This window comes from Ixodes scapularis, unplaced genomic scaffold (assembly GCF_016920785.2).
Source record: "Ixodes scapularis isolate PalLabHiFi unplaced genomic scaffold, ASM1692078v2 PGA_scaffold1__304_contigs__length_218370807, whole genome shotgun sequence".
Lineage (NCBI taxonomy): Eukaryota > Metazoa > Arthropoda > Arachnida > Ixodida > Ixodidae > Ixodes > Ixodes scapularis.
Window position 1 is genome coordinate 190,843,806 of NW_024609846.1, and position 72,089 is coordinate 190,915,894.

The window sequence follows — 72,089 nt, forward strand, 5'->3', positions numbered from 1 at the left end:
TTTTTTACGGTATCGGCTGTCAAATTTCGTTACTCGTTACTTTTGACCAAAACTGGTGAAATACATTAGGCATTTGGGAAAAGGTAACGACGCGTGATCTAACGTTTAGAATAGCAATCTTGTGGATAAAACTGGAGACGTTAGGGGAACTAAATTTAGGTCACTAAGCTCAATGGAGGATTTAGCTTCTCTGCTCGAGCACACAATGCCCAGGGAATGCCGTATCTTCCTGCAAAGATTTTTGAAACTTCGATTTCCTAAAACGGTCATTTCCACTTATCCATCAATCTCAAAATCCTGCACCAGCTTATCGCTGAACGGAACCAGCATCCGTCACAGTAGACTTAAAAAAAGGAACCTTTCTGACTAAAAGAGACATCCGTTAAAAGGCGACACTGTCTCGCTTCTTGAAGGGGAAAAAACTTTCGGCTACAAGCTAAGTCCGTTCGTCCTCCTTTTATTTTTTTTTTTTATATTTTTTTCACAGTGTCGTCACTTACAAGGCTTGAACGAACTAGGGAGCCTTCATGTGCGATAATCCGTGGGCTTATAACCCTCCCGGAAACAAGCACGTTATCTCACAAGTTTGGAGCAGCGTTGTGGAACCCACGGAGGGAGGATTAGCATTTCCCCCTTCGGATTGGAGGGCCGATGGACGCAAAGGCCACTTTCCGGCGCACGGGGAAAGAATGAGGAACAAAATGGCAGTGGACGAGGGTGTGGGAAAGGAAAGAGGCAGTTGGCATCACCCTATGCGAAGCGCACATGAAGGCACACTAGTCTTTACTTCCCTAAGGTCATAATAAAAAAATTAAAAAGTTTTAAACCTGAAAAAAAAACATAGAAACACGAAATCTTTTTTTTTTTTCTCGCAGAAAAACTAAGAGTTACTGCTGGTAAGAGGCAACAAGTGATTATAACCAGTGTGCTGGTAACCGGTGTCGTGTTCCACACATTGAAGTAAATCAGTCTCTGAGACGTTTCGTGTGTTGTCCCCTTCTTCGTCCGTCGTCTCCGGTTTTCAAAAATGAGTCTGGTAATAGTATGAACCAGACTGTTACTAAAACCGGCGTAAACATGATGGGTGTTGGTTGGCTGGTTGTGTTCCAGCAGTCCCCGTTCGCATGCTGTAGTTTATAAAAGCCGATTGACTACCATCTCCGACTCATTCTGCGTGTGAGATGGACATGAATAACGAGACCCCGTCGCCATGGCCAGGACTGAAGGAGATGTATCAGCTAATGGAGACGGAATCAGATAATTTACAGTTTCAATGCCTCCTGTGCATGCCGAAAATTAAGCTGCTTCGCGCATCAAAGACGCCTAGTTCCAACTTGAAAAAGCACATCAAGGTGAGTACGTTTTTTGATTATATTTAGTTTTCTCTTCAGTTCGTTTTTCACAATGTTCACAGATCGCGGGTATTTTTTAGAACTTACCGATGTTTCACTGGCCTCGTCGCTTTATGCCAGTGCTAGCGATCCCAGAACTTCTTAATAAGTTCATTAACGCATTCCGCAAACATGTCGACCATGGTTATAATCTAATATATTGAGCAGCTGGGCTAATATTGAATAGTTTTTTCTTTCACGAGACCAAAGGCATGTTTGTAAGCGAAGTGACGTCATAAATTATTCGAGCGGCTAGCACACCTTTCCGAAATGCAGAATAGCTGAGGTTATTGAAAGCAATTTCAGATAATATTTACTTTCTTTACGTATATCTTGCGGCGGTACACTGCTAATCGGGTATCGGCATAAATGCCTCACCGCCGTTCTTATGCCCCTTATTTATTTGTTTCGTCAGAGCCTCCATGCACACAAACTATCAGAGTTTGAAGTGCTTTCAAAAAAAAGAAAGAGCGAGGCCACGACCTCCTGCACAGACAAACCAGTGTTGAAGCAGATGAAGATTGACAACATGCACCAAGGTCCAGTTTCTCAAGAGCGCTTCGACAAGCTTGTGGAGACGTTCGTGGTAGGGACGCTACAGCCCTTTTCCGTCGTGGAGGAGCCATCGTTTGTGAGCCTTTTGAACGCTTCTGAAAAGAAGGTGCCCACACGAAAGATGATAATGGCGAGAATGGACGCAAGCTTCCACACGATGAAGGCAAGCCTTCGTGAGACGTTTCAAAATCTCAAGTATGTGGTGGTAACAGCTGACTGTTGGGCACGATTTCACAGGTATTTATTTATTTTTTTTTTTTTTTGCTTTTTTATTGAAACAATGGCCGTGTTCATTTTAGCTGCTACATTATGTTTTAATGGACCTTTGTTCGAAATACCTACGTGCATGTACGCAACCCTTGATGCATGTGAGTTCGACATTGTACGCGTTTCGTGACAGATTGGCAGCGTTACTATAGTCGCGGTCAACTTTCTGTAGCATAAGAGAAGAAGGGAAGAGAGCGCGTGCACTACAGCTTCGATCGGCGCTCAAAGTGGGCGAGGGCATCATCGCCTATAGCTTTTTCTGCATTGCCACAGAAAGTTGACCCCGGGTATACAGCTGTATTTTTCTATTCTTGCTGGGCAAGCGTAGTGGAAAGATGTCTTCTTTGTATCAACCTCGCGACGAGATAATCCAAAAGGGAAAAGGGCCATTTTTAGGGGCTAGGTCAAAGCAACCAAAAGTTTTCCATTTCTAGATTAGAAACAGGGCCGTAGGCCGTTTGCGCCAGCACTTAGCCGGAAAAAGGTCCAGTGTTTTTCAAAAGGTTAACCCTTCGCGAACACCCTTGTCACAACGTAATTTGTTTAATTTTCACTAACACCAGAGCAAACCCACTGGTGTTTGTAGTTGCCGATTAAAATATAATATATTTCATTACAAGTTGATAATTGATCTCGGTATACCTTCAGCCAGGCACGACGGGGGCCAGTCATTAGTAATTATGAACGTAACCAAATCGCATCATCGATACTAAAACTACAGAATGCGCATTGGCGTGCGCATTTCGTAGTCTGGTTTCTAGCCGACCCAGAACAAGACGCGCACGCCGAGGCGTCAAGTGGCTGTCGCCCAATGAGAGCCGGCCGAGCTATCACGTGACTGACAGGAGAAAACCGATCGTCGTCCTGGCGGTCTGACTGCGCTCCCTTTTTATTTCTCCTTTCGATTGCCAATTTCACGTGCGTTATGGTCAACACGCGTGCGTTCAATGAACAACTCATTGGCGAGGTTTAAGGCGCCCCATTTTTGGGACCTGGCAGAAAATAACGACAAGGAAAAGACAAGACACCTCTCCTGTGGCAATGCAGCCAAAGTTATAGGCAATAACATTATCGCCCACTTTGAGCGCTATCGAAGCTGTGCACGCGCCATCTTCCCTTCTTTTATGCCACAGAAAGTTGACCGCTACTATAGTTCAGTTTGCCGTTTCGTATTCAGCGCAGTTCAGAGGATTCAAATACATTTTTATTTTGCGCTTAAAAATTTGAGCTGCCTTTGATTTTCACATAAAAACGTTTTGTTTACTTATTCGGTATTTTAATTTTATTCTGTAGAATTTGCGTCGACAATTAAAGCGCGCGTTGAGAACCTTGTAATCTGGCAGCGCTGAAAACGCGCCATCGACGGCGTTTGGCTGTCTGCGTGCGGGTGTCTCCGCGTCGGCTTCCGCGCGAGCGATCGAAGGGCGTCGCGTTTTCGCGTGCAAAAAAAAAATGCTCTATGCGGTCTGCACTTGATAGTTGGCGCGAGTGAGTGTATCTCTTGGTCCCCGGTGGGTGTGTTCTCTTCCTCATGACATTTCTTCTTGATCATTCTATAGATCGTACCTTGGGGTCATGGCGCTCTGGCTTGATCCGCATACTCTGGAACGAAGGATCGCCTCCCTCACTTGCCGTCGAATGAAAGGAAGTGTGACATAAGAAAGCCTAGCAAGCTCTCTGGAAGAGATACTCAGCGACTACGGTCTCCACGGCAAAGTCTCCAAAGTTATCACAGACAGCGGATCTAATTTCATCAAAGCATTTCGGTAAGTGTTTTTACCTTACACAAAATATTCCACAGAACACCGCCAAAACGTTCACAGAAGAAACGTACGGAGAAAAAGAAGATAGGTAGACTATCGGTCACTGCCAATGTTCCTATAAGGAAGTGCACTGAACTGGTGCTGAATAAGGTATCAATAAATAATAAAGGCACAGTTTCAGTAAGAAACTTGCTGTTTGCATCATCACAAACTCCACAATAATTAATTTTTTTAGGAATGTGTTGAATAGCAGTGCTTTAACACTGCTCGGAAAAGTCCAAACCAGAATGCTCCACCGTGACTTAAATTTTCTAGGGAAGTTGCAGCAATAATATACACCTGAGGTTTATATTTTGTATTGGCTGTTGGCATTGGTCGAGCGTTCTTATATTATACCAAATGCTGAGCACCTCCCTAAATATGTCCTTCACAGCGCGTTGTCGGATTCTTGCAGAAATGTTTTCTAGTTCTCCATAAAACGTGTTGGAGGCCTGCCCAGAGCCTATAGTATAAATTACATTTATATGCACTAATCAATGTTTATTTTGTTATTTTTTAGAGTATTCACCGAGGTGCACGCGGAAGAAGACGTGCCTGACGAGGATCAGTCTGTGCCGCTCTGTCCCATCATTGACAAAGTTGACGAGTTGAAGTACCGCTTGCCGCCTCATCAACGTTGTGTAGCTCATACACTGAATCTGGTTGCGGCGGTCGACGGGGCGCGAGCCGAACAGACGAACCAGGACTACGCGAAGGTTGCAAAAGGCGTGTTTTCCAAGTGCCACAAACTGTGGAACAAGCAGGGGCAGTCCGCTGTGGCAGCGGACACGGTCAAAGCTCACTGTGGAAGCTACCTGCCGCGTCCTGCCATCACGAGATGGAACTCGTTTTTCAAGTCGATGGAAGCCATCGAGAGGCAGCTCAAGAAAGGAGATGACTTAGACGAACTGATCTCGAAACTGGCTGTGCCAAGGCTTCAACGACCGAGCGAGCCCAGATTCATCAAGGAGTTCTGCCGAGTGAGTACAAAAGCCCCTAAATTATTCCTAAAAGCATACACTGGCACTAATGTGCTAGTGCTACTAAACAAGCCTATAATGCCGGTATTGAATCGGATTTGATATAATCCCGTATGCTAACTGGTAATTCATTTCTAGGTAATGAAGCCGCTTGCTTGTGCACTCGACGTACTGCAGGGAGACAAACATACGCACTCGGGGTATATCCTGCCGACCCTCTCTGTCCTCGTGAGGAGAATTGAGTACGAGATTATGTCTGGGTTGAAGTACTGTGTACCACTTGCACAGGCCGTACTGGATGGCATTCACAAGAAGTGCGTGAGTCTTCTTATCCACTGTGAATATTTCTGGGTTGGTTGGTTTTTTTCTTTTTTTTTCGCATAAATTAGAAAGAAATGTCTTTTAATGCAGGTTTGGTTCCATGATGGATGACAAGAATCTACTCCTTGCCACAGTATCGATACCTAAGTTCAAACTAGCCTGGCTTCACGACGAAACAAAGCGGAACGAGGTCCTTGGGTGCATGAAGGACGAGCTCATGTGCTGCAGCGTTCCTGGAGGCGACGACACGGGAGAAGTCCTCGGTTCCCAAGAACAACGTAGAAGGGACGAAGAGGATTTCTTTTCTTTCGGGACCGGTGCCACAGCCCAAGCTCCGCTGCCCCACGAAGAAGAGCTAACAAGGTTCCTGTCCGTTGCGAGTGGCTTTCCCCTCGACAAGATGAAGGAGAGTTTCCCGCGAGTGCACCAGCTTTTCATTAAAATGAACACGGCGGTCCCTTCTAGCGCTTCTGTAGAACGACTCTTCAGCGTCGCCACAGACGCTTTCGCCAAAAAGCGAGGGAAGATGTCGGACGAGAACTTTGAAAAGCAGCTACTCCTCAAGCTCAATGGCACGTGAATATGCGAAACGCTTGTTAATGAGCGAACATTAAACACTATGAAACTACTCTATAAATGTCTATCTTTATCGAAGCTTTTTAATGAGGCTTATCATACATCTTTGCTAAACATATGTACTCGAAGACAAAAGTAACGTAAAAGTAACGTTCGTTATTTTTGAAAAGTAACGGTAACGGTATATCGTTACGTTTGTAAAAAAGTAACGTAGCTCAGTAACGCATTAATTTTTACCAAACTTACGAGTAACGCTATTTCGTTACTTTTTTTCAGTAACGGGCACAACACTGCTGAAATCACCGGATATATATTTTCCTATCATCTGGAAACGTTTAAACCGCTTGTGACAGCAAAGTATTATCACCTAAGCTTTCTGCCACACTATGTAAGACTTGGGACTTCACACTTTTCGAACCATAACTACAGACAATTGCGTCTGCTCTGCGATAGGCTACGAGGTGGTGGCACCCATGAGACAATTGGACCATGGACTATCGATTCTCTAAATGTAGCTTATTTAGTGGCACTACCTTTACGAAAATACGTGTGGACGTCCTATGTCCATACTTTTGCCGTTCTATTACCCCCTTGTTCAACCTATGAATTCCTGTAGACAGTTCTTGAACCATTTATGTACCGCTGGTTTACCATAGAACGGCCACAACAACGCTATAGGGATCTCCGCCAAACAAAACGTTTTTCATTCCTTCCCGTTTCCGTGCTATGGTCCTGGTGAGTCTATGGACATCCTATTGCCCATCTATGGTGTGAGCTATATATTGGTACGCTAATAAAGTAATGCCGAGTAGACGTTTCCAAACGTATAGCGAGGTGTCAGTGTTAAAGAGTTGTTAATTAAGCGCCAAGGATCAATTTTTTAGATTGATGTCTGGAGGCCTGTCCAACCTCAGGGCAGCATATTCATTGTGGAGATGGAAGTGTTCAGTATGTACCGGAATAATTCCTTTAATTTCTCAGTGGGAGGTAGGCTAATGTGGATCTCTGCGGCCCCCGTAGATATTTCCAACTTTCACGACCCATAGGGGGCACACTGGTGCCTACCAAAATGGCGGTCATCTGGATGCTCGTCGTAGAACAGCGGTACTAGGCTGGGTCTGCGACGCGTAAGAAATTCTGGTTTCTCTATATACGAGCAGTATCAGAGGAAGGTGTAAGCAAGCCCTTTTATTATGAGGCCAATCATTCAGGAGCTAAGGAGCATGATTCTCTCACCGCGGTACCACCATTGCTAAAAGTTGCGAATACACCCTGCGGAGGACGACTTCACGAAGGCAACAGCAGTCGTGGTCTGCCTATAGATGCCTTATATTTTGCCTATGGATGCTGCTCTATAGAACGTCCTAGGAGTGTCCACACATATTTTTGTAATGGTAATGGCAGTCATTGGTCCAACCATTTTTGCCAAACATCTGCCAATGCCAACGCCAGATCAGCAGCCAAGCAGTGCCACCGTCAGCCACTGCATGGCACTCTGCCAATGGCACTATACCAGCCCAACGACCGACATTGTGCCACACTCGACCACTGCTGCTCTGCCGATGGCACTAAACCAACTCAACGATCGGCCTTGTGCCGCCCTCGGCCACATGGTGTTCTGCCGGTGCCACTATATCATCTCGGTGGCCGACCCAAAGCTGCCCCGGCCGCTGGTGTTCTGCCGGTGCCACGATCTCAGGTAGGTGGCCGACCCAAAGCTGCCCTCGGCCACTGGTGTTCTGCAGGTGCCACGATCGCAGGTTCGTGGTTGTTCTAAAGCTGCCCTCGGCCACTGGTGTTCTGCAGGTGCCACTATTGCAGGTCGGTAGTTGTTCCAAAGCTGCCCTAGGCCACTGGTGTTCTGCCGGTGCCACTATATCATCTCGGTGGCCGACCCAAAGCTGTCCCCGGCCACTGGTGTTCTGCTGGTGCCCCTATATCTTGGTGGCCAACCCAAAGCCGCCCCGGCCGCTGGTGTTCTGCCGGTGCCACGATCTCAGGTAGGTGGCCGACCCAAAGCCGCCCTCGGCCACTGGTGTTCTGCAGGTGCCACGATCTCGGGTAGGTGGCCGACACAAAGCCGCCTCGGCCACTGGTGTTCTGCAGGTGCCACGATCGCAGGTGGGTGGTTGTCTCAAAGCTGCCCTAGGCCACTGGTTTTCTGCCGGTGCCACTCTATCATCTCGGTGGCCGACCCAAAGCTGCCCCGGCCGCTGGTGTTCTGCTGGTGCCACTATATCATCTTGGTGGCCGACCCAAAGCTGCCCCGGCCGCTGGTGTTCTGCCGGTGCCACGATCTCAGGTAGGTGGCCGACCCAAAGCCGCCCTCGGCCACTGGTGTTCTGCAGGTGCCACGATCGCAGGTCGGTGGTTGTCCCAAAGCTGCCCTAGGCACTGGTGTTCTGCAGGTGCCACTATATCATCTCAGTTGCCGACCCAAAGCTGCCCCGGCCACTGGTGTTTTGCCGGTGCTACTATATCATCTTGGTGGCCGACCCGAAGCCGCCCTCGGCCACTGGTGTTCTGCCGGTGCCACTATGTCATCTTGGTGGCCGACCCAAAGCCGCCCTCGGCCACTGGTGTTCTGCCTGTGACACTATATCATCTCGGTAACCGACCCGAAGCCGCCCTCGGCCACTAATGTTCTGCCGGTGCCAGGATCCCAGGTCGGTGGCCCACCCCAAGCCGCCCTCGGCCACTGGAGCTCTGCCGGTGCCAGGATCCCAGGTCGGTGGCCGACCCAAAGCCGCCCTCGGCCACTGGTGTTCTGCCGGTGCCAGGATGCCAGGTCGGTGGCCGACCCAAAGCCGCCCTCGGCCACTGGTGTTCTGCCGGTGCCAGGATCCCAGGTCGGTGGCCGACCCAAAGCCACCCCGGCCACTGGCGTCCTGCCGGTGCCACGATATCATTTCGGTGGCCGACCCAAAGTCGCCATCGGCCATTGGGGTCCTGCCGGTGCCAGGATCTCAGGTAGGTGACCGACCCAAATCCGCCCTCGGCCATTGGTGTTTTGCCAGTGCCACGATATCATCTCGGTGGCCGACCCAAATCCGCCCTCGGCCACTAGAGTTTTGCCAGCGCCACGATATGATCTCGGTGGCCGACCCAAATCCGCCCTCGGCCACTGGTGGTCTGCTGGTGCCACGATATATTCTCGGTGGCCGACCCAAATCCGCCCTCGGCCACTGGTGTTTTGGCGGTGCCACGATATCATCTCGGAGGCCGACCCAAATCCGCCCTTGGCAGCTGGTGTTTTGCCGGTGCCACAATATCATCTTGGTGGCCGACCCAAATCCACCCTCGGCCACTGATGTTCTGCTGATGCCACGATCTCAGGTTGGTGGCCGACCTAAACCCTCGGCCACTGCTGTTCTACCGGTGCCGCCATGCCAGCTCGGTAGCCCACCCAAAACCATCCTAGGCCCTTAGTTTTCTGCCGGTGCCCGGCCATTGGTGCTCAGCCGATGCCTGAGCCCCGGTGCTCGGCCATAGGGCCCGGCCCTCCCAAAGCCCGGGCAGGTGGGCCTTTCTTATGCCGAGAGACCATAACGAGGTCGGCACCGACCTTTTTGGCTGGGCAACGGCCGATGAAAAATGGCTTAGCCATGGGGATATGGCCATCCTTCGGCCGGGCTCCCCGTGCTACTTGGGATGGTTCATGTATGGTTGAGGTTGATGGAGGTATCTGGGTCTGCGGGCGAAAGAGGAAACATTTCGAAGATTGGTCTTTTTCTCACGCCTACCTGCAAGATGTGTATTCTCTAGAGAATGTCAGGGGTGGCCAGAGTGACATAGTGTTCTCTAGAGAATGTCAGGCGTGGCCAGAGTGACATAGTGTTCTCTAGAGAATGTCAGGGGTGGCCAGAGTGACATAGTGTTAGAGCCACAGACAAAACAACAAAAGTTTAAAAAGCTGCAGAAAACAAAAAGAGGGGAAGAGGCTACTTTTAATAAGAAGCAATCTGGAGGGAACAGTGTTTTCCAAAGGAGACAAGTATATATGTTGACTATAACAAGTAATTTGAAGCAGGAGCACTTTAACTGCTAAGCAAAAATGAACGCTTCGGCTGGTTCGCTAGCCAGCCACTGCCCCTGATACCCGTGATGCGTATACGGTTCAAAATTCTTTCTAGAACTATAAAGCAAACAGTGTCACTGGACTCATCAATGTATCAAAAAGCAGTCCAGCTGTATGCACGTAGCGTAGTACAAACCTGCCAAAACTGGGAGCATTCTTTTTAAATTCTAGGACTTTTTTTGTCTTTGGAACATAGGAGCAGATGGGAGGCATGGGGTTAACTCGAAAGCCGCGAACTGCACTTGGACCCGCGATGAGCCGCTGTTTGGCCACTCCTGATATATGCATTTGTGACTTGTGGAAAAGGTTCATCTGACCATGCTTGAATTATTTTGAGTGTCTGATATCATGCATTCTTGTTGGGCGTGCAGGAGACAGTGGCTATGACTTTGCCCCATGGCTGATTACGCCAGTCGTCGGCACGCTCCAGCCGAACTCTCCGGAAGCGAGATTCAACGTGGCCCGCTCCTCCGTGCGGTCTGCGCTAGCGCGCTACATCAGCGTGTTAAAGAACAGATTTTGTTGCCTCCAGAAGCACCGGACCCTGTAGCACCCACCGCAGACCGCTGCCACCGTCATCGCATCCTGTGCAGTTCTGCACAACGTTTGCATCGCTGCGGGTGAGCCGGAACCTGAAGCTGAAGAAAAAACGACGTAGAGGGCGAATCAGACAACGGTTTTCTTGAGCCACAAGAACCGCCTCTTTGGTCCCCATGGGTAAAACCACATAATCTCAGAACACGGCAGCCTGTAGCAAAGTTAATTCACTATTCCGCCAGCAACAACATGTCATTCTGGTGGTAGCCCTGTGGGCAATAGGAGCTGAAATACCCGACCTGGTTTGTTTTTTTGTAGATGCTCTCCCAACAAGCTCTATTATCTCCAGTTTTGTCAAATAGCTTGATGCATAGTACCTCCACATTGCATTTCATTCCTGGTTTTCACCATAACTGTCAAAAACAGACAGGCATGCCAAAGAAGTGTGAAGGACTTTGCCAGCTCATATTGTCTGTCGCAGAACATACATAACACAGACAAAGAGACACATTTAACATTCTAACACTACACACATAAACATATTTAACAAATCTAGCTTCCACACATTTTAATGCAGCTTCAATACCACTAAGCTTCTTTACTTTATTCAAGGTCATAAACATGTCCGTCAGAAACAATGAAACAGTATAAAATTAGTCTCATTCAGGTGATCGGCAAGAGCTTGAAGCACTTACCAACAAACGACATTTTCATTAAGAATGGGCACAAAAAAAATCACGGCGAGTTCTTGCCTCGGGCATGACACTTTGCCATTTAAAAGAATGCGCAAGAATAACGAACCATAAAGGTATGTTTCTTCTAAAAGTGTGTCCGCACCCAGTCCACCTAGTAGTAAGTTATGGTTATGCTAATATTTGTTTCCGAGGTATCGGTCATAAATAAAACTAATGCAACTTCTCTGAACATTTTAAACTTGATTATGTTTCGAAGAATGAACTGAAATCTAGACAGTAGATGCAAACTCTAGACTTCAGTGGCCATAGCATGCAATACGAGGGCAGATGAAAGTATTTTAAACTCTCAGGTAATTCTAAAAACCATGCTAAGCATCCTCGGTGATGAACCCGGCATAGCATTATTGTGCGCGTTCATTCGAAGTACGGAGTCCAATAACATGCCAGTATCATAAATGAGTGGCATTTTGATTACTTCAAATATGCTGAGCGTGGAAGGACATGTATGCGCTTTGCTTTAGGCTAAATTTTATGATGTTAGTCTTCCTCTAATCCCGTATGGGGTGTTATTCGAGCACCTTTTATGCCTGGAAGAACCATGCCTTCCCCCACAGAGACTTGAAATAAAGGAGTGTTCTGAGCGAGTCAACTGGAAACTTTTGGAGCATAGCATAGTGCAGTGTGTCTGGCTACGGTGCAGTCATCTTTTTACGTTAAGAGCTGGTTCTAGCTGGCTCATTGTAAAGGACCCATTATATGGCTGTAAGTTAGACCCCCCCCCCCCCCCCATAGTTCGACCCATCGTGACCCCCCATAGTTCAAACCATCGTCTGCTTCAACCTCATAGCTGTGTCAACATGTCGCGCTCGATATCTTTCAACCTGCATCAAGAGCGGTCAAGCAACAGCAGAAGTAACAAGCACCTTCGGCTGCCTACAACCATCAAGCGGACATACCCAGCGTATCTGCTGGATTTTAAAGTCCGAGTGCTGGAGGCAACTTCGGTTTTCTAATAACTATATCAAGGCTCTGTGTTCGTGTGATAATGTTGCCACTATAGGATATCGAAAGCACCAAGAACACCTACGGCTTGTTACATGGGAAACATAATTCCTGTGGCAACACGTCAGACTAGAAAATCCCAAAAAGCCTTTATCGCCAACGTCTGGTGAACGGGGCTGATAATTTTGTGAGATTCTCAGGTGCGCAAAGACGTTGCACATACACTTGAAAAAAAACCTAAGTATAGTGTTGAACCACGTAAAAGGTAACACAGACTTCTGGCTGTGGTTCGATTGTTGTTGTTGTTTGCGGTTTTAATGGCGCAAGAGCATCAATGGCCATACTGCGCCAAACAAGGTGAGTCAGTAAAAAAGGGTGAGTAGAATTTAACTATGGGGAGCAGAATAGTTCTAAAGTTTGTTTAAAAATCCGGTATTTTCAAGGAAATCGAAAAGACGTTTGAATGAGATTAGTGGCCGCTCACCAAGCAGCAAGGCAGGGTGGAATAGAATGTGATACTTGAAAAGGTCAGGAAAAAAAAATGTATGCTGCTGCCGAAGACCAGGACAAAGAAATAAAATATGAAGAACAGTCAGAGGTTCACCGCAGCGCTCACAGGCTGGAGGTTCTTCACTAGTAAGCAGGTAGCTATGGGTGAGGTAGGTGTGGCCGATTCTCAGGCGGCATATGAGGACCTCGTGGAATCTATTTTTATTGTAAGATGTTTCCCAGGTACCAAGGTCTGGCTTGATGGTGTGAAGCTTATTGTTAACCTCTATATCCCACTCAGACTGCCACGATTGCAAGACGGCAAGTCTTATAGGCATTTTTAAGTCTTGGTGGGGGATGCGGACATGTGACACGGGAAGATTTTGCGAAGAGACGGCCAGTTTATCTGCAGCCTCGTTGCCTGCAATGCCCACATGGCTAGGAATCCAGCAAAACCTAATGTCGTGACCATCCTGTAGGCCCTGCTGTACCTTAACACGCACAGTCCGGGTCAGCCGATTCTTTGTTAATAAAACAGAACATACAGCCCGAACAACACTCTGAGAATCTACAAAGATGATGGCTTTCTTTATTTTACTCTGAACTATATGGTCAAGCGCCATCATGACCCTATACAGCTCGGCCGTAAAAATACTGGCAAGAGTATTTAGACGAGCGACTTTGGAAAAACGAGAAGAGTATACAGCCGCACCAACATACATTGACGACTTTGCACCATCAGTGTAATAATGATTATAATCTTTGTATTTTTCCTCCAATGCAAAGAATTCCTGTTGTAAAATTAAAGGTGAGACTCTTTGCTTCCTGAATTTTGTGAAGCACCAGTCACAAAAAATGGGTTTGACATTCCATGGGGCAGTATGGTATGAACTATTCAAGAGGTTAAAATCAACAGTCAGATTGATGGAGGAGCGAAGACTCTCGACACGAAAGCTCAAGGGCCGCACAACAGTTGGCTTATGGTTAAAGAGGCGAGAAAACCTAGAGTTTTGAATACAACTATAAGTGGGGGAGCTGGGGTCCGACAAAATTTTGTAAACATAGTTGAGGCTAAGTAGCTGTCGCCTTTTTTCAAGTGACATTTCATGACAGTCAACATACAAGCTAAGCTCAGGGGAGGTGCGAAAAGATCCAGATGCCAAACGCAGCCCAAGGTGATGCACTGGATCGAGCATTTTTAAAGCAGACGGTCTCGCAGAGGCATAGACAATTGAGCCATAGTCAAGGCGGGATCGAATGAGCGAGGAATATAGACGAAGGAGACATTTCCTATCCGAGCCCCACGACTTGTGCGAAAGAACTTTGAGTGTGTTCGATGCCTGCAGAGTTTTTTGCTTGAGTTGTTTGAGGTGCGAAACAAAGGTAAGTTTACGGTCGAAAGTAACTCCTAGAAACTTGTGCTCCGTTTTGACAGCAATGTTGTTTCTATTTAACAGAAGTGTAGGATCTAAACAGAGGCCACGCCTTAAAGAAAAAGGAACACAAACAGTTTTATCCGGAGAGAACCTAAAACCATTCTCATCAGCCCATGTAGTCATTTTATTTATGGCCAGTTGTAGCTGCCGCTCACAGCTAGACATATTACATGACGCTACAGATATCTGAATGTCATCGACATATAGCGAGTAAGATACTGAAGGAGGAATGACTTTGCTAAGAGAGTTAATTTTTATTGCAAAGAGTGTGGCACTAAGGACTCCACCCTGAGGAACACCATTCTCTTGAACAAACCAGTCTGATAAAGTTGTTCCCAACCGAACTCGAAAAGTGCGTTTACACAAAAAGCTCTTTATACACTGAAGCATTCTACCGCGTATTCCGTACATAAAAAGGTCGTGCAAGATGCCATACTTCCAAGTGGTGTCATAGGCCTTGTCTAAATCAAAGAAAACAGATACACAATGCTGCCTGTTGACAAATGCCTCGCGCATATAGGTCTCCAGCCGCACCAAGTGGTCTGTTGTAGAGCGCTCAGGACGACAGCCACACTGATTAATATCCAAGATTTTATGTTGCTCAAGAAAATAAATAAGACGTCTGTTAATTAATCTTTCAAAGGTTTTCCGCAGACAACTTGACAATGCTATTGGTCTGTAACTTGCAGGAAGGGAGGGGTCCTTGCCAGGTTTCAACAGCGGTATAACTTCAGCCCGCTTTCATTCAACAGGGAAGTAGGCATCACACCACAGGCCATTGAAGTATGTGAGAAGGGCACTAAGTGACTCTCTAGATAAGTGCCGGATCATGTCATAGTGAATTCTATCGGGACCGGGGGCAGAATTATTGCGGGAGTTGAGAGCCACTTCGAGCTCAACCATTGTAAATGGCTGATTGTAACGTGCAGACGCTCCCCCTGTGAAGCAGAGCCTCGTCTTTTCCATGTTTGCCTTACGCTTCAGGAATGCTGGAGAGTAATGTGCGGAGCTTGAAACAGCAGCGAAGTGAGTGCCCAACACGTTAGCCTGGTCTAGCAATGAGGCTCCAGAAGACGGAAAAAGGGGGACTGTAAAACAGCGGTATTTCCCCTCGACCTTGTGAAGTCGGTCCCACACTTCCTTTGCTGGAACATAGCTGCTGATGGAGGACAAGTAACCTCGCCAAGATTTTCCTTTAGCCTGCTTCCGAGTCCAGCGGGCACAAGCTCTGCGTCTCTTGAATTCCATTAAGTTCACAGATGTCGGGTATCTACGAAAGACACCCCAAGCCTTATCTTGGTTATTCTTCGTGGTGGAACATTCCTCATTCCATCATGGCTTACATTTCTTGGGGATGTTCGAAGAAGTTTGAGGGATGGAGCAAAGAGCAGCACCAGTTATATGCTCTGTGATGTAGGCTGTGGCATCGTCATGAGTTAATGAAGAGAACATTGAGGGAACAAGCTTGGATTTTTGGCTAAAAAGAGCCCAGTCTGCTTTTTCTAGCTTCCAACGTGGAGTCCGTTTCATAAGACTGGGAATCGATTTCACGCTTTCCAGAGCAACCGGAAAGTGGTCGCTTCCAAAAGGATTATTTAAAACGCTCCATGTGAAACAAGACACCAAGGATGGAGATGAAATGGAAAGATCAATGGATGTAAATGAGTTGTGAGCTGCGCTAAAAAAGGTAGGCTCTTTGCTGTTCAAAAGACAGAGACTAGATGACAGTAAAAACCGTTCAATGACCCCACCACGCGAGTCCTGGCGTGTGCCACCCCACAAGGGATGGTGGGCATTAAAATCTCCTAAAAGTAAAAAGGGGTGAGGGAGCTGAGTAATTAAACCATGAAGATCATGAATATGCAGTGGAACATTTGGTGGAATATAGATGGAAACAATGGTGATGAAGCGGTCCAAGAGGAGACGCACAGCTACAGCCTCTAAAGGTGTAGAAAGAGGAATTTGAGAACAAGCAACTCCACTTTGGACGATTACTGCTACTCCACCAGATGAGTTTGATGTGGAACGGTCTTTTCTAAAACTTGGTGACGACGTAAAATAGACACATGATGATCATTAAGGTGCGTCTCTTGTAAAGAGAGAGCTATAGGACGGAGGTTGTCCATAAAAAAGTTAACATCGTCAATATTCCTTAAAAGGCCGCGGCAATTCCACTGCATAAAAGTAAATTTAGCCATTATTCTAAAACTAAGTTAAAAATTAGTAAATCAGTAAAAGCAGTAAGGTACAAGTAAAAGTAAAAATGTCAACTCTGCCGCGCAGGGCCATAAAGAATGTACAACATCACGTTGGTAGGATCACCGGTTTTTTGCTCTTGTGCTTACTCTTAGTAGTCTGCCACTCCATGTCGTCTTGGTCAGACGCAGGAGTGGAGACTTCACACTCATCCATGGCCTCAGTTTCCTGAGGCAAGCCTTTTTCTGCAGGTTTCTTCGGGTTCGGGGAACGGGGCGCCATGCGCCGCCCGCGACCAGACCCAGCCAAAGGGGCAGAGGAGGTGCTGGGCGAAGCGTCGCCCAAGTCCACCCGTTCCTGTCCCTTAGGCGCTGTAGGTGCGGCACGAGAGCCATGCCGCTCCCTCGATGATGCTCTCTCCAGGGAGTGTGGGCGAGAATGTCGACCCTTCTCCCTGGAAGGAGACCGCAGAGGAGGGACGGTTGCGGCAGCCACCGACCCATCCTGGGTTTGGGAAACAGCCCGAGAAGACACAGGCTGTTGCCCTGTTGGAGTGCGAGGGTTCGCACTCTGGCTGGGAGGGTCCGAAGACCGTCCAGCCGAGATTGCATGCCCCGGAAGCTGAATCTTCAGCTGGGGCGTGGGGGACTGCCGTGGCTTCCCATAGTCCAGAAAGGACGTCTGGGTTGCCACTGCAACCTTCAGTGGTGCAGGTCCCCGCTGCACCACCTCCGCATAGTCACCTTTGCGCAAGAACGCAAAGCGACGGCGCGCTTCCGGGTAAGAGAGGTTTTCTTTGACCTTCAAGTTAAGCACTTCTTTCTCTTCTTTCCATGTCTTGCATGAGCGAGAATACGCTGGGTGGGGATCACTACAGTTGACACAATGGGCTTCGTTGGAGCAGGAGTCAGCAGAATGGTCATTTTTCCCACACTTGGCACAAGTGGCCTTACCACGGCAGCTTTGAGAGCCGTGGCCAAACCTCTGGCATTTAAAACATCTTCGAGGATTAGGCACATAGGGCCTAACCCTGCAGTGGAGGTAGCCAGCCCTAACAGCCTCGGGAAGTGTGGTAGATTCAAAGGTTAACACTATGTGTTTAGTTTTTCGCTCTTGACCGTCCCGACGCATGGAGATGCGCCTCGCAGCTACAACTCCTTGTTCAGAGAGCCCTTCAAGTATCTCAGTGTCAGAGGCCTCAATCAGGTCATCTTCGGAGATAACGCCCTGAATAGTATTAAGTGTAAGATGGGGTGAAACAGTCACTTTATGATCAGACACAGAATCCAAAGCAAGGAGTGCTGTACTCTGCTGTCTGGATTCAATTTCTACGAGAAGGTCACCTGAGGGCATCTTTTTGGCTTTGAAGTTCTTTCCGACCACACTTTCTAGCACTTTCGCAACAAGAAAGGGGGACATCTTGGAGAGTGGTGTATCGTCTTCAGAGTGAATAACCAAAAATTTGGGGAATGTAGGGGGAGATGAGGTCGTGTCTTTCAGAGGGACTTCGGTGCGGACCCTTTTCAGGGCCCGATCAGAGGGAGGTTTAGCTTTGGAACCCATGAGAGATGGGAGAAGATTCAGTGCCCGGGTGCACCGCCCACCACGGAGCCCAACAAGGGGGTAGGTAATGTGCCATAGCAAGAAAGGCTTGGCTGACACAATTACTCTACCAGTGCTGCCCGGGCACTATAACCGAGTGTGGATGCAGGGACAGGACCTGTTTCCACTCAAGGTTAGCCCTTGCCGCCTAAGAAGGTGAAAAAGGAAGGAAGGGAGTGTAGAAGAAAAGAGAAAGGGGTGGAAGGAAAAGTGAAAGACGGAAGAAGAGGGTAGAAGAGGCGACTGACTGAATCATCCTGGTCGGGCCGAGCCAGGACACCCGTCTACGAGAAGCAGGGGTCGAAGCGGTGTATTGCCTCGCCCGGGGGGCCCTGAAGGGTCCAAACATACCCCGGGCTCAGCTCAACCACCAGGGTCCCCTTTTCCCCGGACACGGGTACGCCACGCACAGCCAGACGTGGGTGGGCGAACCCACATGGCTCGGGGTTCGTAGTGTCGCCACTCACCAAGCACCTACCAAAGTAGGTGCCCCCTGCGTGCGGGTATGGTGGCCCACGTAGCTGGGGTCCGTGGTGACGCAACTCACCAAGCACCTAGCACCTAAGGTGCAGGCGCCCCCTGCGGGGCTCGGGGTCCGTGGAGACGCCACTCTCCAAACACCTGCTTTCACAGGTGCCCCCTGCGGGGGGCTGTGGTTCGAGGTGTGCCTAAAAAGGCACCGGCGGAGGAGAGGGACAGGTGTGTTTTGGAAGAGGTGGAATGTTTACCATGTTGAATATACCTGAGACTAGGACAGAAATGGACATAAAAGTCGAAGGAACAGAAACGGACAGGACGACATCTCAAACTCAGCTACCAGGTTTATTTAGTCCTCCTTCTTATATAGCCCACAATCAGCCACCCCAACACAAAGGGGCAACCCTAACCTAGTTCAAACGCCAAACCCTCCAATCAGTCACCAACAACACAAAGGGACAACCTACAAACCGTCCCAACGCCAAGCCCTAATATACAAAAAGTAGCGCTATGGAAGGCCTTAATGCCAATTCACAAAAATAACTCTACACTCTTCCCCAAAATTTAACAAAAGGATCAGTACCTATTCCAATCTAACAAAGATTTAAAAAAATAACAAAAAACAATGCTTTTTCACTTAAAATGTTTCTCTTTCTTTCTCGTTTCCTTTTCCCTTTTTTTTTCTTTAAGCGATGAACGGATGACACGCACTTGACCTAAAACGGTGCAAAGGCACACATCCCCCAAAAAATATTTTATAATTTTAAAAAGCTTTTGGAATTTTTTCCAAAATGTAACGACGCCTGACTTATGCAATTACCCAGAGATTTTATCCGCACCGTCTCCCTTACTAATCTTTTGGCATCATTCCTCTCCTTGTGAATGATTTCTGTCTCCGACCAAAGAGCAGTGCAGCTGTTACATTCGTGGACATGTTTTGCGATGTGTGCCAAAAAGGCATCCCTCTCTAATTGCGATGTGTGCTAAAAAAGGCATCCCTCTCTAGTGAAAGCATGCTAAATAATGTAGTAGCGTGTTTTAACCGAAAAAATCTTGGCTTACTGCAGGCCGATAGAGAGGGAAGTTTTGTCGTGCACCTGAAAGACATGCTAGAGGCCAAGTCTCGGGACGCTATTCAAAAGAACTTTAGACTGACCCCCTCAACCCCCAAAAGATTAAGAGTACCGGTCTTTAGTTGATCAGTGGTCTCCAATTTTGTACGATGGAAAAAAGCGCCAGGCAATGCAAGACAGGATACCTTGATGTGTTCTTTGCAAAAACGCATAAGCCGGGCGCGACTCTTCGCGCTATGGTCACGGGGGAGGGGGGGGGGGGGTTCTTGGCAGAAACAAGTCAGCCGATTTTTGCAGAAACACCTGAGCACCCTGGAGCTGAACGATCCTTTTTTTTTGGTAAAAAAAAACTCGCAGACCATAGTGGAGTTTTTTTAGAGGGACACTACGGGGGATGTTGTAGCGTTCCCTGCTGACATAGATATTTTCTACTCGACACCTCATGAGGAGCTGTTTATTGCTGTACGTGACAGCATCGACGAAAATGGTGTTGTCGGCTTCCAAAACGCTTGTGGTGTAGGGTTGGATGGTTTTGTGGAACTTCTGAAGTTTTAACTGCAGTCCACCTTCATTCTTTTTGAGGGCGGTTATTATGTGTAAAAAGAAGGTATTTGTATAGGATCTTGCGTCACCCCTGATCTTTGTGACATTTGCTTAGCAAAGTTCGACCGAAATGTTCAGATCGGCTTGGAAGGGAAACAAGTGTGTAAGGTTGTCCGGTATATGGACGACTATCTGGTGCTATGGCAACGTTCTGACAATCTTTTGACCCGCTAAGTTGGCGAGAGTGTGTTAGAAGTGTTTCATGACAACTCAAATGGCTTAAAGTTCACTCACCAACTCCCGGATGGCCAGGTTCTCCAGTTTCCAGACCTGAGACTGCAGTTCACGTGAAATCAAGTGTGTTGGTGTTACCACCCACGCTCCAGAAAGGGATTTCTCGCCTACGATTTTGCACAATCAAAATTAATAAAAAGGGGTATTGCTTCGTCTGGTCTCCATGAGGCACTTCAGAAGTCATGCCACCATGTTCTGCGTGACAGCTTCAGCCCGCAGGTTAATTGACTTAGAGATGCCGGTTATCCAACTTTACTTTCGCTTGGAGTTGCCGAGACGCTGCTGAAAATGATCGACGGCAAGTGTCAGGCTAAAAAAAAAACAAAAAACGAGACCTCAGGGCATCCCCTTCTTGCAAAAAATTTCACATAACCTAAAAAAGGTGGCAAAACGATTTGATGTGCCGCTTGTGTTTTCGGCGCCATGTAACTTGGCCGAATTATGCTCGCGGACTCAGAAAAAAAAAGAACGACGCGCCCTTATGCATCGTCAAAAATGCCATAAGATTTGTATATTGTAACATGGGCGTGGTGTACAGAATACCGCTGACATGTGGTAGGGTGTACATTGGCCAGAAAAGATGGTGCGTAAATGAGAGGATGCGAGAGCATGACATGTATTTGCACTCAACAACTGGCGGGCATTCACCTCTTCATTGCAGAGACTGTCTCTGCCAGCCGAACTTCCAAAATCTCACGATCGTGGGGAGGACCCGTGAAAAAGCTGCGAGGGAAGTACTTGAAGTGCATGCTATAAAGGAAGGGGGCACTGAAGCCTGTCAGTCAGCCGTCAATATTTCTGCATCAAAAATACAGTGATTTTATTGACGCGTGGTGATGGGGGACGTTACTGAGTGATTCAGTGTATTTTTGTCGTAGGTAGTTTGCTTTAGCTGTTTTTAAATAAATGTTCTGTTGAGAGTAAGCGCTCGTCCTGTTTGCCTCCCTTTTGTGTCCTCGTCTTTGTTAGCGCTTTCAAATTTTATAAGAAAATGCTGAGCAAGAACATTAGCAACCTCTTTGACGGACCCCAGAGGCATATTAAATACTGGGATGGTAAAAGCCCGGTGGTCACGTTTGATTATGGGTACACTATTTCAAACCTTTTTAGTTGTAATGAAACTACTTATAGATAGGGTTTGGAGTTTTCGGTTTAAACCAATAAAAGTACGCCGAATCCATTGTCGGAAATTCGGTTTTAACCGAAAAAAGTCAGTTTGAAGGTTCGTCGTTTTCAGTTCAAACCGGTAAAGGTACGTCTAATTCGTTTTCTAAAATTCTGGTGTAACCGAAAAAGGTCAGTTTTTTAGAGCCTCGTCGAGGTGGGTGGGGAAGGGGGGGGGGGGAGAGAGAGAGAGGGCTTCGCAAGGTTTGACAAAGTGTGACGTCTTCGTGATTGCCGTCTTCCAAGGCTCAACATGCAACAAAAAGAGGTGTTGGACTGGCCTTTGCGGGACATCTGTGTCTTTTCTGTGGTCGGGCTTATTGTGTCAAGTTCCCGGTCTTAAAAAAATGTTTGGATGTGGGCTAGTGTAAGGTTTTTCGCGTCATCCACTTCAGAGGACATCGAGGAAAGCCGTAAATGCCTTTCTTAACACCCACCCTCAAACTTCCCTGAAGTTGAAAACATAAATAAATTTTTTTCTTCTTTTTCATTCCCCTGGTTTTTGTACGGTGATCGCCTCAGGTGGTCACGTCGTCAGAAGAGGAAGGAAAGGAAAGCGCGCGAATCCCGGAATTTTGAGGTGTGTCCTGACGGAAGTTGTAGCGAAGACTAAGTATGTATATGTGCCGTTATTCTTTGAGTGATCACAAATGTCACAGCCACAAGGGTAACCTGATCCGGTGCCCGATGGTGTTTTTTTATGTTCACAAAAAAACGGTAAGCTTCTTTGAAAATTAATATACACAAAAAAATTTAATTTGAAAATAAACACCGAAAAAGTATGTCGAATTTTGAAAAAAAAAAAAACGAAAACGCGGAACGCTAATTATAGAGGAAAGATATTTCATCCAAGATGTCTTTTTTTCTTTCTTAACCAGCGGGCTTGCGCTTTTCGTCTCTTAAATTCAATTTCTTCTCCACAGTGGGGTATCTGGGGAAGACATCCCAGGCACTATTTTGTCTTGTAAGTGTGGTAGAACAATGTTTGTTCCACTATGGTTTGCAGTTTTTTGGTAAATTACTGAAACTACGTGGGGCTAGAGTGTTCAGCAGCATTGACTATCTGTTGAGTAACGAATGTCTTAGCCTTATCAGGGGACAGAGTGGCCAATAGTGAAGCATCAAGTGTAGCAGTTAGGCTGAAACATTCCCAGTCCGCCTTGTCAAGTTTCCATCTAGGCATAAACTTTTGAAGTGTGTGGAGATTGACCACACTCGCTAAAACAACTGAAAAATGGCTGCTGCCAAATGGATTTTCAAAAACCTTCCAAGAAAACAAGGAAGCAATGATGGCGATAAAATGGATAAATCAATGCACGTGAAAGAGTTGTGCGCAGCACTAAAAAGGGTTAGGGATTTGTAATTTAAAAGACAAATTTGAAGACAATAAAAACTGTTCAATGACTCCTCCACGGGAATCAATTTGTGTACTGCCGCACATGGTGTGATAAACATTAAAATCGCCTAAGACTGAAAAAGGTAGTGGAAGTTGAGTTACGAGCTTCTGAATGTCATATATGCGTACGGGGGAGTGTGGTGGAAGGTACACGGAAACAATAGTAATGCGACGGTTTGTAAGAACTCGTGCTGCAACCACGAGGGGCGTGTCACGGTGGACCTGGGCACATGCCACTCCGCTTTGCACAACAATGTCAACGCCATCGGATGAACGGGAACATGAGCGGTCTTTGCGGAAGAGGTAATAGTTCCGTAAAACTTGTGTGTGGACGTCACATAGGTCTCCTGTAATCCTAAACCTATTGGACGTAGCTCGTTAAGTAAGAAGTGAACATCACCTATATCGCGAAGGATACCACGACAGTTCCAGTGCATGAAACTAAAATGACTCATCACAGCTTAATCAAATTGTTGTTAAAAAGGTGGGGTTTACAGCTGTAAGTGGACACAAGCTATGTTACACTTGTTGGGGCAGGGACACGAGGTTTTTTCTTCTGGTCTAGCTCCCTTTTCGGGGGATGGTTTTGTACATCCCTTGAAGAGTGGAGGTGGTTCTGTTGGATCGGCAGATACCTCCAAGACCTTCTCCTCCCGCTGTGAAGCGGATGGAGGGGACCGCTCGCTGGGCTCTGAGGGGGACTGGCATCAAGCACCACTCGAGGCATAGGGCCAGGACGATGGGGAATCGCCCCGGCGTGTGATACTTTGGGCGGGGCCGCTGGGGTCTGAGAACCCACCGAAGCCTCGCTGGTGGTTGGGGGGCTGGGTGAGCACTCCAAGTCGCAAAGACTGTACCTAGTGCCCACGGATGCCTTTAGTGGCGGCGCTGCCCCCATGGCAGCCACCTAGGTATAGGTGCCACTTTGGGGGAGGGAACCCGTTTCCTTGCCTCAGGGTGTGTGAGGTGTTTCTGTTTTTATCTTTAGCGTTAGGATTTCATTTTCCTTCTGAAACTTTGGACAGGCTCGAGAGTAGGTAAAGGGGGCACAAAAGCAGTTGACATACTTGAGAAGTGTAATCTCGCACGTCTCAGCTGGATGGTCTGTAGCCCCGCACTTTCCACGCGTCGTTTTTCCACGACAGGTGACAGACCTGTGACCAAATCCTTGGCATTTGAAGCATCGTCTCGGGTTTGGTATGCAGGTGCGCACCTTTCAGGGAAGATAGCCTGCCTTCTGTTCTCGGGCAGCACAGTGGAAGTAAAAGTGAGAACTATGTGCTTCGATGGTCTCTCTTGTCCACCTCTGCGTATGAAGAAGCGTCGCACGGCGACCACCTCTTGCCCAGAAAGTACCTCCAAGATCCCCTCTTCGCTAGACTCTAACAGGTCGTCCACTGAGATGACACCCTGGCAGCTGTTTAGGAGCATTTGGGGTGAGGGATACTTTACAGTCCGAAATCTTGTTTCAGCCTAAAAAAACAGCACTTCGAACTCCTTTTTCCACCTCGATGAGCAAGTCGCCATATGGTAGTTTCTTTGCTTTAAAGTTTTTGCCAATTAGATTTTCTAAAGTTTTTAATATAAGAAAGGGTGAAAGCTCAGCAAGTGGTTTTCCATTTTGTTTTGAGCGTATTACCAGAAAGTGGCTGAATCTATTCTGGGCAGCAGCTGATGTCTCTTTTTAGTAAATACTTCGCCTTTTGAAGGTCCGATCGGGGGAGATCTTTTTGCTTAGAACCCGTATGAAGGGCAGAAACTTCGGCATCCGTAGCGCACCACCCACCGCGGAGTCCAACAAGGGGATGGTAACATCTCATAACAGGGTAGCGCACCACCCACCGCGGAGTCCAACAAGGGGGTGGTAACATCTCATAACAGGTCTGGCTTGTCCGAGTATGGTACTCTACCAGTGCTACTAGGAAGCTATAAGCAAGCGTGGTTCAAGAGAGAGTTCTCTCGAAACCCAAGGTTAGCCCTTGCCACCAAAGCAGGTAAAAATAAGTGAGAGAAGAGTGCAGAAAAGGCAAACATAAGAGCTAAGGGCTTCGATGGTAGAAGGTATGGCCACTGACTGAATCATCCTGGTCGGGCCAAGCCAGGACACACGTATACGAGAAGCGGGCGCCGAAGTGGTGTATTGCCTCACCCGGGGAGCCCTGAACGGTCCAAACCTACCCCGGGCTCGACTCAACCACCAGGATGCCCTTTTCCCCGGACACGATAAAGCCAAGCACAGCCGGACGATGGCGGGCGAACCCGCATGGGTCGGGGTCTGTGGTGACGCAACTCACAAAACACCTGCTTTCACAGGTGCTCTCTACGGAGTGGAATGAGAAAGTGTGCCGCCTGCTAGCCGTGAATGTCACGATGTGCAAGCACGCCGGTGAGTGCGTTGGGGCAGAGCGCCGCCATCCGACGGCTGACAGAGGCCTGGAGGTTGCCACAGAGATACTTCATTTGGTGTGAAAATGGTCATATTTTTTCTTTAGGTTTGTCTGCTCGCTTCTGAGAAAGAATAACAGCCTCGACTCGACACTCCACCTCGAGTCAATGGAGTGGAGGAAAGAAGCGCGCCGCCACTCGAGGAGCCATATCGGGCTTCAGAGACGCGCCTCGGCGCTTCCTCGAATGAGGAGCTGCTCGAGAAACCCTTCTCCACTCGAGGCAACGTAACTAGAACAACTCAGTTGGGAAACTACAATAAAGCCTGCTCTGAAAAACTGGCACCGATCCGTGCTCGAGAACCAAAAGTAATGGCGATCGCAACGCCGGCATTTCTCCCGGATTGGACACTCGGGGAACTCCACGGCTGCGTGTATTGGTTTGGGAGTATCGTATTCGATAGCGTCCACTGTGACTGTTATATTTTGGTTTTAATCGGCCATTTTGGCGCCGAAAAGTCTACGGTGGAAGGGGTTTTAGGGATGCCGACCCCCGTCTCCCAATCGGACGTGCGGCAACTAATCATCGAAGTTAGGACGTACCCAGGTCGGGACGCACTACCTGAGGTCACCGGTGAGACATGGTTCCATAATCAAGGTAGCCTTCATGAATTATTCCTCGAGGTCCAAAGAGAGCTAGTGAGATTTAAGAACAAAATACCACATGACTGCCCAGTATTGAACTGCAATGGTATTGTCCTTAGTCACTTGAAATTTCTAAGAATTTTAAGCGCATTCTTTAAACCTTAAACGCACGGAGGCTATCTTAAAGGGAATTACCAAATGGGTGTTTCTCAACACATTCTACATTTTTTTTTACTTAGGAGGTTTGGTGCACATATTAATATTTAAAATGTCAGCTGATTATTTGTGTTAATTAGCGAATTCGGCAGATCGCAACAAAAAAATAAAAGGACTGAACAATACTGCGTTGGTTTGAGACGCGTAGAATGCATCAGTCTTTCCTTAGTTGTTGTTGATTGCGGGCTTTATGGCGCAAAGCTACTATGGCCATACTGCGCCAAGCTTGTTTAGTTGGGACATACTCAGGACTGTCTTATATGAATTATCGAAAAGAGGTTCATATGACAACGTTAAAAGTCAGAGTTAAAATTACAACTCCAGTAGGAAGCCGGTTTTTCTTAAGTAATTTATGACACGATCAAATGGTACTATAGGAGTCTCCCCAATTAGCAGCGCTGGGTGAAAAGGAATCTGGTGTGAAAAAAACTCGGGGAAATGTGTACGTCGTTCTTGCTCAAGCCCTGGGCACAGCCACAAAATGTGTAAAATTGTTAAACGCTCCCCACATTCATCACACAGGGGTGGGGCTTCCCCCCTGAGCAGATGTTTGTGGGTGAGGAAGGAATATGTAATTCTAAGACGACACAAAAGAACTTCAAGGCGGCGGGTTTTGTGGGATGCACTCTCCCACATACCAAGAGCTGGTTTAATCCTGTGAAGTTTGTTTTCGCATTCCAGACTCCACTCAGATTGCCATAGCTGGAAAACTGATGATTTTACCAAGGGCTTCATGTCTTGAAATGGAATCTGTGAGGTGGTTGGCAGTAGGTACTTAGAGCTCGCGGCCAATTCGTCTGCTCTTTCATTACCTAGGATCCCCACATGGCTAGGTACCCAGCAGAAGTTTATGTCTAGGCCAAGCCGCAGACCACATTGTACCTTAGATCGGACAAGTTGTGCCAGTCTATTTTTACTTCCCTTTATTGAGCAAAGTGTGGTGAGCACTTTTTGAGAGTCCACGAATAAAATAGATTTCATTGTCTTGCTGATGAGGATATATTCCAAGGCCATCAACACTGCATAGAGCTCTGCCGTGTAAATACTTGCACATTCCTTGAGACGCTGAACCTTACTGAATCCTTCAGAGTATACTGCTGACCCTACAAAATGCAATGATTTGGCACCATCGGTATAAAATTGGGAGTAGTTACCATACTTCTTCTGCACCTCAAGAAATTCTTGCTGAATCACCACTGGGGGGACGTTATGTTTATTAAATCTAGTAAAATACCAATCGCAAAAGACGGGCAACGTACTCCACGGAGCTTCATTTTCACCCTTCTGCAAAAGGTCGGTCTCGTCAAGGGTGAGGTCAAGAGATGTACAAATGTCCTCAAGGCGAAGACTTAAAGGTGGTACAACCCTGGGCTTATGTTCGAAAAGACGAGCAAACCGAGAATGTTGCAAGGCACCATAAGTTGGGTGATTTGGATAGGACAAAATTCTGGAAGCATAAGTCACAGCAAGATAACGTCGTCTGTGCCTAAGTGACATCTGATTAGATTCAGCGTACAAGCTAGGAATGGGCGATGTGCGGAAGGCACCTGTAGCGAGCCTTAAACCGAGGTGATGCACAGGATCCAACATTTTCAGTGCAGAAGGCCTCGCTGAGTCGTAAACTATAGCACCATAGTCCAGACGTGACCGGATAAGGGAGTTGTACAAGCGTAGCAGACATATTCTGTCGGATCCCCATGACTTGTGCGCTAAGACTTTAAGAATATTAGCTGATTTAAGGCACTTCTTCCTCAGGTCCTTCAGGTGGGAAACAAAGTTTAACTTTTTATCAAACGTTATGCCCAAAAATTTATGCTCTGTTTTTACATTAATAGGAACCCTGTTTAGCATCAGTTCTGGATCTAGAAACAGCCCCCGACGCAGAGAAAATGGCACGCAGATAGTCTTATCAGCTGAAAACTTAAACCCATTTTCGTCAGCCCACTTACTAATTCTGTTGATGGTAAGCTGCAGTTGCCGCTCACAGCTAGACAAATTACAAGAAGAGGCCGAGATGTGAATATCATCCACGTAGAGGGAGTATGAAACGGAAGGTGGAATTACCTTTGACAACGAGTTTATCTTTACGGCAAACAAGGAGACACTCAGTACACCTCCTTGCGGAACACCATTTTCCTGGATATACTGGTCGGATAGTGTGGTGCCAAGTCGAACTTGAAAGGAGCGACCTGTGAGAAAACTGCTTATGCACCGCAACATGCGACCACGCACACCAGAGGCATACAAATCATGAAGGATACCATACCGCCATGTCGTATCATATGCTTTCTACAGGTCGAAGAAAACAGATACACAATGTTGCCTATTTACGAAAGCTTCACGTATGGTTGTTTCCAGACGGACTATGTGGTCCAAAGTAGACCGCTCTTCTCGAAAGCCACATTGGTTATTAGCAAAGAAGTGGTTATGCTCCAAAATATATATTAACCGCCTATTAATAAGGCGTTCGAATGTTTTGCCAAGGCAACTCGTTAACGCGATTGGACGGTAACTACGTGGGTCCGAAGGGTCCTTCCCCGCTTTCAGCAAAGGAATTACATGCGCCTGTTTCCAGATTTGAGGAAAGTAAGCTGCTTCCCACAGATAGTTGAAAAAACCTAGTAGTGTGTTCAGCGATTCACGAGACAACTGACGGAGCATTTCAGTGGATTCCATCAGGGCCTGGAGCCGATCTCTTTTTGGAGCCCAGAGCTACCTCTAGTTCTTGCATTGTGAAAGGAGTGTTGTATGGCTCAGAGCTACAACCGGACATCGGTATACGGTGACACTCAGCACTTGCTTTAAAACGTTTAAACTCCATACGATAATTTCGGGAGCTGGAAACATTCTCAAAGTGCTCTCCAAGCACATTAGCAACATCTTTCAGCGAAGTAGCAGGGGAGCTAAATAGAGGAATAACAAAGCAACGGTAGTCCCCTTTGATTTTTTTGTACCTATCCCAAACTTCCTTTTCCGAGACAAAACTATTTAGGGAGGAAATGTACTTGGTCCAGGACTTCCACTTAGCTTTCCTCCTAGTCCATCGGGCCTTAGCTTTTAGTCGTTTAAATGCTATCCTATTTGAAGAAGTAGGGTACCTCCGAAAGGTATCCCATGCCCTATGCTGCTTTTTCCTTGTGGTAGCACAGTCTTCATTCCACCAAGGCCTACACCTCTTGGGTGAATTTTCAGAGGTGCGAGGAATGGCGTCTTGGGCGGCACTTATGATTTGCTCCGTAACATACACTGTCGCTTCTTCAAGTGACAAATTTGCTAGAACTGACGGATCAAGCACTGCATCAAGTTTAAAGAGTGCCCAGTCGGCTTTGTCTAGTTTCCACCTAAGGGGTTCGTTTTAAAATAGTCGGCAGAGGAACGAGGCTTTCGATTACAACTGGGAAATGATCACTCCCAAAAGGGTTGTCTAAAACCTTCCAAGAAAAACAGGGAAGTATTGATGGTGATGAAATGGAGAGGTCAATGGATGCGAAGCAATTATGAGTGGAACTATAAAATGTTGGTTCTTTCTTATTTAAAAGACATATGTCTGACGAGAGTAAAAATCTTTCAACAACAGCGCCACGAGAGTCAAGGCGCTTACTGCCCCACATGGGACTGTGAGCATTAAAATCACCACAAATTAAAAAAGGCGTTGGGAGTTGTTGAACCAATCCTTGAACTTCATGAAGATGCAGTTGACGATGAGGTGGTAAATACAAGGACACAATCGTAATGAGACGATCGGTAAGAACACGTACCGCAACTGTTTCTAGTGATGTACGCAGAGGAACTTCCACACATGCTATGCCACTCCGTACAACAATGGCAACACCACCAGAAGAGTGGTCTGAATACCGATCCTTTCTAAAAACGCGGTGATGATTAAAAACATTTGTATGGGTGTTGTTAAGATATGTCTCCTGCAAGCACACAGCAATGGGCTGTAGCTCATCGAGAAAGAAATGAATGTCATCAATATTTTGCAGGAGACTTCTACAGTTCCACTGTATAAAACTATATGTGTTCATGTTAAAAACGATTTAAAGTAAAACAAAACAAAAAAGGAAACCTGCTCTAGGTGCCCTGGGGCGGTTTGGGTGCAGTTACTCCCGGATTGAGCTTTTTCTGGGAAGACTTTTTAAGCCTGGTGTCATCAGGTGGGACTGAACGAGGGGGAGGAGGTTCACCAAGTTCCATCCGCTCCTCCTCAGGTTGAACGGCTGAGGGAGCAGCTGGTACAGGCACCTCCTTAGATGTCGAGGCCTCTCCTAGTGCCTTAAAACAAAACACACCCTCCTTCTTCCTGGGAGGGGTCCGAGTAACCAAGGCAGGCACATCGTTCGACGGCCCGTCCTTTGGAATGGAGGAGGCACTAATGCCTTCTCCCCGAGGCTGCTGTTGCCGCCTCTCCTCTTGTCTCCCCTCCATTAGCACAGAGGCATCCCTCGCCTCTGCATCATCTGGAGGCCCCTGTGATGTCTTCGGTTCCAACGACAAACGGAGTCGTGGACCGAATCTTTGTGAGGCAGGGGGAGGTGGTGGAATCCCCAGGTCATAAGGACCGACCTGGGTTCCTACCGAAGACTTTGATGGCACACCCCCTGCACGTGCCACCAAAGAGTAAGGCCCCTTCTGCAGGAAGGAGAATCGCTTCCTGGCTTCGGGGAACGAAATGTTCTCTTTAACTTTGAGTGTTATAATTTCTTTTTCTTCTTTCCATTTTTTGCAAGATCGGGAATAAGCAGGGTGAGGTTCTTTGCAGTTGATGCAGGAAGGTGGATTTGAGCGATTCTCTGTAGGGTGATCATTTTTGCCACACATGGCGCACGTTGTCTTTCCACGGCAGCTCAGGGCGCTATGGTCATACCTCTGGCAGTGGAAGCAACGCTGAGGGTTTGGCACATACGGCCGTACTTTACAGCTTAGATACCCCGCTTTGATCGATTCTGGGAGCGCTCTCAGCACAAAAGTCAGAATGACATGCTTTGTCCTAATCTCCTGACCGTCCCGGCGAAAAGAAATTCGCTTTGCTGCTATGACTCCTTGGTCACGAAGGCCATCGACAATTTCCTCCTCGGGGGATTCTAGAAGGTCATCTTCTGATATTACGCCTTTAATAGTGTTCAAAGTGCGGTGGGGTGATACAGTAACCCTGTAGTCGGAAACCAAGTTGAGTGCCAACAGGTCTGAGCATTGTTGAGAGGTCACAACTTCAACGAGGAGATCTCCAGATGGCTTTTTTTTTTGCTTTAAAATTCTTTCCGATCACAGATTCAAGTGTCTTTGAAACCAGGAAAGGGGATAACTTGGATAAGGGTTTTTCCATTTCAGAATGTATAACAAGAAATCGAGGAAACTTCTCCACAGGTGTAAATGCTTTCATAACGTGTACTTCGGTCCGGAACCTTCTCAGGGCCCGATCAGGTTTTTGGTTTTGCTTGGAACCCATGAGAAATGGGGAGGCGTTCGGTGTCTGTAGCGCACCACCCACCACGGAGCCCAACATGGGGATAGGTAATGTGCCATAGCAATAAAGGTTTTGCTGACGACATTACGCTATCAGTGCTACCAAGACACTATAACCTAGTGCGGGTCCAGACAAGGGGTCTATCGCCACCCAAGGTTAGCCCTTGCCGCCAAAGATGGTGAATATGAAAGAAAGAAGAGCAGAGAAAAGAAAAAGATAAGAGGGGATAGTAGAAGATGTGGCGACTGACTGAATCATCCTGGTCGGGCCAAGCCAGGACACCCGTCTACAGGAAGCAGGGGCCAAAGTGGTGTGTTGCCTCGCCCGGGGGGCCCCGAAGGGTCCAAACCTACCCCGGGCTCAGCTCAAGCACCAGAATGCCCTTTTCCCTGGACACGGGCTCGCCACGCACAGCCAGACATGGGTGGGTCTTAGCCACTTTTTTCTCAGGGTCTGTGGTGTCGCCAAAGTGGCTGGGGTCCGTGGTGACGCTACTCACCAAGCACCTAGCACCTAAGGTGCAGGCGCCCCCTGCGGAGCTCGGGGTCCGTGGAGACGCCACTCTCCAAACACCTGTTTTCAGAGGTGCCCCCTGCGGGGCAGTCTTTCCTTAGTCTTACCAGAAGTTAGCAAAATATCCAGTATATGTTCCCGATTCTTACTCATGCGAGAAATCACAGAGTTTCTTGGGCTGGTGAATGTCACCGAGCTAAACCACGGGACCAGGCGGACATGCATGTTTGCATAGAAAGAAACCATTGAGTACCTACGTGTAATGCTGGCATCAGCACGGGACCTGGTCACCGACCTTTTGGAGAGAGGAACAGAGTACGTCCTCCTTACGGGAAAACTGAACAAAGACCAACTGAAGGAATTTAGAAGCGGTGGTATGCTATTCAAGTGTTTGGAACAAAGTTAATTCTTTTGCAGCGATTCTTTGGCATGACCTGATCTTTTGGTGGGGATCAAGACCACCCCACAGTCATCAGCTTCAGTCATAATTACCGACTCTCAGCCTTTAGACCCTTATCAAAGCATCTCTCCATGGGAGGGTTGCAGGAGACTCATCGAATATCCTTGCCACCATGGAGGAAGCTATGAAGGAGAAGAAAAGAGAACACATGACAGGTCATCACAAGATTCTAGAGCAAGCAAAAACAGAGCTTGCTTAAATATGCAACGGCGCCAACCAGAACTAGCCAGCACGTTTCACCATTCTTACTACGTGGGATCAGGAAGAATGCGTCATTTATTACCTTTGAGTGTACGCAGTGTACTCATTTGCAAAGCATGTAAACTGCGCATTGTGCCTTGAAGACATTCAATCAACACAGGCACATTACCCTGCGGCAAGGCTGACCCATCAAAGCACGCAAGCAAATGAACCCTCAAGCATCTTTCCCACAAAACATTTGTGATGCTTCCGAGCATCGAGCTGCAGCTTGCTTCAACTTTGGAAGCAAGGCACCCCTGTGGCGACATGTTCTGGGTTGTTTTGGATGCCCTTGACGGCTGTCAAATTTCTAGGCTAGGATGAAATGAGCACTAGGACAACCTTACCATAGAAGTTAGCGCATAGTAGATGCACTATTGGACACCATGTGGTCTGGAGATGTGTTCATGCAAGGCTTTCGCTGATTGCTCCAGTTATAATCTGTTGCAGGTTTATATTAGCAGGATAAGAATGTTCCACGCAGCTGTCTGTTCGCTATGATTCACCGTTTCCTTCTCTTCGGCGTTTGCTCCGCTCAAGTAATAACAATTGATGGAGTTGGGGAATTAGCTTGTCCTGCTATTTTTAACCTTCAACGGATTATAGAACGTTATGACGGTCATGCCGTTACTGTCACTGCTTTTTCAAGATAAATTTCAACACATAAAACTACGAAGGGTAATGTCATGTGAAGACCCTTAGCCACTTTTAACATAGCTACACCATGTTTTTCATTGCTTTCTTGTAACCCCCGGAAAAATGGCATTTGTCACTATATGTACATTTAAATATGAAGATCTTCACTAATATATTCACATTTCATAATTGAGGCACATGACAGAGCTCGAGCTTCCTTCTAGCATCAATTTATAATTTTCTATTTTGTTTCGTGTTGTCCCATCTTGTTTGTTAAGTGCAAAACATTGCTTTCCTGTATTGTGAGAAGAATACATATATTATGAAACTCAGCTGCTTTAGTATATTGGCTTGAATAATATAACTGCAAGTTCTGCACAGAACACTAGAGATTCAAGACAAACGGGAAACTTCATGACAAGACTACACCAGAGAACAACTAATGGTCGTAGACCCCAAACACTTGTAAGTAGGTACAATCTGAAATCACTTCTGTACAACCTCTAATCGGGAACCAGTCACAAACCTAGATGCTCCGCGTAGAGCGCAAACTTTCTGCCTTTGATAACAACTCGTCGCACGCGCAGTCAAAGACCGGTGGAAAGCAAGGAGCGTATGCTGGAGACAGAGCATCTTCTGGGTACTGAACATGTAACTGTTTGTAGGCGAGCACATTAAACATGCCCTATATCTCTTAGTTTCGTTACCTGCTGTAGTCTTGCAGCAGGAAACCGAGCCAGTACATTACACATACCTTAACAGGCCAGTGGGTACCTTATCTCTGTCACAATGGTAACAAGTTTATTTTAAACGATGTATTGTTTTTTTCATCATCATTTCTAAGTAGGGCTAGTCATTGGCCGTTGCTTGGGAGCGCGAAGCATACACCGCGGCTTCCGCTAACACACAAGGCCTGTTCGTTGTTTTAAACTTCATATTATATGTTTAAAAAACAAGCGACGAAATATCTAATAATATGCACATAATATACTGTAAAGCCCTTTATTTTCGCAGCCCCTATTTTTCGCTGATCGGTCACAGATGACATAATCGCGACCACTAAATTTCGCGAATTCCAGGCGCCTGCATTGAAAATCTTAAGGACCAAAATTTTCGCGCACCCTTAAATTTCGCGAATTCTTCAATTCGTGAAATTCGCGAAAATTGAGGGCTCGCGAACAGTATATGAATACTTTACCTGCTTTTCCAGATAATCACCGCACAGATTAAGGCAGTTATGATGTGGAACAAGCTGTTTAGTGCCCTCCCAAAAAGTGGTTTTCTTTATAAAAGTTCTGCCCTTGCAAGGAACATGGTAAAAAATAAAAAACAAGAGCGATAAGAAATATTTTATTGTATACAATGAAGATACAATCCTTAGCTACTGCTCCGCATAATTGCCACACATATTTAGGCAATCATTATGGCGTAATACACGCTTTTCTACGCTTCTTTTTTCATAGAAAAAAACAACATCACTAAAGAAGGGCAATTGCTTAAACGGCCGGCGGCCCCGCTTCCGCAGCAGAGCCACCGGCGGGGTCACGGCAAGCAAAACGCGAACCTTCCACGACGCCAGCAGGGGAAAATTGAGGGGCCGCGTTTGGGGAGGCGGTAAACGACACCGGTCCGAGATGAGTTCCAGACACCATAGTAGTAGAGGGCAGTTGGGAGACGGACTCACTTTAGTCTCAGTGCAGCACAAGGGGGAACAGAGTTCGCATTCACAGTAATCAGAGGACGAAGTGGTACAAAAGCAGCTCTCCTGGAAAAAAAGGAAGTTTCTATGGGTTGACAAAAAGCCACTCCCCAGGTGCATCTACAGATGTAGTTGCTTTGAGCAATGAACAGCGGATGCCTCGGAGCCACACGTTTCTTTCTGGCCGGCGGCATTTCGGTAATTTTTCGCGTCTTGAGCACCTTGAACATCGAGCCACCTGAACAAAAAACGGAATCCTAATTGAAATACAAATTCACATAAGCTGGGTGTGTAAAAATATAATTTTTCGGAAACTTAAACTGCCTTTATTGCTAAAATAAAGACGTTCAAATTTATTTAATGCAATATAAAATTATGAAACAAAAATATAATTAAACAACTTTCTGATTAGAAAACGTACATACTTTTCTCACATACGCCTTTACTACTGTTCCTGTCGTTGACGACGTCTACAACGTAACTCGCAGCTGGTATATGGCTGCGGTGACGATCATTCGGCGTATAATATGATGCAAACGTAGCCCGAAGACACAACGTAGAACCCATTCACACTCTTAGAGAAAAGGGTCCCAAAAGGGAGCAAGACGCGCGACTTTTAAAACCTCCATTCGAAGCAAGAGCAAGGGCCTTTGCTAGTTACCCCCTCGTGAGCAGCAGACGCGAACGACCCCGATTTAGAATGAGTTGTTAGAAAGTAAAGTTTGCCGCCAGAGAGCAACAAGCGAAATGTTACCTCTTAGAGGGTGCACCTTTGGGCACTCCGATTAATCATGGATCGGCGCAAACGAGAGGGCTAATTGGTCTCCTCGTATGTGCAGCGACCTACTCGAACCAGGAGAGCCCCAGTGCGGTTTTCCCCCTAGGAGGGAGAAGACTGTTGCAGATCGGCCACGCCGCTCCAAGCACGGCGGCGCTTGTGTCACCTTATCTGTCCGTTTTCTCTCTCCCTTTCCCTCTTTCCCTCTCTCCTGCGGCGCCGTAACGGTATGACACGTGAGGCGCTCGTCATTTTTCGTCCATGTGTGGACGAGCGCCCGCCCACCCCACCGATGCTTCCCGCAGGTCATAACGGTCTTCCTTCGTAGAATTCGAACGTTCAATAGAGATACCAGAACAGGAAACTTAATTGTTTTGTTCGGCTATATCTCACCTTACGAAGTCACTAAGAGCGCCGCATTCACTTTTGTCGAAGATCCAAATGCCGGTATGTATATCTTCAGCCCGTGTGATTGCTTGATACGGTTGTGAAGGCCTCGGAAGGGCGACCCCCGTCTTCCCGCCACAAAAAAGTGGCGGACATGTTTGCACTTTTGAAGGCGACGAGCATTCAATGAAATCAATGTGTGACGTGAATGCACGCACGGTGTGTAAAACTGAAGATAGCTAGAGCTAGAATGATTCGCACCTACACAACAGCATAATTAGAATATTGACATACGTTCCCAGCAGAGGCGTATACAGCTTTTTTCGGTGTATGTCTGTGAGGAGGGAGGCAGGGAGAGTTACGGCTGGGGCGGCTACGGAGCCGGATGTGAAGATGCCATGTGTATCGAGAATCGCCTGCGTGTAGGTCGGGAGGGGCTAGTTTCTTCTCTTTGGTGTCTTTGGTGCGCCGCGCGCGACATTGAATCGCACATTGAGGATCTCATAAAATATATTTTTTCGCAGAGCACTAGCCGATCAAGTATTGATTACCGGCACCAGCATGCAGCCGTGATTGATTCCAATGTCAGTGCTATTTGTAATATATGACTTTAAATATTGATCTTTACTATCAAGGATATGTATATATATATATATATATATATATATATATATATATATATATATATATAGGGTGTTTGTTTTTAAGCTTAACAGAAAAAGAGAGCCGTGAAAGCTACACTTGTGCGATTTCTGCACGCGAGTTATACGGCCAAGAGGATATAGTATAGAGGTTCTAATCGTAACGAGAGGTCGGCTAATTAAGTAAAGTGTGTTAATTAAATTTTTAATCTGTTAAAATAGGCATATGGTTTCCATTAGAAACTTGTTGGGCGTCATCGAAAAGCACTGAATCAGCACTTTTTAGAAAGACTGAGCTCGTGAGAAGCGCAGTATTGCGCTTAAGTTACCACTCGTGCGGCAGGAGCAAAGCTACTGCTGCGATAAGGCGCCTGTGAGATTTTTCCGTCTTTATTTATTTATTTACAATACCCTCAGGGCCATAAGGCGTTAGAGAGGGGTGTGGGTGTTAAGTACAATGTTTGATACTGCTTCTCGGAATCTGATGGGGTCCTGGATGGTGACAATGTTTTCGGGAAGGTCATTCCAGTCCACAATTGCATCAGGAAGAGGAGCGTGCTGATGTGCTGTGGAAAAACACTTTGGCCGGGCTATTTTATTGAATGATCGAGTCTGGAGGAAAGATAAGCCGGTGGGCCCAGCCTTGTTCGTTGTCATTCGTGACAATATAAGCGCTTCTTTCTTGTAGTTACAAAAAAGTGATGCGATAACAGAGCTGGCACACTGTGCCGAAACGCAGTCGTGTTTGCTTCTGTGTTCCCTTGACGAAAGTCTGACATGTCTGATCATGTGTCAACGATCTTTTATTTTTAAATGTTTCGACATTTCTCTTGGGGTATACTTGGCAGCTCATCTTTGAACAAGTGCTGGCTTTTTGCAACCATATTTGAAAAGGCCTAAAAAAACTTACTCCATAACTTAGGCAAGAATATGATTAACAGGTAAAGCACTTAAACCTCTTATTAATCGCCTCAAACAATTCCCATCGCTTGTTCAAAGGCTACAGCAGATTTCCAAAAAAACGACCATAACATTTCACTGAAATCAAAATGCGGGAAACTAGATTTTGTACAATTTCTGATCTGCTGTACAGATGCGGTTCATAGAACACCGTGATATTGATGTCATGAATAACAAAACAGAAGTTTTCACTTTAGTATGAAATAAGAGCATTTGTGTACATGAACATGAGGGGTAAACTCTGCATAATTTTTAGTTATCTAATTCTGTTTGTATATCCAACGAACTGGCAAAGTTTGACAGGCGCGTTGTAGCAGCCTGCTAATTCTAGCATGTGACACATTCAAAAATAGAGTCGGAAGTGCAAAAGTTGAGGCCTGGGCGAGTTGGTACGACATACTTTGGGAGTAAAAAGTGAAAGCCGTTTACAACTCCCTGTAACACCGAATGAGAGCGCAGCTCTTGAGGAGGAGGAGGGAAGGGTACTGGGGGGGGGCGGTGAAGTGACCTGGGGGGTCACGTGACGATGACGATGCGGACTCTGATGACGTCATCAGCGATGATGACGATGACGATGCCAGTGACGTCATCAGTGATGATAACGATGACGATACAGATGCCGTTGACGTCACCAGTGACGATGACGTCATCGGGGAGGTCACGTGACCTTGGCGGGGGGTCACGTGACCCTGGGGGTGTCACGTGACCTGGCGGGGGGTCACGTGACCTCGGGGGAAGCGTGACCTCGGGGTGGTCACGTGACCTCGGGGGGTCACGTGACATTGAGTGTCACGTGACCTTGTGGGCCACGTGACCCTAGGGGAGGGGTCACGTGACCTCCGAGGTTCACGTGACCTTGGGGGTCACGTGACCTTGCGGTGATCTTGGGGGTCACGTGACCTTGGGATGACCTTGGGGGTCACGTGACCTTGAGGTGACCTTGGTTACGCCGACGGCGACGGCGACGCCGCTCAAGCCGGGAACGGGCTCCTAAGGGCTGCACTCTAAAAGGTGAAAGCCGTTTACAACTCCCTGTAACACCGAATTAGAGCGCAGCTCTTGAGGAGGAGGAGGGAGGGGTACTGGGGGGGTGAAGTGACCTGGGGGGGTCACGTGACCTGGGGGGTCACGTGACGATGCCGGTGATCTCATCAGTGACGTCACTGATGACGTCATAAATGACGATGACGATGCAGACTCCGATGACGTCATCAGCAATGATGACACTGACGATGCGGATGTCGGTGATGTCATCAGTGACGTCACTGATGGCGTCATCCCTGATGATGACGATGACGATGCCGGTGACATCATCAGTGACGTCAGTGATGACGTCATCAGTGATGATAACGATGACGATGCGGATGCCGGTGACGTCATCAGTGACGACGACGTCATCGGGGAGGTCACGTGACCTCGGCGGGGGGTCACGCGACCCTGGGGGGTGGTCACGTAACCTCAAGGGGTGTCACGTGACCTTTGGGGGGTCACGTGACCTCGGGGGTCATGTGACTTTGGGTGGTCACGTGACCCCTCCCAGAGGTCACGTGACCTCTGCGGGTTACGTGACCTTGGGATGACCTTGTGGGTCGCGTGACCTTGGTTACGCCGACGCCGCTCAAGCCGGGAGCGGGCCCCTGAGAGCTGCACTCTAAAACAACTCAAAAGACGAAGGACAAGACGGCGAAGTGACACGGACGCAGACGGTCACGCACGTGACTTACAACTGAAAGTTGTAAGTCAGCATTACAAAACTTGCAAACGTCTACCGGTATGTAGATGATTTTCTGGACTTGTTAAATGCTGATGCTTTGCCCTTTCTTTCATCAACTCAAGCTTTAGGTATTTTAGTGGTTGCCTTTCGCCACTTGCTTTGACTCAAGAGAACTATTTTTCCAGGTCATAATTGTTGGGGCTATGAACCGCGTGCTGGAAAGCCACTGTGGCCATTCGAGTCCGATCACTCGAAAATTGTTAAGCGGGCGCTCGCGAGGACTTGCTATACACATGCTCTGCGCAGGTCGCGTTATCACAAAATTCAACATAACTTTGACAGGCAAACTGAACGCCTCGCAGACGCGGCCAGATGCGACCACAACAGCAGACGCCGAGTCATTGTTCAAAGATATCAAGAGCAAGCCTATGACAAGTGAAAAGGAGGCCGACAACAAAAAGAGAAGGGAAAGAAGAAAGTTTGTTATCATTCCCTATACATAATGAAACAGCGCGAATTTTTGCAAGGACAGAGGAAGGAACTGGACAGGACGAGCGCATTCCCTATATACACGGCTTGGCCCATAACCTAAAACGCATTGCGGGTAGGTGCGACGTCGACATGTTATACTCTGCTCCGGACAAGTTGTCAAGGTTTTTCAGAACCGTTAACCCCTCTTCGAGGAAGGTGGTGGCTTGCAACACGAGGCATCCGGATCATTTCGTCGCGTGTTCTGAGGGGGTTGTTTATTCTCTCCCTTCGACGTGTGGCAAGCGTTACGTTGGCCAGACGGGCCGCTGTTCAATAACAGGACAAGATGACCGGACACGCCTACAGCGTGTCCGCTCATCTTGTCATTCATTGCTGCAACTGTGGTTGCCTACCCGACTTCCAACGATGTGAGGTTGTTAAGAGTCACAAAGACCAGTTTACTCATGAAATTCTGGAGGCTGCTGAGATAGCGAGGTTGGGCGCTCCATGTGTAAGCAGTCCTTCGGTGGCCTTATCAGGCAAAGAGATGAATAATATAGTTCCTTGACTGGCTTGTTTTTTAACATGCGCTATGTACGGCTGTGTCGTCGCGCCTGTTTTATTGCTGATGTATAACGTGGGCTGAATTCCTACATTAGTTTCTTTTCTTCCTTTTTTTGGTTACGGCAACGAATGTATATATTGCGATTTTGCGATCAATAAAGTCAGTTGTAAATCAGCGCTGCGTCCGTGTCAGTTCTTCGTCTGGTCCTTCGTCTTTTGCGCTGTTTTTAATCCATTCAGTAGTGCAGTTTTGTGCAGCCAAGACTGCACTCTAATGAAACTCTACATGTGAATTACTTATTTTTCGAGACAAAGCTCACATACAGCTATAGTGGCTCATTCAGCACTGCAAGAGGCAGCAGATTAAACCTGCGCTGCTACTGCTTGCTTTAAAATCATGTGACTTTGCACTACGTGATGTCAGAAGTAGTTGGAAACGCGGGCCACCATTGCTCACCACAGTCAAAGGACGTTCAATAGTGCATATTTGTGTGAAATCACCGGTTATCTTTAAGTTTCTTAAATTGAACACGCATATCAGGGTGTCTACCAACCAAAGAAAAATCTGGGATTGACACGGAAGTTATTATGTCGAAAGTCGGAAAATTATCGGGTAAACCGTCAGTAAAACTGGCACGGCGGTGCCATCGGCATGACCGCGTGCTGAATAATGTAGCCCGAAAAATTGTTAGGTAACACAAGCCACAACCTGATTAAACAGGAACGGCCACTGTTACTATATTCTAGCAAACACGATGAGCATACCATTTGACCGGCCGAAACCTCCTTTGGCCAAAGAAACGGTCAGAGAGTTTTATCAAAATAATCGCGGAAAACATGGATAAGCCAGGAAACTTTACCGAAATTAGGTAGACAATGCGAACGTTGTCATTAGGAATGAGAGATAATGGTTGCACAATTTTATAAAGATTATTTTGCCATCAATGTACAGATGCTTCCACGGGCGAACTGCTTGGGTCACAGGATGCAAGCAGTCTTGTGCCCTTGCTTTAAATGATCGACATCTTCCATATTTTCGACCAGATACACATGCGAGCCAATGAACAGCTGAGAATAGCCACCAAACTTGCAAACACGCACTATACTTTCCACTTTTGCGCAGACGCCATCTACCCTAATGGCAGTGGAGTCTCGTTTGGATACAAGCCTGCATTGTTCACTATGAATGTTGCAGCCACTCACACATAAACGATGGTACACTTCGATTTTGTCAATTGTGGCAGGTTCCAGGACAAAGTCTGTCAAGTGCTGAGAGGCTGGTTGCGGTTTTCCAAGTAGCCTAGTTTCAGTGTGCCTGTTAGACACTTCTTGGAAGCACAGCAGCTCTTTGACTTTGGAGACTCCGACCCGTAGCTGGTGAAAGTTAGGTGCCTCATGGTCTAAAACTCAAGGCACGACAGTGACCAAAGTGGAGTGTGTAGCAGTACACTTTTGGGCAAGTACAGCAATGTGTGCACATTGGAGTTCATTTAAGTTTCCCAAAGTGGTATTGCAGTAGGACGAAAAACCTCGTGATCTTGCTTTTGCTTGTATCGACATCTTCCAGAGCGACGTGGCTCTTCAGAAAAAGGCGCATTGCAGATACAGGGAGTGCAAAATACTAGAGAAGCTCCTCTCGCAGGACATCCCTCAGGCACAGCAAGCAGTAGTAAAGGAGCCATAACATTCCGACACCTTCCAGTATTACCCTGGTGACATTTTCGTACTCGACTGAGCCACCGCCCCGTTGCCTCTCCCATATACGTAGACGCTCTAAAACCGGCAATCCCTCCCCCTAAAAAAGCGCTGCCCTTCAGATTTTAGAGGGGACAGCGATGCTTTTAGAGAACAGTTCTTTTTAAGTAGGATACGAAAAAATAAAATAGCAACATTTAGAGGGACACCAACACATTAAGAGAGACCAAGGAGAATGTTTCCTTAATCTCTTTGAGTCGGAAAGACCAACAAAAAAACTTACTGGTGTCCAAGAGTGGACTGGTTCATTTTAACTGGACCAATGTAGTTTGGCCAAGAGGAGAAATGGAGGCGCACTAATCCCCGGGAAAGCGTTCAGACAAATAAAACACAACAACACAGGCGCTCAATAGAGTCTGTAAAAATATCAATTCTCAGACGTAATTATTCAACGAACATTGCAGACAACAAAAAGGTAATTAGTAAGAAAAGGCCGAACCTGCAAGCCGGTTCTCGGTTGGCGGATCGAGACGCTGACGGTGCTGAGGCTTCGCGCCAATTACCGAACTGCGCGAAAGAGTCGCGACCGGAGATTTGCAAGCGTAATGATGCTCATTTTACTTTATTCCGGTGAGTAGTATTATGTTGTCCCCGGTTACTTGCTGTTGTTGTTGAAAGCATCTTTATTGCAGAGAGGCAGGAGAGAGGGGAGGGGGTTAGAGGTAAAAAAAATGGAAGACGTTTACAATCCCGTGTAACGCCGAATTAGAGCGCAGCTCTTGAGGAGGACGAGGGGAAGGTACAGAGAGGCGGCTATGCCCCTCCTCGTCTCCTGCTCGCCTCCCATTTAGGGGAAAATTTTTTGCTAAATTTAGCGGGGAAATTTTGCGGTAAATTTAGCGGTGAAGTTTTTCTGCTAAATTTAGCGGGGAACATTTTCCGCTAAATTTAATGGGACATTTTACCCATAATGCACCGCGCAATTACGCCGACAACGACGGCGACGCCGACACCGCTCAAGCTGGAAACGGGCACCTGAGAGCTACGCTCTAAAAAAGATAGAGAAGTAGGAGTTAGCTGTATGACCCTATTCCAGGACTCCACTTGACTGCGCCGCCTTTGCCCGAAAGATTAGCAGCTGTTGCTTAACCGGGTCCTCACTTGCGAGCAGACTTGTACGTAATCCGTTACAAGTAACGGAATTACTTGTAATCCCTTACATTTATCAGTAAATTAGGAACGGAATAATTACATATTTTCTAGAGCAATTTTAAAGTAATTCCCTTACATTTTTTACATAACGGATTTCTTGTAATCCGTTACTTTTTTTAGGACCAACCCCCCCCCCCTCCCTTTCTAAAGGAAGGGTTGTTTTTATTTTGGTAAAGTCGAGCGTAGTGACTGTTACGCGCAAATGGAGGCTGGGCACCCTTCAGTTTCGCAAAGCCTTTTCTGCTTGCAACACTAAGCCCCTAAATCTATTTTTTTAGACCCTAGCAACAATGTCGAAAAACCCAAACAGACATTTCTACAAAAAAAACAAAAAGGAAGGGGGGGGCGGCAGGTTATATCCACTTTTGTTTACTCCTTTTTTTTTTTTGTGATCGAAAACGGGGAGAAGAGGACGCGAAGTGATTGTGTACCTCTTCGAGAAGCTCCAGACGGTAAGTGCACAGACAAGAATTAAGAATGTCCTTCTCGTTTATAATTACTACGACCATTTTCATTATGTCACAACACCAGACAACGCTCCGTATACCCTAAAATCCACTAAAAAAGATGTGATAATATGTGAAGCTGCTATTGCCACAAGCATCCTTGTTCGTTGTTGCACACTTATTATCTTCTCGAAAACAGGATATATTTTTTTCTTTCACCTTATTTCACCCTGTTTTAAAAGCTACTTACTTTTTTTGTAGTCCAACTTCTAGAGTTGGCCCACTTTATTTGTGAATTCCAGCCAGGTTATCTGCATCTCAGTCACCTTTTTTGTGAGTCAGCTTTTTGCGAGCACTTCGAAAATGTTAATAGTCTTCCTGTCTTCTTCCCGTTTTTCCCCCGGCATGACGCACCTTATCTGGAGCAGATATTTTTACAAATAAACACAATAGTGGCCGACGTACACTTGATATTCTGGGCTTGGGGAGAGAGTGAAACTCGTGGGTGGGGCCATAGTGCGGCTACCTTAGTACTCTGCCCTTCGCTGCCCGTGGCATCAGCGGACGTCTATCTGGAGAACACCAGAGTAAACTGCAGTCGCTTCGTGCTCCGTGCGTTTTTGAACGGCACCAAGAAAGGTACACACGGAAAACGTGCGTTTACATTTCATTTTTTTTAACCGACGTTTTAATTAATTGTTGTTATGAGTGTCCTTTTTATCGATTACTTATATTTATTTACTGGAAACGTTTTTTTGTTCACCAACTTCTCAACAGAGGCTCGACCTGTTCAGAACCAAAGGAAGAAGAATATCGAGCCAAACCTTATTTATTATTTAATTATCACTTTACTGTTACAATTGTGTTTTGCTATTGACTGGCAATACATGCCGGTATAGTAAGATGGACATAAATCAATTCTTATTCTAGTTTTGGCTAGATGTATGATGACTTCTACAGCATTGCGATTTCGATAGTGGGGAATTTTAGTCGATCGGTCCCATGACTCCATTAACGATACCCGAAACTCCACCGCCGCCTGTGCGCAAATGGAACAGGTTGCAACAATAAGAATTTGAATAGCCCTTATCCCTTTGTTTCTTAAGTGAAGACAATATTGTTGAAAGTAACGCCACGAAAGTAACGGATTACTTTTTGGGGTAACGGTCGCTTACTTTCATGGAAGGGTAATTGTAATTGTAATAAATTACAATTTAGCCTTGAGTAATTGTAAATGTAATTCCTTACTATTTTTTAGTAACATGTACAAGTCTGCTTCCGAGCACCGCATACCACTCCTCTTCGATTGCTCCACATTGTGAAGTTTCTTCATTCTTCTTGCAGGCCCACACCATGTGGTTGTTTTAAATAAATGCCTCACAAACAACATAAACATATACATGATTGGCAAACGAGACTTGCGCTCTTATATCTTCGTTGTTCCCTAACTTAGTCTAATAATGTTTACAAAGTTCCGATTTTTTTTCTCTCAAATGTTACGCTAGGAGAGTGTTGCGCACTACCAAGCTGCTGCCATGTAATAAGGGTCCCAGACCCAGTGAAGCTGTCTCAACAGCTTTTTGTCTGGGACTCCTTCCAGTGTTTCTGGAAAATAAAGCTTTGATTTGATTTGATTGACATGAGGGGAATCAGTCGGGAGTTCTGCGCGGATTTCCCCTCTAAAGATATCTACTGCGACTCTCTGCACGGTGAAACGCAACATGCGGAGTGGTGCGCATGCTTCGGGCACCCGCCCACCGCCCACGACGAAGACGGTGAGCATGAACTTTGTGTTTTTTTTATTCTGATAGGTAGGTAGGCTTCATTTCTGATCTGTTATATTCGTTGCGTTCGAAAATAAAATAATAAATGAATGGCTTGCGCCAAAACTTTTAAAGAAATATTTTTAAGTCAATTGTGTTGCTTTATCAAACAAGCAAAAAAGCATAAAATCTTTTTTGCAGCTCAAAACCGTCAAATTAAATCCACGTTTTAAGAGGTACATGGGTCGTTTAATGTTCCGCTACTAGTAAGTCCGTTCTCGTTTTGTCCTGATAATATAAAAATGATTCTAGTAAGTTACTTAAAATAGCAATGAATTCTCGTGTCAAATATAAATAGTCTCAGATGTAAGAAAATGTCACTTCATAAGAAATTGTCACTTGCTACTGGGCGTTTTCAGATAAGATACAAAACCAACTATGTCTAGTAACCATTTTTAATTTGATGAAAAAATTTTTTTTCGCAGGTTTCATGCTTAGAAGAATAAAACCAATCCTTGTTTTCGGGAAAAAAATGTATGTCTTTAGGAAAAAAAAAATTTGGGAGCACCCTTTCAGTCACGTGCGCGTTTTGCATATCACGCGATGGGTTGACATTTCGGCCGGCTTCCACAAAAAACAGTGTTCTGGCTACGGGTCTGGAAATATTCACTGAAAAATTAGGCATAGGATGGATTCACAAAAAGTATTAATCACCAAATATTAGGGTCGTTATTTTGAGAAAACTAAGTCGCAAACACTGCACATTGCGCAATAACGCTCCGTATTAAAGTTTTTTTTTCTTCGTATCTATAAAAGCTCAGGTCTTCAAACTTTGCTAGTGTGTTGCCCTGTATATATCTCATCTTTGCATGAAATATTATTGTCCTGGTTAGCGGGAGATATTCGCAAGAATTGCTCAGACAGGGGTATTTAACTAAATGCATCATTTTGAAAATCATTTAAAAAAAGGCCATCTTTAATATTCTTTAAAGTCTCTAAAATTAACGTTTATAATATGCACTAACAGAGTGGGCGAAAACACAATGCAATATTTATGTGACTTTTAAGTTATTAAGGCAGAAATACTGGCCAAATTAACCTTAACGTGGTTGCCATAAATAGGCCGTGCACATACTTGTTCTTCACAATTTCATTATTATTAAAAAACGTAAGAATGTGACGGGGTGGTCAGGAAAAGACAAATTGACAGCACAGAGGTGGACGGTAGCTTTGAAGGGAAAATTCCAAATACAGTTTTGTACAACCGACCCGAAAATGCCCATGGGCCGGAGCGATCGAGGTGCGCCACCCTGCAACATGCTTCGCGGTGCCTGTTTCAATAGCCGGCGTACAGTGTCTCCATCTACGCGACGTAAAGGAAGCAACCGGAGTGACTTTGCAAACAGATCAGCCTACAACCTTGGCGGTAACATGATATAGGAGGTGGGGCACGGTAGAACCTGAACCTGCGCCGCCTGTGAGCGCCAATAGATACGCCGCCGTGGAGGGCCGCACAATGCGTAAAAAATAAAAATACTTAAAAACAGATTTTCTATTTTTTTACGATTTTTCTCGTTTTAATTTTTCTCCTTTCAAACTTTCTCAAACCATACTTTCTGATTCTGACAATTCTCAAAAGGACTTTTCTCATTTCAAACTTACTAAAAACATATTTTCTGGTTTTGACCATTCTCAAAACGACTTTTCTCATTTTAACCGTGTACATGATCAGACTAGGGAAAAGCAATAATTTCACCATACACCCTCGGAAAACCGAAATAAAGGAACCAATGACACTATGAAGTCCAGGTACCTGAAGCATTATTGCGCCTTGAAATGCTTCTTGGAGAACATCTAGACTGCATGCCGATCCACGCCACAACGGACGACAGATGGACAAATACAAAATAACCGTAGATCTATACGACCGCTCTGACACCGGTAGTAAATATTTTAATACCGTCACAGGGTATGCCAGATGAGCATAATTTGCATCCGATGATTCACGACTAAAATGAAGAAAAAGAAGCTGTGCCTGGTAAGAAAGCCCTCAAGCCAAGCAACATCTGCACCCGCACAATTAAAAAAAAACACTGCAGCTCCGAACGGCTGTCTGCATCCCAATGTGTCCTGGCATGCACACCCCCCCCCAATTGAAGCAATGAACAACCCCCGGTGTAGACGTGCTCATCTCAAAGGGTATGCATATAACACTCGCATTCTCGACGTAATAACCGAACCTGAATTAATCCAACATCATCATTTCGCGATTTTTCGGGTGTACTTACAAGCAAGAACACACAAGAAGCACAATGATCTATCCACTCCACACGACGACCACTTAACGACATCAAGAGTGCCAGAGGAGAAATGAAGTGCCGAAAGAGCACTAGCACTTTTGATAGCACGTAACCATGTGACCACGTAGCTACGGCAACAGACTCGGGGCAGCACGAACGTTTTATGTGCTATGCACGAGATGACGCCACTTTGCAGCATCCTATGCATCTTATTCGCTTCATCGTCAACCGGCATCGTCAACTGTTCCTCCTTCTTTCTATACCTCACTGCCCCTTGTTTTGAGCACGTTGTAAGATGTCAGACTTCGTCATTTTAGAAACACAGAAAAAAGAGTTCGTGTCTCCATCTTGATGGTTACAAACACCATCACAGGAGAGAAAATACTTGCAGTACTGTAGCATGGAGGTGTGCTACGTACGTCTTGTCCGGCTGCCCGGCTTCGGTCTTCAACACGATTTCATCAAGACCAGGCTCCATAAGTTGAGAATTTATGTGCTTTTTGCTACGCATTCTGTACAAAGCCAGTTTCGACGCATTGAACAACCTTCCACTCTTTGAACACAGATGACCACAATCACGCTCCCAACGAGCCAACCATCATCAGACAAGATGAGAATGAAACTCAAAAGGATGGTAGCGGCCAACCCACACTACTTCGGGTGTAACACAACTGGCAAGAGGTCGGGGTTTTAACTTAACCACTCGCAAGCTGCCCCTCCCGCTATGGTTGCGTCCATCGAAGACGGTCTTCGTGGGTTGGACCCGCCTACTCGCGAGGAGGCTCGGTTGAAAGCAATCGGCGTCATATCCCAGGCAGTTCAGCGGAAACCTCTCAACAATTCGGCCGAGGAAAACCAGGCCTTGCGTCGCCTCAAGGAGGACAAAGACATTGTGGTGTTGCGGGCAGACAAGGGAAACGCCACCGTCGTCATGGACAGGGTGAAGTACTACCAAAAGGTGCTTGAGCTCCTTGGCAGCAGTGCCTACACTTCCTTGCCAAGAGATCCCACGAGAAAAGTGCAAGAAACGCTCAACAAGACTCTGGCAATCATCTTCCAGAAATACCCTGACTTCCGCAGCCTTTACATGAGGCTCATCTGCAGGAACGGATCCATCCCGGCGTTGTACGGTCTCCCCAAGATACACAAGGCCGGTGTACCACTTCGACCTATTGTGGACTTCACAACGTCACCTTTCCGCGCCGTCTCCAACTACCTCCACAGGCTTCTCTCACCCCTCACCGGAAAGACTCCAACGTATGTGCAAAACTCTAGTAATTCCATAGAGCTTGTTTCCGATTTAGAGCTACGTGACGACGAGAGCCTCGTCTCTTTTGACGTGGTGTCTTTGTTCACCAGCATCCCGGTGCCATTGGCGGTATCTGTTGCAAGTGCTCTCTCGGCAGACGGAAAACTCTCGGAGAGAATGTGCCTATCGGTTGACGAGATCTGCCGACTACTAGAGCTCTGCCTGAACAGCACATACTTCTCATTTAAAGGGAAGTACTACAAGCAAACCAGCGGCACAGACATGGGGGCAGCCATATCTGATACAATGGCAAACCTCACAATGGAGGCCATCGAACGCCAGGCTCTCGACACTTTCGAGCCTAAACCCAGAACGTTCCTGCGTTACGTGGACGACTGTTTCTGCGTCGTTGAGGGGGGACACTAACCAAAAAAGTAAATTTTTGAACCACTTGTCTGATTTAAATTATATTTACAGGGCTTGTTTCTGTTGATGTTGAGAACATTTCTGCCAATTTTTGTTAACCTGGGTGAAGTACAAAAAACATTGCAAACGTTCAAAGACGAAAGTGGGCGTGTATGCGTAGGAAAACCATCGTTTTGAAATTACTTATAAATTTGTCGTTTTCATGTGTTACATTGCATTAGGACAGTTCAGAGCAGGTAACTATGGAGCTATATTTCTATGTTATACCATCTTTCATGACAAAAAAGCACATAAACACAAATACAGTTTTTTAGATTTCCATCCGTTGTCCAAAATTTTAGTTCTTGAGCATGAAAAATGACAAAAATAAAAAATACAATCTCATAGTTATCTTCCCCTTAAAATTTCACCCCAGAAAAACTCATAAAAATGAATCAAAGTTGCATAATAACAAAACGATAGTTTTCCTAAAGTGAAATTTATGCCAAAAAGTGGAATGGAGAAAATTGCGTTCAAAGTGCTCCAACCCCTGCCTTTTCTTTAGCATTGGAGGACCGAAAATAATTTATAAAAAAATTAACTATGCACTGTAAACTAATGAAACTTTCTGGGAATACTCTCTAGATGTTGGTGGATGTAAATATGACATTTTTCAAAATCAACTTTTTTTTGCAGAAATTGTTTTTTCTGGGTAGTGTCCCCCCTTAAAACCAGCGAGGTGGATCGTCTTCTAAAGCACCTGAACTCGGCGGATGAGTCGCTACAATTCACGGTCGAACGCGAAGACAAAGGTTCCCTTCCCTTTCTGGATGTACTGGTAACCAGGAATGGCAGTGGGCTAAGCTTCTCTGTTTACAGGAAGCCAACCCATACTGGCAGATACTTGGGGTTCGATTCCCACCACCCCCGATGTCATAAAGCGTCGGTGGCCTCCACACTCTTCAGGCACGCCTTCGCCACCTGCTCCACAAAGAAAAGCCTCCAGGAGGAAATCAAGGTCGTTACATCGGACCTCCGCAAGAACGGCTACCCCAAGCGGTTTATTCTTCGAATACTCGAGAAATCAAGGCATCCACCCCTGGGGCACAGCAGTCCCCCTTGCAATCGCGTCTGTGTCCCCTACATTAGCCGCACCAGTGAGACCCTTTACCGCGTCCTCAGTCGCTACGGGATTGCGGTGGCTCATAAGCCCGTATCGACAATCGGTCATCGCCTCCCCCTCCCGAAGGATCGGCCCCCCAAAGAAAGGGCCCAAGGTTTGGTCTACCGCATACCATGCAAGGATTGCCCGGCTTCATACGTTGGCGAAAGTAAGAACTTTGCAGAGAGGCTTACGCGACACAAATATGATGTCCGGAAGAAGGATGTGGAGGCGAGCGCCCTCGCGGAGCACGCAGAAGAGGCCGGCCACACTGTCGACTTCGAGGGAAGTACCGTGCTGGCCTCGGAGAGGAATTGGCGAAAGCGGCTCTTCGTTGAGTCCCAGTTTATCCAGCACACAAAGGGGAACGTGAATCGTTCTTCGGGCTCCCTACCCAGCAGCTACGCCTCGGGACTGCGTGACGTGAGCAAAGCCCCCTACATCCGTATGTGCATTTAGGCGACACGTGTTCTTTTCTTTTCGTCACTCGCCCGTGAACAAGGGACCGAACTGGTCCCGAAACGTCGGGTAAATGTTTATTAAATTTTTGGTTAGAGTCCCTATTTTTCGCTTCATAACACGAAGTAAGCACAGAATATCAATGCATTCCCATGTGAATTAGTTCTCGTTCATAATGTAACGGATATGTTTCCTTGTCAACAATTTTTAGGCCCCGGCTGAAGTTGTGGCGGAAATACCAACATTTTCGAGCCTGAAGAACACTTTGTAACGGGAAAGACGTCGTCACCAGCCAGAGCATTCTACTACTGCTGATGATGTACTGAAGATGGTCGTTTGCTTCTTGCCATTGACGATAGCAGAGTCTCTGGTTCGCATATTTACGCGTATCTTGGGGTTTGCTTCTCACGAGATTGGCTGCGTTTGTCTTCAGAAAAGTTTATATGCGTAAGGGACATTTTTTGTGGTACCGCAAATGTATGATCAGCTTTTGACTATCCACGTCAAGGAGGACAGTACGCATTCGCCCGCAGTATACCTTTTGCTGCAGGGAAGGTCACGTGACACTTAAGAGCGAGCATTTTAGAACCTTAACAAATCCGCCTATCAGTCCGGGTATCGCATGGCCATGTCCTGACGAGTTCTGGACAGATTTCAAGCAGGCATTGATCGCAGAGCTGCAGGTAGCGTTTCCTACGGCAGCCCACCGAGGGTGCCATTTTCAGTTCACTCAACGCGTGTGGGCTGCTGTACAAAGAACCAGTCTGAAGACAGGTTACGCTCAGGATAGCGCTGTAAGATCGCTCATAATGAAGTTGGTGGCGCTGGCAATCGTACCAGTGAGTGATGTTTCACGTGCTTCGGATGTTTCACGTCTAGAAGGGACTTCTCTTGTTGTCGCCGGCATTGTAAATGTGCTTCACTCTTTTTGTGGCACGTGGATAAATGGTAACTTTCCTCTACAAGAATAGAACTAGAATGGCAACAGGGGTTCACGGACTAATAAAAACATTGAATCATGGCACAAAAAAATTAACACCATGTCCAGCAGGGCACACCCCAACATTTATTCCTTCGTTGACCTTACCAAGAAGGATGAGGCATTGAGCAGGGTCTCCCTTCAGCAACTGGCAAAAGGCAGTGCCGCGCGTGGCCGAGGCCAGAAGTGGGAGAACAAAGACCAGAAACTTTGTGAGCTGGAGGACCAGCTTGCCAATGGCAGGATCTCCCTTTGTGACTTTCTGAAGACGAAGGCATTCTCTAGCTTTTGAATGGTCCGTGTTTTGTTGCTGCTGTAATCTTAAATAGTTTAACTTAATTACCATAAAATTTACGGAGTAGTATATCATTTCCTGCGTTAATAATGCTTGTGGAAACAAAGCTTTAGAATAAAGCGTTACCGAGCATGGGATCGCATTGGGGTGCGATGACTCACTCCGCGGCCAAAAATGTTTTGTACTATGCATCTCGAGAAGAGCCGTTTGGCAGCCTAACGACTAGCCATACGGTTTAAATGACATAATGAATTGCGAATCACTTATAACGTGACGGTATGGAAAACAAACTATTTGTTTTCCATACCGTCTGGCGAGCTAGCGTCAAACACCAAAACCATTGGCCGGGAGCCAAAACGCGCCAGGGAATGCAGTGTGGTAGTTTCTTCTAGATGACCTGGAGCATCGGGAGGTAATCTGGGGGTAGAGGCTAACCTTAGTTCATCTTCCTGAAGGTAAGGGCATGATAGTGGCCCCGGAATAAAAACAAAGTAAAGCTCTAGGGCCCTGCCGGACACGGCAGAGTCGTTCTCAGATGTCGTTATTAGAATAGCTTGAAAACTATTCCCAGATTCCGGATCCTGTTCTGCGTGTGGCCAATCATTGGTAATTCTGATTCCAAAAGGAAGCCCAAAAACTTGATCACTCTTGAAGGCTCCACCTTAGTGTCCTTAATGTTGATGCGAAAGCCGCACTGCTCTATGTCTTCGATGAGGCGTCTGGTCTTGGCCGCAAGAAAGGCAGGGCCCGCATAGCTTGTGAGCCAACAAAAATTCTCCAGGTGGGACAATTTTCGAGTACCTAGCAGAAATGGTTGCCGTGAACGGCCTTCCGCTTTCTTTCACCAACGGGCGTCAGGTTTAACAGGCTAATACAATCTCTAAAGCTAGAACTGAATGTAATCTTAACTAGAACGATGAGCAAAGTCCTCGAGGACTTTGGCAAAAAAAGTGGCCATGCCTCTCTGGTCGATGACATCGGGCAGTGCGCGTATCGCTCGCTCCATTTCATCATAGATTTGTGGACAATATGAGAAAGTCTGTGCTCGGCATCAAAGTACAGTTTGTTGTCAACTGGGAACTGAGGACGTGCACGCTCACTTTCAAGCACTTCCACGGCCATCACACTAGGAAGCACACAAGCATCGAGGTTGAAGAAGCGAGCCTAGAGGACTGCTGCAAATCTCAAGAAATTGAAGTTTCAGCGGCACTCAATCCATGCCATCGAATTAGGTGCACAACGCAAATGCTCCAGCTCGCGGTGAACGCGGCACTTCAAAGCATTGGTGCCGCTAAAGAGCTACTGGACATCCCTGACCGGGTCGTGAACGTCATTAGGCGTTCCTCCTTCTGCACAGGAAAGCACTGCATGATTACGAATAAGAAAGGCCTAACGATTCCTGGGGACATGGCAGTCTACACTAGACAGAGTTATCTACCAGCCTTCTATTGCTTCAGAGACCATTTTGCAGCTCTCCCAGTTTCTGCTTCCCCTCTGCCCGTTCTTCCATTCTTCTTTTGACAATCTGAATAGGTAGTTGGTAGATCACTGATGTTATTGTGATTGGTTGGTACAATGAGATACTGTCTTTGTCTCCTTTGCCCTTATATAATAGTCTCATCCGGCCTTTGTCAGAGCTCTGCTAGCTGTCGACCGCGTCTTTGCAGTTGTGTGCTCCGTTGATGCCATCGCAAGGCCAGCATTAAAGGGGTAGTGAAACGAAATTTTAGCGCCGATCTTGTTGCATAAATATGGGCTAGGGACAGGCACCACCTCGGAAATATAAATATTGCGCTGTAAAACACAGAACTAATTTTAAACATAATTAAACGATTTCAAATTCTCATCTGGTGGATGGGGGGAAGTTCTCGTGACATCACTTGTGCCAAAATAGCAGCGCCGTTCTGCGGCAATACGGCGTGCCGGCAGAGTTCGCCTAGGCCTGAACGCGTTTGCAAAGCCTTGGCGGAGAAAGCCAAAGCGTAGTTGCCACAGTGAGCTCGTTCTCGTTGCGCCTCTTTGCACGACACGGCCCGAGCATGCTTCTGGCACGGCCGGTATTAGTTGCTGCGAGTCGCGAGCTGCAAGCCGACAATAAAAAGGATATGTTTGAACTACGAGGGTGTCAGCAAGAGCCACGCAAATGCCAAATACCTGTTCACACTCGGAGCGGACACGCGCGTTTGATCGAAGTGCTGGATTCGCTCTGTTAGACCGCGTTTCGGTAAGCGCTTCTGGACCGATCTTTTACGATTGCAACTCGATACTGACATGACACTCGGCAAAGGTTAGACCGACATCGCGTAGCTCCCACGAACTGCTATAGCTCGACACTGACGTAGCGTCAAATCAGAATAAAAATGGCATACTAATAACAGAGTGTACCCACCGAGTTGCCAAGGTAATCCGTATGGCGTTTATTTGAGTTCTATATCACACAAAACAAGGAGATAGAATCAATGAGAGTCCCTTTTCGACGACAGCGTTCGTCACCGCTGTCTCGGAAAACAAGGAGATCGAGATGACAAGGGGAAAATATTGACCTCTGAAATTTAGTTCAGGGAACAAACTACTCATCCGGTAAGGGTCCACAAGGGTCGCGCGGGCATATTCCATTCAGCAGACCAGCCGGTCATGGGCAGACGGTCTTGGCCAAGGACCGCCGGAGCAACGGTGCGCCGAGTCGATGTTGCTGCTAGGCCTACTATATTCTGCCGAGCTCGCTCGGTCGGCAGAATCGTGGCTGTTGTAGCTCTTCTCGTGTGTTTGTGGATCCTGCGTTCTTGATCGTCGTGGTCTGTTTTAAGTACTCCTTCCTTTTTTCTTGCTGGTTGAAGTCGGGACGCACGAGAAGAGCACGAAGAAAAATAAATGTCCGTTGGTGGCCAATACCAAGTAACTGAGCGACGCTGTCGGCCTTGTTGATTTGATCGTAAAAAGTGCGCAAGACAGCTTCGGAGCTGTCGTAGGATTCTGTCGTAACCTGCGCAAAGGTTACGACAATTTCGTTTCGAGAGCACGGGTTTTCTCTCAAATTTGTCGTACGCACTTTTTTCGTCGTGAATTCGCTTTGAGAATCCGGCCTCAGAGCTGGTTTTGTCAGTGCTGCCGTGGTTGCCGACTTGCCGTGGTCCCGTGGTGCAGCGTGCGTGCAGCCCTTGCACATCTCAAACGGCCACGTTGCCACAGGTCGTAAATCGTCGACGCGCCACCAAGTGGCAACGCTCGTAACCACAACTTTCACGCCGTAGCCTTTCCCGACCGGCACAAGTGACGTCACGAATGCGCCCAATATCCCAAGACGCATCGCGCTCTCCGATGGCCGATTTTTGAGCGCGCGCCCAATCGGGCCCATCAGGGTGAAAAATATAGCCATCCGTTCAAAATACAAACGCGCGATTATGATTTATGAATATCATTGATCATTTTGAACCTATTTCTGACCATAATAGGTGTATTTCAAGTTTCGCTTCAGTATCCCTTTAAAGATTTTGCATGCCATTCAATGCTTACTTTGCCTGCGAGAGGGGCTACCATCCCGGGAGCTCCACAAACTTGTACTTAAACCCTCCACCAGAGCAACGTACAAAATATAAGCATTCGGCAGAGGCAAAGGAGGGAACATTCCTACAACCTGTGGGAGGTGTAGAGGTTCTGTCCATCATCATGATCATCCCTCGATCAAATCCGGTTGACGGATTCGTGCCTATCAGCACTGTGTTTGCGTGGATGTGATGCGCCAGCTTATAAAGTTGTGTCTCGAAAGCGAAAAAATGGCTATACGCACAACGCGATGAGCTCGTGCCATTTGGGGTACCCTTTTTGGACGGCATGTGTATCACTGGGGAGCGCGTTAATCCCCTTCCCCCCCCCCGTCTGCGTTCACGCCGCTTCGCAGTGACAGTCTGCGGCTGCTAATCACAAGCCTATTAGCCCACTTCGCCCTTTGTACACGCCGCTTTCTGGCGTCCAGCAGGCAACCCAATCCCGCTGTCCCCCATGGGGTCCGTGCAATGGAGTTTGCTCGGGCACGTCGCACCATCTATCGCCCAACTTTCGGAACGCTGAGCCGTACGTTCGACCAGCGCTGCCACCACGGCCGCCATTGGCACATGTTTACCAGCTAGGTCCGTTCACACTTTTACAACCCAGTTAGACCGAGAGAGACCGGACCGGGTTTTAAGCATCTTGCGACTTCTTAGCACCAGCTCCGCTGCATCGCATCCGGTCCTAAGAAGTCGCAAAAGGCTTAAAAACCGGTCTGGTCTCTCGGTCGAAGTCGGTCGCAAGAGTGTGAACGGACTGCTCGGTGGCGATGGCACCGGTAAAAAGAAGCCTCCCAGCAACGAAGAAGATGACGGCACCAAGAAAAGGAAGACGTATTGATACTGTTGCGTTAAGGACTGCCACAACAGGGAGGGGACTCCGACCCTGAAGCTTTACCGGTTTCCTTCACAACCGTGGGAAAAGGAACGTCGGCGCCGATGGGTTCCGGCGGTGAGACGCGTGAAGTAAGTATACATTAGCACACTGGTGCTGATAGCTGAAATAGTACTTTCAATCGTATACGCTCTATTTCTAGGATTGAAATTGGTCGCCAGTAAATGATTCGATGGCTGCATCGAGTTTCGTACGTTTCTACAAATTTATAGTCGTGTGAAGACTGCCCCCGGGGCAGTCTTCACACGGATATGGATCGTTTTCAAGTCTATTAATCACGCGAAGCAGTGCCCCGCGTGGTTAATAGACTTGAAAATAAGTCGGGGGAGGGAGGGGGGTTTGATTTATTCGGCAGTATTAACCTGCGCGTTACTTTTGTTTTCTAGCTACGCATAGTTCTGCTAGGTTTTGATGCGTCATGCCATTTTTAAACGCCTTGTCTTCACAAGTACTATATTAAAACAATATAAAGCCATCTTGTTATGAAACGTGTCCAAATAAATTATCTGAGCAATGATCTGGTTCTTTTTGTAACAGTAAAACGCTCAAGTCCTTTCTGCTATTAGGCACTTGGAAACAAGGGTTTCTAATAGAGCTTCTCTGAGCCATGTTAGTCTTTTCCAATACTAGACAGCAATTTAGCAAATACTGTAAATATTTCTTTTGATTAATTTTTCAGCCCAGATGGCTCACCATGAATGCCCAGCGACAACTCAAGGATCTGCTCACAACACTTCGCCAACAACGAGAAAAGCAACATTGCCAGCCATCCGGCTTACTGCCCTACACTTTTCCCGACAGTGTACAAGACGAATTCTGTGATTCCACAGAGCCATAGATCTCTTTCACGGCATATACGTGTTTGCTCTCCACAAGCTTTCGTCCTTTTTTTAACGCCTGCTGTCGAAAATAGCAGCTAAGCTCATTAATGGGCTTAAACCCGCAAAATAGCACAATAGGAGGCATTTTTGAAACCGGTGCCTCATGGAGACGGCTCAGCGCTCCAAATCACTGCCGGCAGAGGGCGCTGGGTGTCGCTCTACTATGGCGCCCCCTAACCACCTGCTCTGAGCGGATTAACCCTCTGGGAAGGGAGTCTTATACCATTTAGTGGAAGTTCCGTCGACAACATGTGGAATTTTTTATAGCGATAATCGTAAAAAAAGAAATCGAAATATCGCAGAATTTTGTCAAAAAGAAATGTTTGATAAAAAGAAAAATAGTAAGTGAGCCCACGCAGCGGATCGAACCCGGGTCCAGTGCGTATAAAGCAGACACTTTCCACTGCGCTACGCTACGCTACCCCTTCAGAAACTAGTTTTGACCATTCGTATTATACGAGACGCACCAAGTTTTGCGTCGTGCGTATAGCCATTTCCAGGTGAGATGCACGACATAATGCGTATAGCTTTAAAGCTATACGTAAGAGCTCGTGCACTTTGACCGGAAATGGCTACGCGCACGACGTGGAGAGCTGCCATTTGGGTGACCCTTTTCGGACGGTGCGTATATCACCGGGGAGCTCGATAACCCACTCACCCGCCTGCGTTCACGCTGTTTGGCGGCGACAGTCCACGGCTGCTAATGACAAAACTATTAACCCACTTGCCCCCCCCCCCCCTCCCACGTACACGCCACTTTGTGGCGTCCAGCCGGTAACCCAAGCTCTGCTGTCCCTCACTGCACCTCCGGAAAGGGAGTCCCACACCATTTCGGCGAGGTTTTGTTGAGAATATGTTTTTTTCTTTGTTAATTGTCAAAAAGGGAATGGCGTAAATATCCCCAAATGACCAATAAAAAAATTGAGAAACAAAAAGTATGTTCACTCTGGATCCAACCGGGGTCCGCTGCATATGAAGCAGACAGACACCTTTCCACAAAGCTACGCTACCGCTTCGGAAACTCGCTGTAACTATCCGTTTTAAACGAGTTTTACGTCATGAGTATGGCCATTTCCGGTCCAAGTGCACGAGCTCGTGCGTATAGTTTTACTCTTCAGTGAAACGCTCGATTTACCCCGCAAAAACTGGTAGCGTCGAGAAGACTACGCCACTACCCTTTCCTGTTGAGAGAACCGTGCAATGGGCTTCTCCGAAACACGAATCTGAAACATTTGTTGAAGTCAAAACACCATTATCGCACGACCATAGCGCGTAAACAAAACAGGTCGTATGAACAGATTTTATCGCACTTAAACACATTTCTTGGTGTATTACGGACTGGGCTATCCTACTGCTTTAACCCAGTCTCGGGTTCACCAAAACACTTCAAAAGGGGTTGGTGCTTTGCACCGGCCACTTTTGCTATCAACTTTGCACACCCTTCTAAGTGACAAGGACATAGTTCTACGTCAAAATGTTGTGAAGATGTTTCAATGAGAACTTCATTGGAACACCATGCCTGACTACAACTTTCATGTCAGTGAGGAAATAAAAACCTTTGTGGTGGGGAAGTTTCTAAAAGACAACAGGGTGGAGGCTGTCCCATCGTCATGGGTCATCAAGAGCAAGCGACGCAAGCAGCTATGCTACTGGCCAGAAAACATGTCCAGAGTGGAAATCAAAAATTATGTGCAATTGTCTCAAACCCCTCATGGAGGCTGGCCATGCTACACAGAGAAGATTTTGACAAGAAGCAGCAAGTTTTCTTTCATACGTTGTACACTTTGGATGACAACATTTAGAGGATGACACACCGGGCGATGGCGGTGCCTCAGTCTGAGCCCTGGGTCTCGGTTCCTTGGAGGCGGCAGCTTCTACTTTGACTGGGCTACCTCCTTGAAGCCTGATGCTTCGACCCCAGTGAGCAACAGCACCATCATGTTCCTGGGGCTTCTCCATGCACCGATCGAGCGGCGTGCCAGAACCCCCAGGCCTGCTCTTGAGCCACCCAACCCGCCTCCACGAAATCTTGACTTCTGCGAATCGGACTGCCATCCTCCCCAATACCAACAATCCACGTCGTCATCATCTTGCATGTTCAAAATATCATGTTCATCACATTATCATGTTCACAGACGCAGCACCACGGGCCTCCATGGTACGGGCTTGAGCCTTTCCGCGGTGCCACGACTCTCCAGAGCCAAATAAAGACAAAGACATTTACTCATTTTGTTATATCTTATAGATTTAATTTTCTTTTCGTTAGTATACTTGTTCACTTCAGCCTTGCATCACTTTTTAAAAGTGCAGCTGCTCTGTTCTGTTCGGTGAGCTTTATTACCCCATTGGTGCCAAGTTCCCATTTACAGTAATGGTCATGGCAGAGGTTTTATGCCCTGAAATTGAATGCCAGAAAACATTGTGCATTATGGGAAGTAAACTTGTATAACAGACTTTATAGCCTGTACTCGAGCTCTTTATTCAATGTCATCTTTCACGAGCTGTACATACCGTAAAATACCGAGCAAGCACCCACTCCAAATTTGGAGATAATTGGGAAAAAGTGGGGGATGGGTGCTCGTTAGGTCATCAATTTTACATACTTGCTGTTCTGAGCATAATTTATCAGCTGTTAGAAAATTGGGGGGGGGGGGGGGGTGGGAAGATGCCCGGTATTTTAACAGTATATAAAAAAGTATGATTATAAAGCAACCGACCGTTCGTGTAGCAAAAAATGTGCATCTAAAATCTCGGCTGTTGTACATTGAGGCGGAGGTCCTATCCAATCATATTTCAGTTCATTATTGGGGGTGGGAGGGCACTTATGCTCTTTTTTTATGTACACAAACCTACAAGGCAAAAATAAAAGCAGGTGAGGCCGAGGCTCTTTTCTGTATCAAAACAACAGATGCTGGCGAACCTGACGACGAAGGCAATATTTATATTTCTAAAAGCTGTGCTGAACAGAGGAGAACAATATTGTAGTATCCCGTGTCGTCGCACCCCCCCCCCCCCTCCTCATCCTCTTTTCCACAGTCTGGAATTCACTCAAAAAGCTGGGGTGGGAGATGAAGGTAAAAAATACTCAAAAGAAGCTCACAATTTTTTTTTTTTTGTCTGCTGGTCTAGCTTAGCAGGACAGGATATATAACAAATAAAGCCAGAGTTATGCTTATGCCCAGAACTCATTTGAGACAACAAACAATCATGCAGCCGAAATTTTGACCCTAGTAACTAAAGAGACTGCGTGTTTGCTTGTCTAACTGGATATAAGCCCTGCATACCCCTTCTGTCAATCTGAGTTGTGAACACCTTCAGGTTCCTTGCTTGAGTGACATATTCTATCGTGAAAGTGTGGTCCAAAGCCACAATTTTATGCCTCTAACCTTCGCTGGCATGTAGCCTAAACGATGAGGTTGGTTGGTGGTTTACTGGCGCAAAAGCGACGAAGGCCATACTGCGCCAAACAGATGTAATGTTTGCTCAGAGTAATAGTCTTGGAAGGCTCACTGTGAAATCAGCTTTGCAACAAAAGTTTTGTTATTGGTAGAAGATGAGAAAAGGGATATGGAAGTTAAAATCGACGTAAAAAAACACTTTTTTCTAAGTATGAAATTACGCGATTAAAAGAATGATGGGATGCTCACCCACTAAGAGTGCAGGAAGGAAAGGAATATTATATGCGAAAAATTCCGGGAAGCAAGCACGTCGGTTCTCCATCAAGACCTGAACAGAGCCATAGAATATGAAGCACCGTTAGTGATTCGCCACAGTGCTCACAGACTGGAGCATCCCCTCCACAAAGGAGATGGCCATGTGTCAAGAAGCTGTGTCCGATTCTAAGGCGGCAGTGGAGTACTTCTATGAAGCGATTCTCACAAGATGCACTCTCCCACAGTCCTAAACCTGGTTTTACCACATGGAGCTTATTTTCACTTTCTTGGTCCCATTCAGACTGCCACGTTCGGAGGAAAGCTTTCTTAATGAGGGGCTTCACATCTTGATAGGGTAGGCCAGTAAAGGTCACCGTGAGATTTTTTGTGGAGGTAGCCAACTGGTCTGCTTTTTCATTGCCCAAAAGTCCAACACGACTGGGGATCCAGCAAAACTTTATATCGTGGCCGTGAACTAAGGAACTATTGATTTTAAATTGCACTAATTGGGCTAGCTTATTTTTTGTATCTTTTACTGAGCAGAGAGAAGAAACAACACTCTGTGACTCCACAAAGAGAACAGCTTCCATAGTTTTGCTTGCCAGAATGTATTCAATAGTTATCAATACGCCATAGAGCTCTGCCGTGAAAATACTAGCCACGCTTTTGAGTTGTTGTGCCTTTGTAAATTCTTCAGAGTAAACAGCAGTTCCTACGGAGGTGGAGTTCTTGGATCCATCAGTATAAAAGTGAACATAGTTGCTGTATTTCTTTTGTAGCTCAACAAATTCTTGCTGAATAATAAGTGGTGAAACACAATGTTTGCTGAACCGTGTAAACGTCCAGTCGCAAAAAACTGGAAGCAGCTCCCAAGGTGCAATACGTAGAGGCTTCTTAAGGAGTTCTATCCCATTAAGGTTGAGTTCAAGAGATTCCTGATCACTTCCCACACGAAAACTTAAAGTTCTAACCGCCCTCGGCTTGTTCTCGAAAAGACGGGCGTACCGAGATCACTGCAAAGTAGTAAAGGTTGGATGGTCGAGGTGAGAAAAAATCCGGGAAGCATAACTCAGGCCTAAATAGTGCCGTCACTTGGCAAGGGACATCTGGTGAGATTCCACATACGAGCTAAGTACAGGAGACGTACGGAAGGCGCCCGTGGCGAGCCGCAAGCCAAGATGGTGCACAGGGTCCAGCATTTTCAGCGAGGATGGTCGCGCTGAGTTATAGACTATGGCACCGTAGTCAAGACGGGATCGCACCAGAGAGTTATACAAGCGTAACAAAACCTTTCTGTCTGAACCCCATGTTTTATGAGACAAAACTTTGAGAATGTTAAGGGCTCTTAAGCATTTCTGTTTTAATTGCTGTAAATGGGAGTTAAAATTTAACTTTTTGCCGAAAATAATGCCCAAGAACTTATGTTCAGCTTTAACAGCTATAGGAGCTCGGCTTATTTCTAAGCCGGGATCTAATGATATCCCACGCCGGAGAGAGAAGGGTAAGCAAACAGTTTTTTCAGCTGAAAACCGGAAACCATTTTCATCTGCCCATTTGCTGATTTTGTTTATTGCTAGCTGCAGCTGGCGCTCACAACTAGAAGGATTGCAAGAGGAAGAAGAGATCTGCAGGTCGTCGACATCGAGCGAATATGCAATGGAACGTGGTATCACTTTAGCAATCGTATTGATCTTGACGGCAAACAGTGGGACACTAAGGACGCCTCCCTGCAGGACCCCATTTTCTTGTACAAAGATATCGGACAGAGTGGTGCCTAACCCAACCTGAAAAGTTTGTCCCGTTAAGTAAGCTTTAATGGAACAGAGCATGCAACCTCGTACTCCATATGCAAGGAGATCCTGAAAAATGCCATGCCTCCAAGTAGTGTCGTATGCTTTCTCTAAATCAAAAAATACAGAAACGCACCGACCCTGTCGGAAACCACACTGACACTTATCTAAAATATTGTTAGTTTCAAGAAAATATACAAGTCGCCTGCTAATGAGTCTCTCATGTCTTACCCAGGCAGCTAGTGAGTGCAATTGGGCGATAACTTGATGGACATGAGGGGTCCCTTCCTGGTTTTAGGAAGGGTATGACATGTGCACATTTCCATGCGTCGGAAAAGTAGGAGTCTTCCCAGAGGCGGTTAAAGAATTTAAGCAACTGTTCAAACGATTCCAAGGAGAGTCGACGAAGCATTTCTAATTGGATAGAATCGGGACCTGGTAAGGATTGTTTCTTGGTGTCAAGAGCCAGTCTTAGCTCACAAACCGTAAAAGGTTTGTTGTAGGGTTCAGAATCTGCACCTGATAACTTCAGTTGCTGACATTCTGCATTCCTCTCGAATAGCTTAAAAGCAGCATTGTAGTTATCAGAGGAAGACACACCCCTGAAAGTGCATGCCGAGGGAATTGCCTATATCCTTTAACGATGCAGGAGACGGGGTGAAGAGAGGAGGAACAATGAGGCCACGGTAGTCACCCCTAATTTTACGGTAGCGGTCCCACACCTCTTTTGCGGAGGCAGCGCTGCTCAGGGAAGAGACATACTTCTTCCAGGACGTCCGTTTTGCCTGCTTTCGTGTCCACCGAGCCTTCGCTTTTTCTTTTCTAAACTCCACCAAGTTTCTAGGAATGGGATACCTTCGAAAGGTGTCCCATGCCTTTTTCTGGTTTCCCCTAGTTGTGCTGCACTCCTGGGTCCACCACGGCTTGCACCGTTTTGAGAGGTTTGTGGATGTCTTGGGAATAGAGTGATGTGCTGCATTTATGATTTGCTCGGTAACATATAAAGTAGCCTCCTCTGGTTTCATACTCTCAAGCATTAACGGGTCAAGTGTGGCCTCCAGTTGAAACAGTCCCCAGTCAGCCTCATCAAGTTTCTATTCGGGAATTAGCCTTAAAATAGTGGGTAATGGAATATGACTTTCTAAAATGATGGGAAAGTGATCACTGCCAAGAGGATCACCTAAAACCTTCCATGAAAAACGAGGAAATAATGTAGCTGATGATATAGACAAGTCTATACATGTAAAAGTGTTATGGCTCGCACTCTAAAAATGTTGGTTGTTTGCTGTTTAAAAGGCATAGTGAAGATGAAAGTAAAAAACGTTAAATGACCTTTCTACGATTGTCCAACAGAGCACTTCCCCATAATGGGTTGTGTGCATTAAAATCTCCTAAGATTATAAAGGGCTTCGGTAGCTGGTTCAGCAAGTCCTGCAATGATTGATTACGGGCTTTATGGCACAAAGCTACTATGGCCATACTGCGCCAAGCTTGTTTAGTTAAGACATACTCAGGTCTTTTTTATATGAATAATCGAAAAGAGGTTCATATGACAAGGTTAAAATTCATAGAGTTAAAATTACAACTCTAGTAGGAAGCCGGTTTTTCTTAAGTAATTTATGATACGATCAAATGGTACTATAGGAGTCTCGCCAATTAGCAGCGCTGGGTGAAAAGGAATCTGGTGGGAAAAAAACTCGGGGAAATGTGTACGTCGTTCTTGCTCAAGCCCTGGGCACAGCCACAAAATGTGTAAAATTGTCAAACGCTCCCCACATTCATCACACAGGGGTGGGGCTTCCCCCCTGAGCAGATGTTTGTGGGTAAGGAAGGAATGTCCAATTCTAAGACGACACAAAAGAACTTCAAGGCGGCGGGTTTTGTGGGATGCACTCTCCCATATACCAAGAGCTGGTTTAATCCTGTGAAGTTTGTTTTCGCATTCCAGACTCCACTCCGATTGCCATAGCCGGAAAACTGATGATTTCACCAAGGGCTTCATGTCTTGAAATGGAATCTGTGAGGTGGTTGGCCGTAGGTGCTTAGAGCTCGTGGCCAATTCGTCTGCTCTTTCATTACCTAGGATCCCCACATGGCTAGGCACCCAGCAGAATTTTATGTCTCGGCCAAGCCGCAGACCACATTGTACCTTAGATCGGACAAGTTGTGCCAATCTATTTTTACTTCCCTTTATTGAGCAAAGTGTGGTGAGCAGACTTTGAGAGTCCACGAATAAAATAGATTTCATTGTCTTGCTGATGAGGATATATTCCAAGGCCATCAACACTGCATAGAGCTCTGCCGTGTAAATACTTGCACATTCCTTGAGACGCTGAACCTAACTGAATCCTTCAGAGTAAACTGCTGATCCTACAAAATGCGATGATTTAGCACCATCGGTATAAAATTGGGAGTAGTTATCATACTTCTTCTGCACCTCAAGAAATTCTTGTTGAATCACCACAGGGGAGACGTTATGTTTATTAAATCTAGTAAAATACCAATCACAAAAGACGGGCAACGTACTCCACGGAGCTTCATTTTCACCCTTCTGCAAAAGGTCGGTCTCGTCAAGGGTGAGGTCAAGAGATGTACAAATGCCCTCAAGGCGAAGACTTAAAGGCGGTACAACCCTGGGCTTATGTTCGAAAAGACGAGCAAACCGAGAATGTTGCAAGGCACCATAAGTTGGGTGATTTGGATAGGACAAAATTCTGGAAGCATAAGTCACAGCAAGATAACGTCGTCTGTGCCTAAGTGACATCTGATTAGATTCAGCGTACAAGCTAGGAATGGGCGATGTGCGGAAGGCACCTGTAGCGAGCCTTAAACCGAGATGATGTACAGGATCCAACATTTTAAGTGCAGAAGGCCTCGCTGAGTCGTAAACTATAGCACCATAGTCCAGACGTGACCGGATAAGGGAGTTGTACAGGCGTAGCAGACATATTCTGTCGGATCCCCATGACTTGTGCGCTAAGACTTTAAAAATATTAGCTGATTTAAGGCACTTCTTCAGGTTCTTCAGGTGGGAAACGAAGTTTAACTTTTTATCAAACGTTATGCCCAAAAATTTATGCTCCGTTTTTACACTAATAGGAACCCTGTTTAGTGTCAGTTCTGGATCTAGAAACAGCCCCCGACGCAGAGAAAATGGCACGCAGATAGTCTTCTCAGCTGAAAACTTAAACCCATTTTCGTCAGCCCACTTACTAATTCTGTTGATGGTAAGCTGCAGTTGCCGCTCACAGCTAGACAAATTACAAGAAGAGGCCGAGATGTGAATATCATCCACGTAGAGGGAGTATGAAACGGAAGGTGGAATTACCTTTGACAACGAGTTTATCTTTACGGCAAACAAGGAGACACTCAGTACACCTCCTTGCGGAACACCATTTTCCTGGACATACTGGTCGGATAGTGTGGTGCCGAGTCGAACTTGAAAGGAGCGACCTGTCAGAAAACTGCTTATACACCGCAACATGCGACCACGCACCCCAGAGGCATATAAATCATGAAGGATACCATACCGCCATGTCGTATCATATGCTTTCTCCAGGTCGAAGAAAACAGAGACACAATGTTGCCTATTTATGAAAGCTTCACGTATTGTTGTTTCCAGGCGGACTATGTGGTCCAAAGTAAAGCGCCCTTCTCGAAAACCACATTGGTTATTAGCAAAGAAGTGGTTATGCTCCAAAATATAAATTAACTGCCTATTAATGAGGCGTTCAAAGGTTTTGCCAAGGCAACTCGTCAACGGGATTGGACGATAACTACGGGGGTCCGAAGGGTCCTTCCCAGCTTTCAGCAAAGGAATTACATGCGCCTGTTTCCACATTTGAGGGAAGTAGCCTGCTTCCCACAGATAGTTAAAAAAATCTAGTAGTGTGTTGAGCGATTCTCGAGACAGTTGACGGAGCATTTCATAGTGGATTCCATCAGGGCTCGGAGCCGACCTCTTCTTGGAGCCCAGAGCCACCTCTAGTTCTTGCATTGTAAAAGGAGTGTTGTATGGCTCAGAGCTACAACCGGACATGGGTATACGGTGACATTCTGCATTTGCTTTAAAACGTTTAAATTCCGTCCGATAATTTCGGGAGCTGGAAACATTCTAGAAGTGCTGTCCAAGCACATTAGCAACATCTTTCAGCGAGTTAGTAGGGGAGCTAAATAGAGGAACAACAAAGCAACGGTAATCCCCTTTGATTTTTTTGTACCTATCCCAAACTTCCTTCTCTGAGAAAAAACTATTTAGGGAGGAAATATACCTGGTCCAGGACTTCCACTTAGCTTTTCTCATAGTCCATCGGGCCTTTGCTTTTAGTCTTTTAAATTCTATCTTATTTGAAGGAGTAGGGTACCTCCGAAAGGTGTCCCATGCCCTATGCTGCTTTTTCCTTGCGGTGGCACAGTCTTCATTCCACCAAGGCCTACACCTCTTGGGTAAATTTTCGGAGGTGCGAGGAATGGCGTCTTGGGCGGCACTTATGATTTGCTCCGTAACATACACTGTCGCTTCTTCAGGTGACAAATTTGCTAGAACTGACGGGTCAAGCACTGCATCAAGTTTAAAGAGTGCCCAGTCGGCTTTGTCCAGTTTCCACCTAGGGGTTCGTTTTAAAATAGACGGCAGAGGAACGAGGCTTTCAATTACAACCGGGAAATGATCACTCCCAAAAGGGTTCTTTAAAACCTTCCAAGAAAAGCAGGGAAGTAATGAAGGTGATGAAATGGAGAGGTCGATGGATGTGAAGCAATTATGAGTGGAACTATAAAACGTTGGTTCTTTCTTATTTAAAAGACATACGTCTGAGGACAATAAAAATCTTTCTACAACAGTGCCACGAGAGTCAAGGCGCTTACTGCCCCACATGGGACTGTGAGCATTAAAATCACCACAAATTAAAAAAGGCGTTGGGAGTTGCTGAACCAATCCTTGAAGTTCATGAAGATGCAGTTGACGATGAGGTGGCAAATACAAGGACACAACCGTAATGAGACGATCAGCAAGAACACGTACCGCAACAGCTTCTAGTGATGTACGCAAAGGAACTTCCACACATGCTATGCCACTCCGTACAACAATGGCAACACCACCTGAAGAGTGGTCTGAATCCCGATCCTTTCTAAAAACGCGGTGACGATTAAGAACATTTGTATGGGTGTTGTTAAGATATGTCTCCTGCAAGCACACAGCAATGGGCTGTAGCTCATCCAGAAAGAAATGAATGTCATCAATATTTTGCAGAAGACTTCTACAGTTCCACTGTATAAAACTATATGAGTTCATGTTAAAAACGGTTTAAAGTAACAACACAAGAAAAAAGGAAACCTGCCCTAAGTGCCCTGGGGCGGTTTGGGTGGGGTTACTCGCGGATTGAGCTTTTTCTGGGATGACTTTGTAATAAGCCTTGCGTCATCAGGTGGGACTGAACAAGGGGGAGGAGGTTCACCAAGTTCCATCCGCTCCTCCTCAGGCGGAACGGCCGAGGGAGCAGCTGGTACGGGCACCTCCTTACGTGTCGAGGCCTCTCCTAAAGCCTTAAAACGAAAACTACCCTCCTTCTTCTTGGGAGGGGTCCGAGTGACCAAGGCAGGCACATCGTTCGATGGCCCGTCCTTTAGAATGGAAGAGGCACTAGTGCCTTCTCCCTGAGGCTGGTGTTGCCGCCTCTCCTCTTGTCTCCCATCCATTGGCACAGAGGCATCTCTTGCCTCTGCACCATCTGGAGGCCCCTGTGGTTTCTTCGGTTCCAACGACAAACGGAGTCGTGGAGCGAATCTTTGTGAGGCAGGGGGAGGTGGTGGAATCACCAGGTCATTAGGACAGACCTGGATTCCTACCGAAGACTTTGATGGCACACCCCCTGCACGTGCCACCAAAGAGTAAGAACCCTTCTGCAGGAAGGAGAATCGCTTCCTGGCTTCGGGGAATGAGATGTTCTCTTTCACTTTGAGTGTTATAATTTCTTTTTCTTGCTTCCATTTTTTGCACGATCGGGAATAAGCAGGGTGAGGTTCACCACAGTTGATACAGCAAGGTGCATTAGAGCAATTCTCTGCAGGGTGATCATTTTTGCCACACTTGGCACATGTTGTCTTCCCACGGCAGCTCTGGGCGCTATGGCCATATCTCTGGCAATGAAAGCAACGCTGAGGGTTTGGCACATATGGCCGTACTCTACAGTTCAGATATCCGGCTTTCACTGATTCCGGAAGCGCCCTCAGCTCAAAAGTCAGAATGACATGCTTTGTCTTCACCTCTTGGCCGTCCCGTCGAAAAGAAATTCGTTTGGCAGCAATGACTCCTTGGTCACGAAGGCCATCGACAATTTCATCTTCGGGGGATTCTAACAGGTCATCTTCTGATATTACGCCTTTTATAGTGTTCAAAGTGCGGTGGGGTGATACAGTAACCCTGTAGTCAGACACCACGTTGAGTGCCAGCAGGTCTAAGCTTTGTTGAGCGGTTACAACTTCAACGAGGAGATCTCCAGATGGCATTTTTTTGCCTTAAAATTTTTTCCGATTACAGATTCAAGAGTCTTAGAGACCAGGAACGGGGATAACTTGGATAAAGGTTTTTCCGTTTCGGAATGCATGACGAGAAATCGGGGAAACTTCTCCACGGGTGCAAATGCTTCTCTGACGTGTACTTCGGTCCGGACCCTTTTCAGGGCCCGATCAGGTTTTTGGTTTAGTTTAGAACCCATAAGAAATGGGAAGGCGTTCGGCATCTGTAGCGCACCACCCACCACGGAGCCCAACATAGGGATAGGAAATGCGCCATAGCAATAAGGGTTTTGCTGACGACATTACGCTATCAGTGCTACCAAGACACTATAACCTAGTGTGGGTCCAGACAAGAGGTCCATTGCCACCCAAGGTTAGCCCTTGCCGCCAAAGAGGGAAGAAAAAGGAGCAAGAGAAATGAGAAGGAAAAGAAGGAAACAGGACAGGTAAAAGTGAAAGATCGGAGGGGATAGTAGAAGAAAAGGCGACTAGACTGAATCATCCTGGCCGGGCCTTACCAGGACTCCCGTCTACGAGAAGCAGGGGCCGAAGTGGTGTATTGCCTCACCCGGGGGGCCCCGAAGGGTCCAAACCTACCCCGGGCTTGGCTCAACCACCAGGATGCCCTTTTCCCCAGACACGGGAAAGCCACGCACAGTCAGACGTGGGCAGGCGAACCCGCATGGCTCGGGGTCCGTGGAGACGCCACTCTCCAAACACCTGCTTTCACAGGTGCCCCCTGCGGGGAGCAAGTCCTGCAAATCGTAAAAGTCAATCGGAACATCTGGAGGAAGGTAAAGGGAGACAAGAGTAATGAGACGATCTGCAAGAATACGCACTGCAACAGCCTCCAGGTGTGAGCGAAGAGGAACTGCCGTGCATGCAATATCGCCTCGTACCACAACAGCCACTCCACCCGAAAAATGAGATGATGTACGGTTTTTTCGAAAAACATGGTGACGACGAAACATGTTCATATGAGTGCTATGGAGATGAGCCTCCTGCAGAGCGACTGCTAGAGTTCGCAGGTGATCTAGAAAAAAGTGCACATTGTCAATGTTGTGAAGCAATCCTCGGCAGTTCCATTGCATGAAACTGTAACAATTTATGGTGGATATGTTAAAAGGGGCTCCTGCCTAGACGCCCTCAGGCTGCTTTGGCGGGGTTACCCGTGGTATTGGTTTCTTCTGGGATGACTTCTTTAGTTTTGAGTCATCAGGAGGGGCCATACGGATGGGAGGAGACTCAGTCACATTCATCCGCTCCTCTTCAGGTGAGACGGTGGAGGCAGCAGGAGGGGCCTGCTGCTGCTTAGATGTGGACGGCTCCTCGGGAGGCTTGGGGCGAGGGGCTCGCTCCTTCCCCCTAGGAGGAGACCGAGTAATCAGGGCAGGCATGTCGTTTGACAGCCTGTCCTTCTCAGTAGGAGGGGCACCAGTGCCACCTCCCTGAGGTGGAGGGCATGCCGCCACCTCTGGTTTCTTGGTAGGTGGGGGCTGAGCGACGGCCCCCCGGTTCCCAGAGGGAACCTGGAAGGGTCGAGGCTCGGAAGGTGGTGCAAGCCCCCTACGCACCACCTCGAGGAAGCCCCCCTTTGCCAAGAAAGCATAGCGCTTCTTGGCCTCAGGGTAAGACAGGTTGTCCTTGGCTTTCAACGAAAGGATATCTTTCTCTTGTTTCCATATGGGGCATGCGTGCGCATAGGCAGGGTTGTGCACCATCGCAGTTCGCACACTTCACTTCACTCTCGCAGATATCAGCAACGTGATCAGTGCTTCCACACTTTGCGCAGATGTCCTTGCCTCGACAGCCCCGAGCGCCATGACCGAACCGCTGGCACCGAAAACACCGCAGTGGATTCAGTACGTACGGTCGGACACGGCAGTGGAGGTATCCCGCCTTCACGAATGCTGGGAGAGTGTGTCTTTCGAACGTGAGAATAACATGCTTGCTTGGAGTTTCCACACCATCTCGTCTGAAAATGATCCGCTTTACAGCAGCGACACCCGATGGTCGGAGGCCTTCGAGAATTTCCTCTTCACTAGAGTGTAGGAGGTCGTCCTCGGAGAGCACCCCTCGAATGGTATTCAATGTGCGACGTGGGGCAGCTGCTACAAGGACATTTACGATGAGGGAGTTTCTGGAGCGCCATGCTTTGATCTTTAGTGTTCACTTCGACGAGGAGATCACCGGAG

At 46.8% G+C, this 72,089-nt stretch overlaps 2 pseudogenes; both read left to right on the plus strand.

Annotated features, from left to right (window-relative positions):
• Positions 1 to 2,073: 2,073 nt before the first annotated feature.
• Positions 2,074 to 5,427, plus strand: LOC115308509 (annotated as a pseudogene).
• A 1,862-nt stretch (positions 5,428 to 7,289) lies between these two features.
• On the plus strand, positions 7,290 to 33,165 carry LOC115320140 (annotated as a pseudogene).
• The last annotated feature ends 38,924 nt before the right edge of the window (positions 33,166 to 72,089 follow it).